The following is a 72,089-nucleotide window of genomic DNA, read 5'->3' as shown; positions in this document are numbered from 1 at the left end:
TGGAGTATATCAAGTTCTCCTATTTTATTACAGATCTGGTATATCTGTTTCAGGTGTATATCGTACCTATATAAATCTGACTAAATATTAAGGCAGAGTAGCTCTTTCCATCTTCTAGAATGGATCATTTTTACAAACTGAAGTGTAACCTTTTTCTATGTTTAATATGGTCATTTCTGTTGTGTTGCTTCTGTTGAAGTCAATTTTTGCTTGACAGTAGGTCTGGGTAATTGCAATCTTTCTGAAGATTCTTCAAGAATCTTCAAGAGTTGTTCAAGATTTTTCTTCTTTCTGCACGATTGTAGAATTTTTTGTAGTTGATTCTTTCCAATACTTTTCTGCACGATTGTAGAATTTTGTGTAGTTGATCCTTTCCAATATTTTTCCTAGTGGTTGCAGTAGAGATATTGTTCTGTAGCCTTCTAATCTTCTTTCATCATTCCTTGGTTGTAGTATAGTAATTATTTTTTGCATGTATCCAGTTATTTAGAAACTACGCGTTATTTAGCCAGAAATTGTATGTATAATAGTTGCACTATCATTTTATTAGGTAGTTCCTTTTTGAAGTTTTCTGAATTCTTTCTTTCATGATATTCTTCTTTCTTTTTTTTAGCTTGTTTGCATCCAACCATGGACAATGGCATCCCCATGACTTCTCCACTCTTCTCTGTTTTGTGCTATTTGGTGCCAGTTTGTCCACACTTTTGCTTTGAAGTAGTGTAGTCATCGTTTTTGTGGTCTTCCTTTACTACCACTGTACTAACACGATCTCCAATGTACGATGTTTCTCGTCCACCTTTTGTCATTTTGTCGTTCTACGTGTCATACCTTGTTCAATTTTATTTGCGCAATTCTTCCAATTACATCTTCCACCTTCGTCCTGCCTTACACCTTCCCATTTCGTATACATTCTCTGAGAGATACTTCTAACATAGCTCGTTCGATGGTCCTTTGTGTTGTTCTTAATCTATGATATCTCCGTGTCATGGTCTCCATATTCCATAGGCCATATCCAGAAAAAGAGGTGTGTGGTTCGATTAAGTAAAAGTCATTATAAAGTGCTCCGTCTTTAAAACCAATTTTATGTAAGAAATAGTGAAACAAATTGTGAGGTGGGTTTCGCAACTATCAATGTATTTACCAATCATCACCTGGGATTACTAAGTTTTCTGTTTTAAAGACATAGAAAATATTACATACAATAAACATGGCAAAACTAACCTAAAACCACAAATTTTAAAAGATATCGCACTGGTTTTTTGTACGCTATTGATAATAATTAAGTATAATATAAAGCGTTCCATACACGTAAAATTTATCAAATACAATAAAAATATGCCTGATAGTCAAGATCGTGAATTTATGAAATTAAAAGAGTTTATCAAGGAAGAGAACAAGAGATTTTCTGAACATTTCACATCTAGCCTTAAAGAGGAAGTTGCCTCCTTAAAAAAAGATACTGATGAACTGAAAGTTGAGAAAGAAAAACAAACTATTAGAGTTGTTGAAAGACTGGAAACTGAAAATGCAGAACTAAAAAATCAAATTGAGTGAATTGAAAATAAACTAAAAAAAAATAATATTGTTATTTTAGGCTTAACTGTACAAAAGTCGACACTTCTTGGGGAGTTCATCCAAGAGTTGAATCAGAGACTGGAAATAAATTTAGTAAATTCAGATATTAGTGGGTTCAATGTCTTTGGTAAAAATCCAACAAAAAAATCAGTATTGGTAGAATTCGCAACATATTCAGCAAAAATTAGTGTTCTAAAAAAGTGTCTAAAAGGTACAACGGTGTTCATCGCTGAAGGTCTATCCCCATCCCAACAAGCAGTAAGAAAGGAATTATTAAAATACCAATCTGAACTCAGGTTGTCAGGTAAAATGGTGAAGTTGAGAGGAAATAGGCTTATAGTTGATGGACAATCATTAACACTGGCAAAACTGTCGGAATTTATTATTACTAACAAGACTGCTGAAGAGACTGACACATTATTGGATGAAACCAGAAGAACAAATCGTTACCCCACTAGAACAACATCTTCAAAAATTTTTTTTTACTGTATATTGTACTTTTATTTTTTTTTCCGCTTTTTTTGTTTCTAGAATAGTTTAATTTATTAGGTAGTAATAAATAAATAACCTTTTCTTTTTGCTATATTTACGTTCTTGATAAATTTAGCGGATGAAAAAAACAAATAATTAAAATGTATTTAGAGAATTAATTTAATTATTTTTTAAAGGGTATATAAAAATTTGTATTCTTGGTGGTCAAAATAAGCATTGAAGCTTAATTGCAGAGCTAAACTTACAAAACTGTGTTCATTTTCTTTTCTTTTTGTCAGTATTGTAGTGTTTTTTTCTTTTTAACTTATTATAGGTCTGGATCCCGCGTATGAAAAAAAGTTGATTAATAGCAAGCTGAAAATTTGTTAATAGCTTAAGGGTGTCTAGTCGGACAAACTTTGATATATGGGAACACTGGAACAGGGGAAGTTTTAATTGTGGAACAGGTTAAAAATTTGGAACGGTCCGACCACGAAAACGGCACATGTATTTTGTCCGACAGAACAGACTTAAACTCTCCGAACAGAGATTAAACTCTCATGCAAAAATCAGACTGCTATTTATCACCAAATGGGCGTTTTAATGAGTGGAACATGTAGAATATGTCAAATGACAGGAATTCAGGAATTATGACAGGTGATAAATAGCAGTCTGATTTTTGCATGAGAGTTTAATATCTGTTCGGAGAGTTTAAGTCTGTTCTGTCGGACAAAATAAATGTGCCGTTTTCGTGGTCTGACCGTTCCAAATTTTTAACCTGTTCCACAATTAAAACTGCCCTTGTTACAGTGTCCCCATATATCAAAGTTTATCCGACTAGACACCCTTAAGCTATTAACAAATTTTCAGCTTGCTATTAATCAACTTTTTTTTCATACGCGGGATCCAGACCTATAATAAATTAAAAAGAAAAAAACACTACAATACTGACAAAAAGAAAAGAAAATGAACACAGTTTTGTAAGTTTAGCTCTGCAATTAAGCTTCAATGCTAATTTTGACCACCAAAAATACAAATTTTTATATACCCTTTAAAAAAATAATTAAATTAATTCTCTAAATACATTTTAATTATTTGTTTTTTTCATCCGCTAAATTTATCAAGAACGTAAATATAGAACCCGTGTATGGAACCCGTGAGAAAAAATATTTCTCACTGCAATGGCCGACTTTTCTCACACCCTGAGAAATTGTTCGTTTTGAATGTATGTAAGTAATGAGAGAAGTTGCACATTGTATAGTAGGGTGGAGTGAAAATAAAACAAAATTTTTTTTTTTCTCAAATTTTTTCGCCTGTATGCGGAAAAGTGGTCTCACGTGTAGTGTAAGTAGCTTGCAAAAAATGAATTTGATGGGATAATTTTTTCCGGTGCCCCAAGCCACCTAAAAATTAAGATAACGTGAAAATAAAACAAAAATTTTTTTTTCTCAAATTTTTTCGCCTGTATGTGGAAAAGTGGTCTCACGTGTAGTGTAAGTAGCTTGCAAAAAATGAATTTGATGCGATAATTTTTTCCGGTGCCCCGAGCCACCTAAAAATTAAAATAAAGTGATTTTTTTTGCAGCTCTTCGCTTGTTTTCCGTGAAAACAACCCAGAACTCACCACGAGGAGGTGGCTGCAATTCGAGTTCCACCCACCCACCCACCTTTAAAACGTTTATGATTTAATGCTTGAGATTAGCTAAAAACTCAACTTTTGTGTTAAATTTAGGTAATGCTTGTCGGGAAACTATTTGGGACCTTATGAAGCCATCTCTTGCTTCAGGCCCACATACTTTTAAGGATGCCTCTGTTACCAACTTAACGCAGCGTTCTATAGCTTGGGAGTGACAGGGAAAACGTAGTATCTCCATTTCTTCAGGAACATCTTTAATCATCTGTTTTAGATCTTCTGTTGAAATTTTTTTTGTCATTGGAGGTTCGCTTATCACTAATTGTTGCCAGTCAATCATTTCAATGTAGTCATTTGCGTTAAAGTTAATTTCTGGGACTTTAAATTTTCTTATTTCATGGGAGTTTCTGGATTTTAAGATTCGCCGCAAACCTAACTCTCTGATATGCTGCCGTTCATCACAAAGCATTGCTATCAACACATTTTCAGGATGTGCAAAATAACCATTAATTTGTATTATCCTGTCCACTATTTTTTGCAGTTCAGGTGACAAATACCTCGTCCTTTTTACTAAATTAAATAAATGTACTGGTCCATCAAAACAAAATGGTCTTGCTTTAATCTCGAACCACAGTGGGGCATATACGTTTTGTATATAGCATACCAAAGATTTTAGGTTTTCCGAAGGAGGATCTGTTGCTACGTAAAGACGAAGAATTCTGCTTGCAGTTGTTAGCCATCTAGCATGTGAAATTTTTCCCGGTTGTCTTCTTGCTAAGTCACTCGAGATTTTACCGTTAGATACTGAATTACTAATTTCAAATAAATATTTCTGATCCGTGCTAAGCTTCTCGATTTCCTTTGCATCATATTTGGGTAAAACTGATCGAATTTGCTCAAATTTAACTACAGGAAGATGCTCGCAGTTTTGTAGTCCTTTTCCAATTTGTCCTGAAAACTCACGTGGTCCGGTAGTTTCTCCATCCAAGTGCTTTATTAGATGGCGCAGAGGTAGTTCATTGGTATGTAATATGCAAATAAACCATTGCATTGATCGACCAATTGCAAGTTCTACTTTACGGATAACACCATTGTGAATACCTGTATTGACAGCAGTTCCGTCGCATCCAACAGCTACCAAATTATCAAGGTCTACATTTTTATTTAGAAAGTCCAACATTGTCTTGCTGATTTCTTCTGCACTACCCGACGATACACTAATATGTCCTATATATTTTGACTTGGGCTCAGAGACTAAGACAATATGTTCTTCAGATATGGTAGTTTTGTAGTATTTATTATCCTTCATTTCATTTTGTAGAGTTCTATCTTTTCTACCATCAAAATAGATTCCATGAAGAAATTTAAAAATTTTTGTATCATCAATTTTAATCTGGTTGCGCCTTTTTTTTCTCTCCCGCCTAATTTTACTCCGATCTATGATTTTGTCATGACTTTCTACCGAGATGAAACTTAGATCTTGCAACACCGAGTTTGTTATTATGGATGCTACTCTATCAGATACTCCTGTACGATCGCATGCTTGAGCTAAGTTTGGCAAACTAATTCGCATTTGTTTTGTTTTTTTTGTATTCGGTAAATCGTCTTTTGTTCCGGTTTTTGTATTTTTCTCGTAGACACTTGTGGCACTTTCATCTGAAGACTCACTTATAATTTGTTCTACTGGAAGATGTGTTTCGGATCTTGATGAAGAAGATGTAGCTATTGGAGATTGTGTTTCCACAATTTTCCGGTAAATAGAGCGTTCTAGTTTTTTGGTAATTACTTTATCCACCGAACCAATTACCATTTTTCTATCATGCCTCTGATCTTTAATGAAGTCATGCTCTCGAGCCGGTATTTTATTTTTGCATTTGCATAATAAATAGTCAGAACATTTGCATGATGCAATATCAAACAATTTCTTTTCCAATAAATCTCTAAAATCTTTAACCTTTCTTTGCATATTGGCTGAGTTTCTACTTTTCATAGGTTTTTTAATATTTCTGTATTTTTGATGTAATTCCTTTAATTTAGATTTAATTTGTTGATCGGATATTATCGGAATGGATGCTTTAACCCACAGCAATTTTAATTCAACAAGAAGAATTTCATTAATGTCACTAACAGTTGGTTCAGCATTATTTGCTGCAGCTTCTTTCATAAACTGGCGAATACACAAAAAGTTTCTGATAACATCAGCACAGGTCGGTAACATATTGTCTTTAAACTTCCTTGGTGCTCCAAAAACACAACAAGCGACGTCTGTTCGTGTTTTAGGCATGTTTTCTTTTTTTACGGATCTCACGGACACAGTTTAACAACACAGAATAAAACAACGGTTCACTGTATTGCATCTAAATTGATACTAATACAAGAAACGCAGTTTGCTCTCGAATCGAACTACTACCAAAATTAACCAAGTAAGTATTAACGAAGGCGGGCGCATCGGCGCATTACTTTAGTGGGAGGCCAATAGCCTCAAATTTCGAAGTAGTGGGGGCACCGCTAAACGAAGTCCGATCGATTTGAAATTTTGCAGGGTATTACAACAAATATGCAGACCACTTTTCCGCATACAGGCATTTTAAATTTTAAAAGTTGATTTTTTCGCTCCACCCTATTGTATAGCATCCATAGAAAAACATTATAGAAGCTTTCGGCCCTCTTTAATATTGTAATCTTTCATTGTGCGTTTAATTTTTTCAAAAATATTCATTAGTTTACGTATAATAAAAAAAAATAATGCATTTAATGCATAACACATGGGCGCCAAATTTTGCGCCTACGCCCTTAAATAAAATAACATCCCATTTGCTAATATTAATAATAGGTCTGGATCCCGCGTATGAAAAAAAAGTTGATTAATAGCAAGCTGAAAATTTGTTAATAGCTTAAGGGTGTCTAGTCGGACAAACTTTGATATATGGGAACACTGGAACAGGGAAAGTTTTAATTGTGGAACAGGTTAAAAATTTGAAACCGTCAGACCACGAAAGCGGCACATGTATTTTGTCCGACAGAACAGACTTAAACTCTCCGAACAGAGATTAAACTCTCATGTAAAAATCAGACTGCTATTTATCACCAAATGGGCGTTTTAATGAGTGGAACATGTAGAATATATCAAATAACAGGAATTATGACAGGTGATAAATAGCAGTCTGATTTTTGCATGAGAGTTAAATCTCTGTTCGGAGAGTTTAAGTCTGTTCTGTCGGACAAAGAAAATGTGCCACTTTCGTGGTCTGACCGTTCCAAATTTTTAACCTGCTTCACAATGAAAACTGCCCCTTTTCCAGTGTTCCCATATATCAAAGTTTATCCGACTAGACACCCTTAGGCTATTAACAAATTTTCAGCTTGCTATTAATCAACTTTTTTTTCATACGCGGGATCCAGACCTATTAGTTAGTCTTAGTTTAGTAAGAATTAGTAATTAATGGGCAAAAATAATGAGATAAATTTAAGGATAGCACACGTGAACATAAGGTCACTAACTAATGAATTTCAGCACTTTGTTGACATTGTAAAACAGGGCGCTTTTAGTATAGTTGTAGTGACAGAAAAATGGCTTAACAACAACGTACTAGATAATAGTATAGCTTTGAAGGGTTTTAGGGTTTTCAAGAAGGACAGAAACTCCAGAGGTGGAGGTATTATGATATATTTTGCAGATAACTTAAATGTTGAATTATTAAATATTGATTCCGTTATAAAAATTGGTGTAGAGTTTTTATGCTTAAAGATAAAGTTAAAAACAAAATAATTGGTTTGGGTGCTTTTTACAGGTCCCCCAAAAAAATACCCAAAAATGCATTGAAATAATTGAAGATATCCTAAACAGGTTAATTCCAGAATGTAACGAGGTTATCTGCCTTGGTGAGCTTAATGCAAATTTACTAAATATTGCAAACCCTGTTGGTCAAATTTTTGAGAGCTATGATTTAACGCAGTTAATTAATGAACCGACTAGGGTAACTTCGCGCAGTGCTACATTAATAGATCCAATTTTCGTAACTTTTCCTAATCAGATTGTCAAAAGCGGTATTGTCGACTGTAGCTTAGTGAGTGACCGTCTCTTGTATTTTGTGAATTAAATATAAAAATCAAGAAAATGGAACCAAAAATCATTAGTCATAGGGATTATAGCAAATTTAATCAAGAAAAATTTGAACATGATTTAAAACAATTTCCTTGGTTTTTATTTTTGCAATCTACAGATATCAATGAAAAAATTCAACTTTTAAAATTATCTTAACAATAAAAACAATCTTAATTAATAAAAATGTTGTGGATATTCCTGAGCATTTAAGTGACATAATCAAAATAAATCAGTAATTTTTGTCAGATAATAAAATTGATCACAACACTGAAAATCGACAAGACTATTATTCCACTAAAAAATACAGTCAATCGTTGAATTTCTCTTTTAAAATAGCAGTCACAGATCAAATAGCAAAAGCGATATCGGAGATAAAATATAATGATAATTGATCAAATTAATATTAATTTAATAAAAAAATGTTGCCCCTTCATAGATTTAACTCACTTAATCAACATATGTATTGAATGTAATTATTTTCCTTCTAGCTGGAAATGTGGCCTAGTAAAACCGTTGCCTAAAATTCAAAATCTTATGGATTATTCTGATCTACGTCCTATAACGATGCTACAAGTTCTTCCAAAAATTTTTGAAAAAATTCTGTATGAACAAATATTTATTTACTTTTTAAACAACTCAATTTTAAATCAAAAACAGTGAGGATTTCGTCCCTCCCACAGTACTATATCTGCATTAGCTCAGGTTACGGACGACATTTTTCGAAGTTGGGATGAAGATGAAATTGTTGCAATGGTGCTATTAGATTTTTCCAAAGCATTTGACAAAATATGTCATAAATTGCTTTTGGCTAAATTTAAGTTTTATGGGTTTGACGAAACTGCACTATTGCTAATAAAATCATATCTTTGTGACCGTCGTCAAATAGTAAAAAATAATGAATGTTGTTCAAATTCTTCTTTCGTTCCTAACGGAGTGCCTCAGGGATCTATATTGGGACCTTTATTTTTCTAATATACACTACGGACATTTTAAACCAGATTTTCACAGACTTTCATGCCTACGCTGATGATATCGGGCTTTTTATTCCACTTACAAAAAATAACATGCGCGAATTTGTTTAAAACTTGCAGTTGTGTGTGGATGAAGTTTATGATATGTCCCTTAAACACAACCTAACTTTAAATCCAAAGAAATGTGTAACTATATCCTTTGGAACTGATAAAAATTTGTCAACACTAAACAACGTTACGTTTTCTATTAATAATGAAAGGCTAGAAATTAAGATGGAAGCAAAATATCTTGGACTTTATTTGGACTCTAAAATGACTTTTCAATCACAACTAAATCAAGTTATAAAGGAATGTTTTTCAAACTTAAAACTGCTTTATTCCAATAGAAAAATGTTAAACTTTAAAATAAGAAAAACACTTTGTGAATCCTTAGTGTTATCGCATCTTGCGTATTGTAATTTTATATATGGTCCTTGTCTAACAGTTAATAATGTCAAAAGATTAAAAAAAATACAAAATTCTTGCTGCAGATTGGTGCATGGTATTCGAAAATATGATAGAATATCCCATAAAATAAAAGAACTTAATTGGCTTAATATTACTAACCAATAAAAGCTGCAAAATTTGGTGATTACTCATAAAGTGATCCAGACAGGTAAACCAAGTTACATAAAATATAAGATTATATTTAGAGAAAAACTTCATACATTTCCACGCACCATTCGCTTTCCTGAAACACTTGCCCTTCCTCGGTTTAGAACGTCCATGTTTAAAAAATCTTTTAGTAGCTATACAACAATTAAGGCCTACAATTTTCTACCACAAAAATTTAAAAATATTAAAAACTCCAAAAAGTTTAAAACCGAAGTGAAAATTTTCTTAATAAACTCACAATAATTGCGTTTAATAAAACAATCTGCTGCATCCATTCAGTAATCTGTAATTTCAGTCCATATAATAAGTTGTCCTTTTTTCTTTCGTTCTCTCTTGCCCATATTTAAATTTTTTTTTGCCCAGTAATTTTCTAATCTTTTCTCCTTTATGCTTGTTTTTTCCTCTAATTTATTATAAAAATGTTTTTTTCTTATGTATTTAAATTTATTCTATATATTTATATATTTTAGTGCCATTTAATCGAATCACTTGTGTAATTTAATTCAGCATCAAATTAGTGAGTTACGTGTAAGAGTAGTCTAGGCTAAACTTCGCTCATTATTTTGTATGTATATTATTTTTGTTTCTAATAAAGATCTCTATTATTATTATTATCCAGATTTAGCCATACGGCTCACACTCCCTCTAAGGGGAAAATTGACTCATCCCAGATACCTACGGTATCAAAAGGATTGAGCTCTGGTGGGACTCTTTCCGTGTTATCGAGCCCTAGGTGACTTGGTATGCAGGTGTATCTCCCAAAAACTTTCGTACACATCTGGCCGTTGCGAGTAGTACAGCTTTCTGCATGGTCTTGTAAAGATGTTCATTTAGACCCAGCTTTTTTATGCTTTCGAGGAGGTTCTTCGGAATGACTCCAGTAGTAGATATAACAATAGGTATCGTCTGGGTACTTTGCATTCTCCATTGCCTTCGTATTTGAATTTCTAGATCTCTGTACTTGGCGATCTTTTCAGTGAATTTACTACGTAGATTATTGTTGCTACGTAGATCCCAGATTTAGCCATACGGCTCACACTCCCTCTAAGGGGAAAATTGACTCATCCCAGATACCTACGGTATCAAAAGGATTGAGCTCTGGTGGGACTCTTTCCGTGTTATCGAGCCCTAGGTGACTTGGAATGCAGGTGTATCTCCCAAAAATTTTCGTACACTTCTGGCCGTCGCGAGTAGTACAGCTTTCTGCATGGTCTTATAAAGATGTTCATTCAGACCCAGCTTTTTTATGCTTTCGAGGAGGGTCTTCGGAATGACTCCAGTAGTAGACATGATAATCGGTATCGTCTGGGTACTTTGCATTCTCCATTGCCTTCGTATTTGAATTTCCAGATCTCTGTACTTGGCGATCTTTTCAGTAAATTTACTACGGAGATTATTGTTGTTAGGTATCGCCACATCAATTAGTGTTGTTTGTTTTGTTAATTTATTAACTAGTATGAGATCTGGTCTATTATGTGCCACTGTTTGGTCTGTGAGCACAGTGCGGTCCCAGTATAGCTTGTAGTTGCCATCCTCAAGCATACTCTCAGGGACGTATTGATAATACGGGAGATGATCCGTTTGGAGAAGTCCCAGCTTGATAGCTATCTCCTGATGAAGGATTTTTCCCACTGCGTCATGCCGTTCCTTGTATTCAGTTGCAGCAAATGCCTGGCAGCCCCCTGTAATATGTTGGATGGTTTCTTGGGCTTGACATCCATATCGGCATCTGTCGTTTTGAACCTGAGGGTCTTTGACGATATATTTCAGGTAATTTCTGGTTGGTATAACCTGATCCTGAATGGCCAGTATTGATCCCTCCGTTTCAGGGAACATCTTTCCTGATGTCAACCAATAGTTCGACGCTGTATTGTCGACATAGTCTTGGCTGACCTCATTGGGATGTCGCCCGTGTAGAGGTTTACCCATCCAGGTGCGCAGTTTTTCGTCTTTAGTGAGGTGGATTATGCGCATTTCTGGTTCCCTCAGTTTATTCGGTGTTGTGTCATCTACTGCGCAGATAGCGCGATGTAGAGTAGATGTCTCAGCCTGCATCTGAAAATAAGTTCTTAAGTTTGCAATTTGTTTGTCTAATTGCTCACCTATATCCATAAGTCCTCTTCCTCCTAAATTCCGTGGTAATGTCGTTCTTTCCACTGCACTTTTGGGATGGTGTTTTTGTGCCTTTGTAAGGTGCGTTCGTACTTTTCGCTGAAGATTTTCTATGTCCGTTTTTGTCCACTTAACAATGCCAAATGAGTAGCTAAGCGCGGAACATGCGTAGGTGTTTAGTGCCTTAAACAAATTTCTACTGTTAAGGTGTGAGCGAAGCAGCTGTTTTACCCTTCGTATAAACTCTGTAGTTATCTCTGTTTTCATTTGTTTATGGTCAATTTTCCGCGCTTGCTTTACTCCAAGATATTTATACATATCGTTTTCACCCATGGCCTCGATGTTCTGGCCATTTTGCATATCGAATCCTCCGGGCTGTACTTTTCCTCTGACTATATTTAAAATACGGCACTTGTCTAGCCCGAAGTGCATACTAATATCATTAGAAAAAGTTTCTACAGTTTTTAGCATCTCATCGAGTTGGTTGCGAGTGGAAGCCATTAATTTCAAATCATCCATGTACAATAAATGATTAAGCTTCGCCACCACATTGTTGTTATTTTTGATGCTAAAACCTGCGTCTGTGGAGTTTAATAGCTGAGATAGTGGGTTCATAGCTAGACAGAACCACAGAGGACTCAACGAATCTCCTTGAAACAGGCCCCGGCTGATTGCGATATTTTCAGTTTCGATGTTAATTTCACCAGGTATTTGAAGGTGAATTCTAGTTTTCCACTCTGTCATTATATGCTCTAAAAAGGTCACTATATTATCATCGACTTTATATATTCTCAATATATCTATAAGCCATTCATGCGGCACTGAATCAAAGGCCTTCTTGTAATCAATGAAGGCAGTAAAAAGATTCCTCTTTTTGGAATACGCCTGATTAGAAATGACTGAGTCGATGATGAGTTGTTCTTTGCAACCCATGGAACCCTTAGCGCATCCTTTCTGTTGAGGCTCTATGATATTGTTCAGAGCACAGTGTTGGTAGATACGCCGGGCTACACAGGATGTGACCAATTTATACAAAGTTGGAAGACAAGTAATTGGGCGGTATTTGGCTGGATCTTGGGTGTTATTTTGATCCTTCGGTATTAAATAAGTGGTACGCTGAGTTAGGAATGCTGGTATATCCTGCGGATTAGAAATAACATGATTAATTAGTGTTGATAAGCACTCATGAACACTCCAAAACTTCTTGAGCCAAAAGTTTTGAACTCCATCTGGTCCAGGAGATTTCCAGTTATGAAGCTCTTTGATGATATTTGAGACTTCTTCAGTAGTGAAGGGTTCGTAAAGGGTAGTAATGTAGTGTTGGCAGTTCTGTGTCGTATCTTCTATCCACCCAGCATTGTTGTTAAGAGCAGCTGGTGTGGAAAGTTGATTTCCCCAAAACTCATGAATTTCTTCTTGGCTTGGGTAAGTCTTATCGACACGTTCTACAGTGGAATTGAGTTTTCAATAGAACGCCTTCTCAGAACTCTCAAAAAGAGCATTGTCGCTTTTGCGGTTGTTACTAACTTTGTACCTCCTTAGTCGCCCTGAATAAACGGAGAGTTTTTGTTTTAATGTATCCAGACACTGATGGGCTGTGTTGTTTTCTGGAGCATATCTTGAGTGTCTTGCGGTACTCAGCATTATTTCTTCAGCTCTCCTGATGACTTTTCTACTTGTTACACCTCGTATGTATTCTGTGACTATACCAATATCCTTACGTAGTAATTCAATCTTTCCGAGCAGTCTTTTTTCCCAGGGTGCAATTCTGTTACCAGTTCTTTCGTTATTAGTACCCCGTCGTGTTCTGATCTTAACGCCTATTACATTAGCAATTGCTGTTGCTGCACAGTAGATTACCATGTGCAAATATTCTAATGTGTGGGCTTCTACGATATAATTGGGTAGGACTTCAGTGTTCACAATTTGTAACAGCGCCCCTAGTTTTTTACAAGAGTTTATTCGTGGTAGCGGTGGTCTGCTAAGTGGGTTTGTTCCATTAAACTCCTGTACCGCACGTGCCATTTCGCTTACTAGGTTATCACGTAACTCGTTGTTTTCCTGCTCTGTATTGCCAGGTTGAGTTTCTTGTATGGCAAGCTCAGGAATCTGCTCATGAACTTCAACAGGGACTGGGTCTTCAATTACAACATCGTTATGAATCTCCCGTTCGACTTCGCTTCTGATGGTATTGCGTCGAGTCTCTGGGATAAGGTTGTTTCTTATAATTACCCGGTATTGGTCTGATACTCGTTGCTCCGATACTTGAATATCTGGGTATGTCCTGCAAAATTCGGCATACAGCTGTTGTCGGTAGCCGATTGTTTCTTGACCGAGGTTTGTCACCTTGTAGTAGAAGCGCAAAATGTTTTCATTAATGGACACAGTCCATTTCATGCGCTGCCTCGGTCGTCCCGCTTGAGTGAGCGCCGGCTGATGTTCCAGCGCAGCACCTTCGGCGGGTGGAGCTCTTGTTGTTGTTTGGCTCGCTTGTGGTTGTGATTGTGGTTGGGCTGTAGCTGATTGTATGACAGGGGCCCGCCTCCTCAACACCCTACTACACCTCAACTACCCATCCTACGTAGATTATTATTATTATTATTATTATTATTATTTAACTACTTCCTTTTAATTACCTTATTATTTTTGCCACTTCTACCGGACTTACATTGTCGTTAATATATGCCTTTATTCTTAGTTTGATCATCAGCGAATCTCTGTATTCTCAAATTTTGTTTTTCAAATATTTTAGTTGGTGTATTTCTAACAACACTAGTCATAATCTACTCTTCAACTTGTATTAGAGATACATTTCATTTTTAAGCTTATTTTTTTTATTTTGTATTATATTTGCTTGAATAAACCTTTCTCGTCTTTTGCTTTCTTGTGGTCTTTTCCGCTGTTTTGATTTTGATTTGCTTTTTAGTTCATCGTCCCTCATTAGCAACTTATTTTGAAGGCTTTCAGTCCTACTGACTACTACCTCGCAGTAGTCGCAGTTCTTATAGACTGAGAGGCAGCGCTGAAAAATTTCTTTAAATTTACTAAAGCTAGATTTTTCACAGTTGATTACTGTGATTTTGTAGAGAAACATACTGCGGCCAATCAAGCGAAACGTAGAACAGGGGTTACTGAGAGGGTATGAAAGTTGCTTTCCTGCGAAGGTAATTAAATCCATTTACTAAGGCTGAAAATCAGTATACACATTCTAAATTGAATATAAATAAAAGTTATTATGGTCGGTCAGCTGTATGACGGGACAGAGCCGGTCGGTCGGCCTTTATGAATGTACAGGGTTATTCACTATATTTTGACCCACTTGTAAACTGCTTTATTTGCAGAATAAGAAAAAAGTGTAAAATACAAAAGTTATTCGATTTTTTAGTTATGATTTTTTGACATATATATCGTACTAGTAACGTCATCCATCTGGGCGTGATGACGTAATCGACTATTTCTTTAAATGAGAATAAGGGTCGTGTGCTAGCTCATTTGAAACGTTTGTCAATTCTCTATAGAGTACTATAAACATTAAGATCATTATTTATACAGGGTGTCTAAAAATTTTTTGGAATTATTATTTAAACAATTAATTTAATTAAAAAAAATTTGTTGGCACTCTGTATAATTAATCATTATATTACTGAATAGGGAATTGAATAACCTTTTAAATGAGCTAGCACTCGACCCCTATTCCCATTTAAAAAAATAGTCGATTACGTCATCACGCCCAAATGGATGACGTCACTAGTGCGATATACATAAATATGTCAAAAAATCAGAATTTAAAAATCGATTAACTTTTGAATTTTTTCTGTAAATAAAGCAGTTTACAAGGGTGTCAAAATATAATAAATAACCCTGTACATTCATAAAGGCCGACCGACCGGCTCTGTCTCGTCATACAGTTGACCGACTATAATAACTTTTATTTATATTTAATTTGGAATGTGTGTACTGATTTCCAGCCTTAGTAAATGGATTTAATTACCGTCGTAGGAAAGCAACTTTGATACCCTCTCAGTAACCCCTGTTCTACGTTTCGCTTGACCGACCGCAGTATGTTTCACTACACAATCGCAGTAATCAACTGTGAAAAATCTAGCTTTAGTAAATTTAAAGAGATTTTTCAGCGCTGCCTCTTGGACTATTATTATCACTTATATTTTTTACATCCTTTTTTAAATACATTACTACAAAAATTGTATGAATAATTTTGTTTTCAAATTAAGACTTGCTGGAACGCAGACTTTACTTCTTATATTAAATTTAGACAATGGTAATAAAATATATGTAAGGGATTCCCTCATAGTACAAAAGCTGAATGTTCTAGAAAACAAATAACTTAAACTTCTTATATTTCAATTTTCCTTTGACGGCAAATACAATACTCAATTCTGCTGTTTGCTGTAAGGGCCGCAGCTGTGTACGTAGTGTTTCTTGTACATAGTGTTATTTTATACAGTAGCTGTATCTGAAAAGGTAAGTAAATAAGAAATAGTAAACAACGAATAGTAAATGAAGAAAATGACAAGTATCAAAATGTTATTCAGTATCTACTAGTGAGAGGACGGGATAAATAGGTGAAATAAATCATTAACATTGAATTTTAGTTCATAAAATCGGGTGATAGGTTTTTATTTAAGGCGCGTTTTCACGGTACACTTTGGATGATCATCCCGGCCGAATCATCCAAAGTGATTGCGACGATGAAAGTTTTTTCGTTTACATGGATCACCAAGACTGAATTAGTCTGTTCACTTACAAATGGCGCCTACTGAAGTTGTACGTGCTGGAATTGGCATAATAACTGAATGTCTTTTATGTGAACTTAGACATGCACTTGAAAAACAGAAGATTAGAAAAAAACGACGTTGGTGGGTAAGGTCGTGGATAAATCGACGCTATAAAATGGGGGCGTCAACTTTTTTGTTAAAGGAATGGTCTACAGAAGATCAAGACATGCTAAAAAACTATCTAAAAACGTACAAACACAACAACTACGCATTTTAAACACGACAATAAACATCCACGTGGACCTTTTGCCACTTTTCACTAGTCACTGCCGATGACACAGCCATAAAAGCATGTTTACATGGTTTACTTTGGATGATTCATCCGCGATGCATCCTCTAAAATGAACAAAAGTAGAACTCGGTTCAACTTCGTTCAATATTCATTTTGAATGATCATTTTCGATGATTAATAGTTTACACGATTCATTTATTTTTCACTTTGGATGATTCATCCGGGATGATCATCCAAAGTGTACCGTGAAAACACGCCTTTACGAATAAGGAATTTCCAAGTGTTCAATATGATTTTTTTACTAATTGATAAAGGCTGCTTTATATTAGAAGTACAACTTTAATTCAAGTAGGTACATGGAAGAGATATATTAGATGTAAAATATTAACTAAAACAAAAAGAATGTCTGTGTACTTTGTACGCACGTAATATACCGGGAGATATTAACAGAAGTTCAACCACGATTTTCTAAGTCCTGCCCTTTGCAATACTGGAAGGTTAGAGAAGGTACTTACAATTTTTGGAAAAATTCACGGGTTTCCTGTGACATTTTCTTGTGAAAATTAGATTTTCCATGAAAAAAAAAAAAAAAAGGTAGTTGCGATGAATTTCTGAGTCCTACCATATCCATAGAATAACAGGATACTATCTATTTTATGAAGAACATATTTTGGGCAGGAGGGTTGCAAAAGGACTAAGGGAGTATATAGATATACAAACATGTAATGAAAATAATGAAATTTTCATAATTTTCTCAGTCCTGCCAACTTAATAAATTAAACATATTTATTTCAAAATGACCAAAAAAATGTTGGCATGACGTCACCTAATGTTTAACTGCACTTGTCCCTTGGAAAATTCTGTGGAAAATTTTCACCCTGGTTCCGTGATTTTCTGAGTCATAAAATAAATTTTATTATAAAATAAATAATTTAAGTAGACATTATTCCAAATGGCAGGATGTCTAGTTACACCTTTTTTACTAAGTATAGTTAAAAAATATACAGAGTTGGGATAAAGTATGGAACCAAGCAAATATCTTTGAAACGAAAAGAACAATATTTATGAAACTTTGCATGCAAGTACAGTGACGAAAAAGGCATCTGATGCCATATTTTTTGTTACTACTCCACTTCCGGTGTCACCGGAAATACCCTTAACTTATTAACTTTAAATGGGACACCCTGTATATTTTTGAAGATTTAAAAAAAACTTGTTATTTTTAATTCATACATACCAAGTTTGGAAGAAAAAACTATTAAAACAAGAAATAAATCTCTTTAGATTTAAAAAATAGGTTAAATTATTTACGTTAGACCAATGATATTAAAAATAAAAAAAAAATAATTTCAAATGTTGAAAATGTTTGCTGTTCACCTCCTGACAACGTTCAAGCCTATAAATAAATTCGTGAGTCAATTTTTGCAAGATTTCTTCACGTATTAGTTCACATTCATCAATTATTATTTGTCTCAAATCCTGCAAGCATGTTGGTCGCCGTAATTAAGACGTAAACACGTAATTTTAGATAACCCAAAGAAAAAAAATCTAACGGGTTGAGGTCCGGAGAACGAGCGGGCCACTCTATGAATACTCTACGTCCAATCCATGGATTTGGAAAATTGACTTCCAAAAAATGAAAATTTACCATAACCTATTACCATTAATATTTCAATACGATCTTTTCCACTTAAATGAACCATTTTTAATACAACTTATTTGTGTCAATTAGTTCAGTAACAGTTTTACCTACTACACTAAATTCAAATAAGTCATGCAGTGCATGTAAACAACAATTTTAGTCTACAGTATAGATGGTACTCGTTTATTTCCTATTACGTTGTATTAATACAAAAAATTATCTACAGACATTTTTTAATAAATTTTCTCTACCAAATTTGGTATGTATGAATTAAAAATAACAAGTTCTTTTAAAATCCGCAAAAATATATAGGGTGTCCCATTTAAATTAAATAAGTTAGGGGTATTTCCGGTGAAACCGGAAGTGGAATAGTAACAAAAAATATGGCAACAGATGCCTTTTGCGTCACTGTGCTTGCATGCAAAGTTTCATAAATATCGTTCTTTTCGTTTCAAAGATATTTGCTTGGTTCCATACTTTATCCCAACCCAGTATAAGAAAATTCGTGGAAAGTTACACGATTTTCTAAGTCATGCCATTTCGCACATATCTCAAGAAGGTTAATACAAATCTATTTACAAAGAGGCAGGATGGTTGTATAGTTATTTCGTATAAAAAAATTAAATTGTAAGTCTGTAAAATTATTTCAGGGTGTTATACAAACATCTTCATATCACCACAATTTTCTGAGTCATGCCATGTCGAGTATGCTTAAAAAACACTCACTTAAAACCATTTACAACGTGGCAGGATAACCGCAAAGATATTTAATACATAAAAATTAATTTTTATATCATTAAAACAATCGTCCGCTATTAAATATTATTTTCCTGAATAATGTCTCGGAATTTTTACACACCTTTAAAATCTACAAGCAAACTGTAACATCTTTATTTTAAGTGGTTAGATAATATTTTTATCTAAGTAAACGCAATAAAAGTAAATAAATAATTTTTACAATTTATTGGTTATAGTAGGGAATTGACCTATCTATTATATTATAAAGGGTGTCCAGAAACTCTCGTAACAAACGAAAACCGGAGATTTCCCAGATTATTTCATTCATAGGAGATTCTGACCAATATAAAGCTACAGAAATCTGAATTAAATCGATAATTTTTGATAATCTCCCGTCGTTAAGTATATTACGTCAGATGCCCTTCGTTGCTACGAAAAAATACATTCAGTGACATTAATGGCAATTAATGTTTTAAAAATTATAAAAGTGATGACTTTCAATCGTCAAATATTTATAAAAACTGTGTGTTCAATGGTACTTACATAAATAAATTACAATAGAATTTTGGTTTTGAACAGTTTTATTCATGAAATAATCGCAACAAATTGCACTCGACCTCTGAAATTAATATAGAATTTTTGCTCTCGTGACACTTTGACATAATTTCACTCGCCTTCGGCTCGTGAAATTAAAACTGTCAAAGTGTCACTCGGGAAAAATTCAATAATTTCAGAGCTCTTGTGCAATTACTACTGATTATTTCATTCATAGGAGATTCTGACCAATAGCAAGCTACAGAAATCTGAACTAAATCGATAATTTTTGATAATCTCCCGTCGTTAAGTATATTACGTCAGATGCCCTTCGTTGCTACGAAAAAATACATTCAGTGACATTAATGACAATTAATGTTTTAAAAATTATAAAAGTGATGACTTTCAATCGTCAAATATTTATAAAAACTGTGTGTTTAATGGTACTTACATAAATAAATTACAATAAAATTTTGGTTTTGAACAGTTTTATTCATGAAATAATCGCAACAAATTGCACTCGACCTCTGAAATTAATATAGAATTTTTGCTCTCGTGACACTTTGACTAATTTCACTCGCCTTCGGCTCGTGAAATTAAAACTGTCAAAGTGTCACTCGGGAAAAATTCAATAATTTCAGAGCTTTTGTGCAATTACTACTGATAATTTAAAGAAAATTTAACCCAATTCACCTAGTCCAAAAATGCTTCCATGGAAAGCTAGAGCTCTTTAAAGATCGCGTCTTGTAATTAGTTTCTTTAAAATAGCTCCAGAACGCTTTTATTTAGAAAAACGAATACTGGTACACCTATTTATCTTCCAGAGGTCAATTACCAATTGTCAATTTTTAGTACCGGTCATAGGGGACCGTTTTTGGGTACGGAAAAATCGATTTGAAAAATTTTTCGTTTTATGAATTAAAAAAAATTAAAAAACACTATTTGAGGAAATGAAAACTGCTACGTTTATTTCTCTTCTAGAGATGAATCGATTTGATCAATTGTGAATTTTTAGCACTGGTCATAGGCGTCCATCTTGGGTAGATCAACGAATATTTTATCTCATAACTTATTGGTCTTTAAATTTTTAGACATTTTTGACAGTAGAGTATTAAATTGTGAGGTATTCTTGTACTAAAAGTTACTCTTGCTTTAAGTCGGCAATCACATCGTTCTTTTTTTTTATTTTTTTTTCAATTTTTTTTCAAATTCAACAAACGAAAAATTTTAAAATGGATTTTTCCAGAAAACGGTGCATCCTACCGACTTAAAGTAGGAGTACCTTTTAGTACTATAATACCTCACGATTTAATAATCTAGTGTCAAAAATGCCTAAAAAGGAAAGACAAAAACTTATACGATAAATTAACCGTTGCCACACCCAAAAGGGACTCCTATGACCGATACTAGAGATTCGCAATTGATGGAACCGATTTATATCTGAAAAAAAAAGACGGACCAATTTTTGTCTTTCGAAATGGAGGCGTTCTAGAGATATAAAAAACTAATTACAAGGCGCCATCTTTAAAGATCTTAGCTCCCTTAAGGAAGCCGCACACCAAAGAAACATGAAACGTAAAACATGAAACGCAAAACACGTTTCATGAATATAAAACACATCTGAACAAATAGACGTCCGCACACACAAAAAACGAGTGTGATTCATGCACATAAAATATTTTTATCTTGGTGAAACCTGTTTCATGAAATAGATCGTGTTGTACTTTTCGGTTTCAGTTTCGTTATTTTGGACAGTTAATTACCTGCGTAATATGAATTCCGATAAGAATTTAATATTGCATTGGTTTCTGCGGTGAAGTAAAATGAAGAGCTGTACAATTCCAACTTGGAGAGGTACTCGAATAGGCAATGACAAGAAAATATCGGTTTTCTTTAAACCAGGACCCGCAATAAAACAATGTAAATGTTTGAATACTCATTCTATAAAATGATTTAAATTTGGCAACATAATTACTTAATAGGGTAGGCCGATTTGTATACGAAATTCAAAAATATTTTAATTTCAGATTTTGCAATCCAAAAAAACATGTGGAGTAGGAAAACAATTTTTTTTGTAAAAATAAATTTTTTCATATTTTGCTGTTTTGAACTGCCACAAGGTCACTAAAATTTTGAATTTAAAATTTTACTAGTTTTACAACTTGCATATCCGAAAATGTTATAATACATAGAATGAAACAAATGTTGTTAATTATTCATGTTTTTATTTTTAATATTTTAACTGCCACAACGTAATTTACATTAATATTTAAAAAAAAAATCATTAAATCATTAAAAATAAATTTTATGCTTAAGTTGAACAAACAAACAACTGTTCTTACAACTTATAATCTTTTTTGACCTAAAAGAAGGCATAATTCGGTGTGATTCTAGTTTGATTCTGATCAAACCATCTCTGCTATCAGCACCACAAACTTTTGCTGAAGCTTCTGTCACAAGTTTAATCATGCGTTCAACGGCTTGCGTGTGAGACGGATATAACTTAAGCTCCGATAACAGTGCCGATGTCTCCGGATTAACCACAATTTCCTGTAAAGTTTCATTCGAACTTCCAATTGTTAATGGTGGTTCAGTTAAGGGTATTGTACTCCACTTTATGATATCGATGTAATCCATAGCGTTCATATTAAGCACATGTGGTACCTCAAATGTTCGTAGTCGCTGGTTTATGTTACTTGTTCGAGCTTTAAAAATACGGCGCACAGCAAGCTCTCTAATATGTTGTCTTGGATCTCCTAACATTCCAAGTAGCATATTTTCTGGATGTGCAAAAAATCTATTTCGCAATAGAACTGGATCCATTACATCCTTTAGGGGTTGTGGTAAATACCTAGATAACTGAATCATTTTCCAAAAATTAAAGGCTCCATGTAGGCAGGACGGTCTGGTTTTTATAAGGAACCATACTGAAGCATACACTTTTAAAATAAAGGTTGCTAAGGTAATCAAATTATCTGATGGAACCACAGTGGAAACATATAAACGTAGTATACGGTTAGCCAATGTTAACCAGCGGGAATGCACTATTTTACCTGGGCACCGTTTAGAAAGTTTGTTGTCAATACTTCCCTCTGAGATTGCAACACACATGTCAAGAAGATATTGTTGATCTGTACTTAAATCAGACCTATCCACATTCTCCTGTACATATGATTCAATTACACTGAACTTAACAACAGGTAGATTTTCACATCCAATGAGTGCTTGTCCTATAGGTCCGTTGAAGTGACGAGGTCCAGTTGTACTACCATCAAGGAAATTCATAAGGTGTCGCAAAGGTAATTCATTACAGTGCAGCTGGCAAATAAGCCACTGCAACGGGCGATTTAAATGTTTTTCTAATTGCACAATAACACCATTAAACTTTCCAACATTAACATTCGTCCCATCACACCCTATTACTCTTAAGATATCTGTGGATACGTCAGAGTCATCAAAATATTTTAAAATGCTTTTTAAAATGTTGGCAGCAGTACCAGAATCAGGAGTAACATGCACCAGATAAGTCGACTCAGGCATTTTTAATGTGTTCTTCTCGAATTAACTTTCGACGATTATCTTCCATTTTTAACGTATTATCCTTGCGACCATCGAAAAAAAAGCCACGTAACTGTGAAGAATCGTCCATTTCAAGAAGGGTACGTTTTTTTTTGTTCTAGCACGACGAATTTTGTTCTTATCTATAATGTTGCTATTATCTTCCATATTTATAATACCGACGTCTTGTAGTACTGCTGAAGCGACTGCAGCACCAGCTCGATCAGAAATACCAAAACGATCGAGTGTTCTTGCAAGCACAGGTAATTGTAACACATTATTGGAAGCTAATGATTTTTGCTGCACAGTAGAAATTTCTGCAGAACTGATCGATTCATGTGCAAGTGTTTCCGTCGCTATTCTTTTTTGCCGAGATCGATTTTTCGGTAAGTGAACAACATTCTAATTTAATTGTTTTTGAATTTGCAATAAATTTCTCTCCTCTCGGTTCTGTAACTTTTTGGACATTGTTATATCTATGGCACCAATTACCATTCGTCTTTGAGTTCTTTGGTCTTCTAAAAATGGTCGTTCGGCTGCTGGCACTTTAAATACTTTATCGCAAGAACAATTATTTAAATCTAGACATTTACAAGCAGCCACATCAAATAGTACTTTGGATTGTGTTCTGAAATCATTTAACTGTTTTTTATAACTTGCAACACCACTGCGTTGTTTATAAGGTTTTAGTAAATTTCAAATTTTAAGACGATAACTTGTTATTCGCTTTATAATACTGCACTGCTGAACGGTTGGAATTGAAGCACGACTCCAAATTTCCCTGAATTTTCTTTGCTACAATTTGACTTGTCTCAGTTGCGGTTTGTTGTGGATTTGTTGCAATCGGTTTTAATTTATGTTCAACATAGTTGAAGTAAGTGTTCATATCTTCATATGTTGGTAAAACTGTTTCGTTTATATTATTGGACGCTCCAAATATAGGACACTTTAACTCACTTCTGGTGTTACGCGCCATTTTATCGGTAAACATAAACATATAAACAAACTTATATTACGACGTAAAAGATCAAGAGATACGCCGACTAATACGACTGTATTCCGTGGTTGTTAGTCGAAAACTGATTCATTCCCAAATGAAAGAATACCTCTTTGTCTCAAATCGATAAAACATTACGATCGGTCCGAAAATATCGGACAGCCAAGTCAGTAGCGTCGCTTCACGTAATGATCGCATAATTTAGTTTTAACATAATGTCCTTGTGGCAGTTGAAATATTAAAAATATACAAAAACTTTATTGTAAAAAAACTTTTAGTTTTAATTATTTAACAATGTGGTAAAATGCAAAATTTAATATTTTTAATATAAAAATTTAGATTTTTTTTTTATTTAGCTAATGCCTCGACAACTAATGGCCATTGGCATGGCAGGTACGGTAATTTTGAACAGTTAGGTACCTAGTGTCATGTGTAGTGTGTGTGTTGAGTAAGTGTCTTGTTACTTTGCAAAGTCGACGTCATTGTCTTTGCAAAGAGACGCTAATTGTATCCGAACGTCTGCGGTCCCTCCGGTGAGTACCGATCCCACAAGGACAGAAACTATATTCATTTATTAATTTATAATAAATGAAAAATTTCTGACCCCGGTGAGATTCGAACCCACAACCTTTCGGATTTTTTTGATCCAAAGGCAGGCGCTCTTACCACTGAGCCACGGAGGGGGTCAATTTAGATTTTTGACATTTATGTGGCAGTTCAAAATAATTTTTTTTTATTAATATTTAATATCAAAAATTTTGTTTTTATACACTTCAACTTTTTTTCAATTGCATTTTACCATTTTAGTAATTTCGAAAAATCGGCCCACCCTATTACTTAATTCGTTTGTAACCAAATATGTACTATGGTTATGATGTTGGACAGTAATAAAAAGTTGCCACAATAGCAACAACCTTGTCATCATTACTTTTCATTGTTGACTATACAAATTTTCTTTTTGTTTGTGTGATTATTATATATCTTGAAACGGTTTCATTCTTCACAATTTATTTGTTTCATGTTTCACGTTTCATGTTTTATATTTCACGTTTCTTTGATGTGCGGCCTCCCTTAGACAGTAATAAAAGAGTTGCCACGACAGCAACGACCTCGTCATAAATTTCCATTGTCGACTATACAAATTTTATTTTCGTTTCTTCGATTAGTATATCACGATTTTGTTATTTGGGAGTTTTCTCGAGTTATGAATACGCAATCAGAACCGACCTCCGATGCATCTGGTGCCTAGAGTTACTGCTAAGGCACGTCATCTGGAGTTTCGTGGGCTATCGGCAATAAATTAAAGTAAACAGATTATTCGAGAGTTTTTGGGATGGCCGAACACTAATATGACATTACAACCTACCCTCGGAGCACCTGGTGCCCAGGGTGACTGATTTCAAATTTAGAGGGTTTTTGGAGGTCGATTTTGATGGCGTATTCATGTTCAGCAACCCCAAAACTCCTCGAGTAATCTACTTGCATCACTTTAGTGTCGGAAAGCCTCGAAATTTAAAAAGATGACGTGTATGTCAGTCACTCTAAGCACTAGGTGCTCCGAAGATCGATTCAAATGTCACATTCTTGTTCAGAAATCCCAAAAACCACCTGTGTAATCTGTTTGTATCAATTTACTGCCGAAAATAATATATAAATATGGTATGGAGAATGCTTAACAAATAAAAAGGTACCAGAAAATATCATTTTATTATAATACTAAAATACAGGGACAGAGTGTGTCCCATTTAAGAAAACTCATAAAAATACTCATTCCGAGTTTCAACCAAACCTGTACACTAAAATTAAACATTTCGGTATACTATTAATAATTGACAATAGCAGACTATATTAAAAATCGTTTGAACATAAATTAACGGAAGTTTTGATATCAAATCACTACAGTTGTACAGGGCGTGAATGTTGCAACAAAATTAACAAGAAAACGTAATTAAATTTTAAATTACCTTGTATAATATTACAAAACGCTATATTTTAACAAAAAGATTATCGAGTAGAATCCAAAAATGTAAAAATATACAGGGTATTCCATTTAAAAAAACATAAATTTGTGTCACTCTCTCAATACGGGTAGCCCTGTATATTAGAAAATACTGTTAAATCATAGTGCCCCATGTTTCACCTAAATAACTTTTTTTCATGTCTCTTACGACAAACGAGTAATTGGACTTTGTCACACTAATGCCCCACCCTGTATACAAAATAACTATAAAACCATCCTGCCTCTTTTTAAATAGACTTATATTAAGATTCTTGAAACATATGCAAAATGGCTTGACTCAGAAAATCGTGGAATTTTTCACGTATTTTCTTACAAATCTAGGACTCGTGCCGTCTTTCTAGAACCGTTTAACCTTCCTGCCGAGTACCGAAAAAGTATTGATTGCATTTTAGTATTATAACTTTTTAAAGGCAGAACTCAGAAAATCACGGAATCTGGGTGAAAATTTTCCGCAGAATTTTCCAAGGGACAAGTATACTTAAACATTAGGAGACTTCATGCCAATATTTTTTTGATCATTTTAAAATAAATATCGCCTCTTTGCTTTAACAAGGTGTTAAGTTAAAAAGTACAATTTTACAGGAGCCTCCTTTTTAACTTACAAAAAATTATTGTCTCCAAATCAATGCATTTTTATAGTCCATCTAATATTAACTATAAGTGTTAACTATTTACGTCTGTGAAAATGTGAGGTAGGCTTGATGATGTAATATATTTAGCGAAAAATTTGCATATTTACGAAAAATGTTATAATATGTCACACTTTTCCTGCAAAAATGTAATAAGATGAATGTTACAAACTGACTTGTCACGTTGTTGATGATATTATTTTTGTTATGTTACTGGGTTATTCAATAAACAAACGTTGTCGAAATAAAAGACTATAGATTTGAGAATATGTTCTTTATTGAAAAAGTGTAACTATAACAACCAATATTAGAATTACAAGGCGAAATTAAAGTGCAATAATTCTTAAATTAAAACTATTTCTTAAAATTATTTAATATTGCGTAAAAGCTTAAATTCTAAACGAACAAATTTCATTAAATTACAAAAATGTAACACTCAAAATATTGTCAAAACAAGCAAAAAGACGTGACATGATTAAAACATGACACTAAAACACGTGACATTTAAACTACAATGATTCATAAAATGGCCTGTGATATCTCGGAATTAGGTTTTTATTAACCAAATCCATGAGATCCGCTTTTTTCTTATCGGGAATACCTAGTTTTGCGCTGTATGCATCTCTCAATTCCAAATTGTTGCTCTTTTTCTTTTTATTAATAACTGTAGCTTTCTTAAATTGTTTGTCAGCGTATGAATTTTTAAAAAACATAGTATCGGGTTCGCTTTTTTTAAGTTGAATCACCTTTAAACCTGCTAGTTTTACTGTCTCATTATTTTCATCTTTCAGTAAAGAAAAGTTCATTTGATTGCATAAGCTCTTCAAGTCCAAAAAATCGGCGAAACACATTTCATTAACATGGAAGGGCTCGCTTTTCTTCCTTGCAGCCTTTATGGCACCAATAAATGCGTCAGGTGTATACATAGGGCCGGATCTTAATTGACGTTTAATTTCTCTCTCAATTTGAGAATGAGCAGAATCTCCCTCGTTTTGGGTGTGCCCCTTTATCAAATATTTATGCGTTACTGAGTTAAGATTTTCAATTGTTTTTACTGCGTATAAATACATACAGATCATAAATTTATTTTTTTGCTGGCCTGCACAATTATCAGAATAGAACACAACGTCCAAATTGTTGGCTGTTTCTGAAACTTTCTTAAGATACTTGTAAACACATGTACCGATTTCATTCACACCTCTATGGGCGTTTGACTCATCCCAAACATAGCTTTCAACACAGTTATTCTGAATGTTGTATATGGTTAAATTAAAAATATTCAATTTTGATTTATAGTAGAAGACCGAGATGTCCCCTTTGGGGCATTGAAACACTGCTTGCAAGTCATACACTGCGACCAGAATTGTATTGTCTTTTTTATCATTCTCTTTCTCTATACGTGAGAGAACTTTTTCACTTTGATGTGTTTCGTATTTCTCTTTTATTTGTTGTTTCTCTTCCTCGGTGCTATTTTTATAACCTTCACACACATCACACAAGTCTTTTTTGGGAACAAAAAATGATATGTTGAAATCTTGAGTAAATATACGGTAGAACATCAAATATGTGGCAAAAGGTACATTTAGTGATTTACACTTTGTAACATAGTCTCTGTGTAAGTCGGTAATTGCTTTGCTGCCATCAATGTAATGTCTTTTTGAGTTGGCTCTTATGTAATGAGATTCAATTTTCGGTATTGATTCTATAAATGTTTTAACGCCATTTTTAATGCTTTCATCTATCTTATATCTATTTTCATGACGTCCTCGATTATCTTTCATTGCTGAAATGTTGCTGTCTCTATTTTTCTTCTTTAAGGCCGTCTCAATGGGTCGGTTATTAATTGATAGAGTATTTTTAAAAAACAGTTTACACACTCTAGTCTTTACACCTGCAACAGTTAAAAAGAAAGCGTTGTTATTGTCACGAGAAGGTGCAACGTTCCCATCGGCATCCATTTTAACGTAACGATATTTTGGAACGACTGCTTCAACACTGTTTGCGATAAATGACCACTGTTTTTCGATGTTTCCTAAATCCCAGTATTCTTTAAATAATTGCAAACGTCGCTCCTCTGTGATATTTGACTGACATTTGAAAGCACAATTTTCTCTGCAAGGTGGTTTCAATGTACGTTCTGGAATGGTTTTATTTGCCTTTAGTGTTTGGTAAGATTTTCCACAATTTCTCAGTTTCTTTACTACGTTTTTTTGCCAATTATCTTCTTGTCTTCGCCTTTTCTTTCCTATTTTATTTGGACTACAATCTAGATTTGTTAACTTCTGTTGAGAGGCGCTTATATTTTCCTTATCAGACGGTTCACTTTGTATTGGTTTAAGGTTATTAAGTATCATTTCATGGTCTTCCCTAGGTAGCAGATTCACACTTTCACATAAAATATTGTCTTGATTTCTTGTGCTAACAGGTAAATCTTCTTCGTCAGAACATGAAGCATTTCTTCGATTACGATGTCTTAGTTCTACATCTTTATAGTCTGGGTCTTTTACGGAGTCGTCGCTATCTGTAAAGAAAATTATGGTTAGAATATTATCAGAATTAGGTAAAAAAAAATGAAATGATTTTGATTACATTGAATAGAATATTACTAGAATTAGGTAAAAAAATGAAATGCTTTTGATTACATTGAAATGAACATTAATTGCATACATAAAATTACCTTCACTGAAAGAGCTTGATGAGCTGGTTGACGAGTTACTAGAGGAACTACTGCTAGTCGAATCACAAGGACTACGATTGGGAACTGATAAGTCAACTTTTTCTTCTGTTAACAATGAGTCCTCTATGTTTGAAGTTCCATTTTGTATGTTTAATGTTGTGCCATTATCTAAAAAACGGTACGTAAAATTTAATAATATTATATAATACAACATAAGAATAAAACAGAAGATAATAGTAATAACAGCCATATACGCAAACCTGTTAGGCATACCCTACCTAACACAGATATAAATGATACAACACAGTTATATTTAAATTTTACTAAAGTTATCGGTCAATCGTAGACAGAATCGGCGATGAATGAAAACAAAACCTATCGTCTAATGGGTGCCTAAATACTTCGTAGATAACTAAAACTTACATACCTGTACTAGTCATTAGAACGGGAATGTTCGAATTCTCGGTTGCCATTGCAAGTTCAAGGATCCTCTTAGATCTCGATTCCATCTGAAAAAATAAGTACATACTAGTTATTTATTTTAGTATAAACAATGTGATATTAAAAAATATTCTCCATAAAAATATTGCTTTTTTCTGGAAGAACGAAACATCAGTATGTAACTTGAACTTGTTTTTTGTACTGGGAAAACTTTTATCATATACAACGTGGTATCCTTAGATAACACAAAGCAAAGTTTATATATTTTCAGCAACAGTGTGACACGAAGATATATACCAATTCACACTCCACGGACATTTTTCAACAACACTGTTTTAAAATACACATACCACACTATAGAATAAAAAAATAATATTGAATGAATACATACCTTTGCAATCACAATGTAATATCGTCGTGATATCACGTTCTTGTCGAAAAACTAGTGCACCTTCCACTTCGCGTGCTAAGTAACAACTGGCTTGTCTCGTTTTTGAAACAAAGCACTCTGAAGAAAGAGATAGCGTGACATCGCAATGTAACACCGTTCCGCTGTCTCTTTTCCTCATACATTTACTATTACTCACTGAATAGATACCGCGTTTTGGGAGAAAATAAAGTTTGACACGGCGGTTTTAATTATCAAATAAAAAAAAAATTGAGTTTTTGGACTTGTCACGTTATTGAAGCAAAGAGGCGATATGTCTAATTTATTTAGTTGGCAGGACCCAGAAAATCATGAAAATTTCATTGTTCTCCTTACATGTTTGTATACATATATACTCCGTTAGCCGTTTGCTACCCTCCTGCCCAAAAAATGTTCTTCATTAGATCGATAGTATCCTGTCATTCTACGGATATGGCAGGACTCAGAAATTCATCGCAAAACCCTATTTTTATTTTTTGGGAAAATCTTATTTTTACAGGAAAATGTCAGAGGAAATTTGTGGGTGTTTCCACAGATTGTAAGTACTTCGTCAACCCTTCCAGTATTGCAAAAGGCAGGACTTAGAAAATCGTGGATGAACTTCTGTATAATATCTCCCGGTCTATAAGAAGTTATAGTTCTATTATATGATTTCAACGAAATATACTTTAAACAGTTTATTTGTGTTTTATTTAAATATTAAAATAATTTTCATGCTTACTACTTTCCGAAAATTTTTATTAAAACAATACCAAAAATTAAAAAAAGGTAAGGTAAGGCAACAACATGAGGTATTCCTAAGCGGTTACCCATCCAAAACATAACCGCAGTAAACAATGCTTGATCACGGTTATCGGGTGACAACCGTGTAAGTCAGTGTGTAAGTCAGTGTAAGTCAGATTGTACAAATAATATTAAGATTGATTTTTAATCTTCTGTTCATCATAGATAATTAATACTTCCGACGAAAACAATATATTTTTTTCACACTTCATTTGCACTGATACATACATAACTTGAAATATTTAGCAACTAACTTCATACTGTCTATGTGCGCGTACTGTCGCGCTTATAAACATTCATTCTCAATATTTAAATTGCGCCCAAAGAAGTATAACTTCAAAAATTATGTTATCCAGTTCAAAAAGCCTCGTTGAAAGCATCTTCACTCGAGAAAGTTTCCCTGATAGGTTTCATTTATAACTTTTAGGAACAGTTCCAACCGGTTTAAAAAACAATTTCAGTTTTAGGAACACATCCAAAAACCAGGCATTTTGAACCATTGAACTTGTTCGGCCAAGTTGCTTTAACAGGAAGCTGATGACCACAAAGGTTAAATAAGAGGACGCGAATCTATTCTAGAGAAAAACACCCCCTACTAAATAATAACCTTACTCAAAATCATGATTCAAAAGCACAATAGTCATTCTTTTCTGAAATCTTTGTTTTGCCTTTATGGTTAAGCTACTATTTATTTTCAACAAATATTTTCGACTTTTTTAATAGGCAAACCCTGTAGGTTTTCTGAATTATCCTTAAACCCTTACTTTTAGTTTTTTGATCTAAACCACACTTAATGATTCCAATTGTTATTTTTTCTTGTAAAAAATTTCTGAATACACTATGAATCAGAATTCATTATTCTTTTCAGACATGTTCTCAAGAAATAGATTTTAATTATAACTATTTTTGGTGCCATTTTTATGATAATCGCTAATTTTTTGTCAATTTTCATGAATGTGTCTTACTTTATACCAGAAAGCGTTTTAAGAAAATTATGGTTATCTCCTTGCAATTATAATAGGATCTAAATGGATTTATATGACAATAACATATTATCTATATTATCTATATTATCTATATTATCTACCATACCTAATTAAAATACATATATTTTCTCAAGTTTTTGACATAGTCTCAAAATGCTAATTATTTTTAAAACATTAATTACGTAATTTAAGGTTCATTTGACCCTATTCTGTGGCTAGTTCGATCTACTGATGAATATAGGTTTTTTACTGATAAAGATCAGATAGGACTGAAAACGCTTTAAATTTATAAGTTTATTTGAATGTTTAAATAAAATTACAATAATTTTATACTATTTTACATTGTGAAAGTGTTAACTTCATACTAAATTTTAATACCGCTTATGATTTTTGTAACAATTTTCTGTATTTTGGTAATAATTTTTTAATGTATTTTTTACCTAATACGATTTTAACAACTAAAACGATTGTAATTGATATTACTTTACATCTGTATATTATGTTTCAATCATTAGAACTGAATAACTGTAGAAATATTACACGAAACTTTTTCTATCAAAAGATTGAAATAGTATTTTCATTGTTGTTATAATATCTTCTTGACTGATAACCTCAATTTCAATTGCAGTGAGTTTTATCTCAATTTGTATATTTAGATTTAAGGTAATAAAGTTTCAAAATATCGTTAATTTCTATTAAGGTAATACCGTAGCGATCAACAGGTAGCAAAAACGCGTTCCAAGATTGCGGCTGTAATTTTGAATATTTTTTCGAGATATTTGGCACACGTATTCGTAATATAATAAAGAATGGAGGTACAGAGCCTAATTTGAAAAATGTATTAATATGTGGATATTACTCTGTAATTAAATACAATATTAAAAAAACGAGCCTGTACAGCCATTAAGAAGAACAAAAAATACACTTTCTTCAAATAAACTTCTTTATCCGATGCCTAGATTTTGTGTCATTTTGGAACTACTAAAATTTTTTATTTCATTAGTAGTTCCAAAATGACACAAAATCTAGGCATCGGACAAAAAAGTTTATTTGAAGAAAGTGTATTTTTTTGTTCTTCTTAATGGCGATACAGGCTCGTTTTTTTAATATTGTATTTAGTTACAGAGTAGTTTCCACATATTAATATATTTTTTAAATTGGGCTCTGTACCGCCATTCTTTATTATATTACGAATACGTGTGCCAAATATCTCGAAAAAATATTTAAAATTACAGCCGCAAACTTGGAACGCGTTTTTGCTACCTGTTGATCGCTACTGTTTCCTCTTAACGCCATTCCAAACGTTCATTAGAAAATATCTCACGTATAGCATGGGTAAACAATATAGTGAAATAATAAATAATTTATAGACAGTCTTTTGAGTTGGTTATTCGTTGCGCGAGGAGTCTGATTTTGAAATGTGTGCTTTGAGTTAAGCAGAAATTTCAAGACGGATATGACTATATAATTCTCTTCTTATTCGTTTTGCTTTATTTCTTTTACCCGCATTACATTAGGGTGCAAAATTTCTTGATCAAAAGTCGCTGTTTGCTGAAGTGCACTTAAATATAGTATACAGGGTGTTTCATTAATAATTGTCCATACAGTAACTGGAGAAACCTTAGCACAAAATACGAAGATTTAACCTAAAACACTTAAATAAAATGTGGTTCCTTACTGAGTTACAGGGTGTTTTATCTCAAAAATTTAAAAAATATTTTTGCTCAGCATTTTAAAACCATTCGACGTATCCTTTTCATACTTAGCAGAAAGTATAGGTACTGCACAAACTACTAAATTACGTTAAACAAACGTTTCTGGCTATTACCAGAGGCGTACGACGGGGAAAAGTGAATGGATGACCCTTTACAAATTCTACGCCACTGGTGGAATTGCTATTTTGGTTCAATTTTTGGATTTTCCAATACTTTCTATGAAAATAATATACTCTTTATTCATAACGATAAAGTCATTAGTTTTCGAGATATTTGAAGTTAAAAATGAAACGACACGGTTATTTTATCGTTACGAATGAAAAGTATATTATTTACATAAAAAGTATTGGAAAATAAAAAAATTACACTAAAATAGCAATTTCGTCAGTTGCGTAGAATTTGGGAAGTGTCAACCAGCCACTATCCCCTGTCGTACGCCTCTGGTAGTAGCTAGAAACGTTTGTTTATCTTAATTTAGTAGGGTGTACAGTGCCTACACTTTTTGCCAAGTATGATAAGGATACGCCAAACAGTTTTAAAGTACTAGGTACAAATAATTTTTAAATTTTAATCATATGAATCATATCATAATAAATTAATCAAAATAACTGTGCCGTTTCATATTTAACTTCAAATATCTCGAAAACTAATAACTTTATCGTTACCAATGAAGAGTATATTATTTACGTAGAAAGTTTTGGAGAATCTAAAAATGGCACTAAACTAGGAATTCCTCCAGTGCCGTAGAATTTTAGAAGGGTAAACCATTTACTATCCCCTGTCGTACGCCTCTGGTAGTAGCTAAAAACGTTTGTTTATCACAGTTTAGTAGGGTGTATAGTAGTCGCACTTTCTGCCAAGTATGAAAAGGATACGTAGAACAGTTTTAAAATGCTGAGCATAAATAGTTTTTAAATTTTTAGATAAAACACCCTGTAACTCAGTAAGGAACCACATTCTATTTAAGTGTTTTAGGTTAAATCTTCGTATTTTGTGCTAAGGTTTCTCTAGTTAATATATGGACAATTAACACCCTGTATAGTTTATACAGTATGCGGCAAAATATAACACTACTGAAATAAATATTGAAATGTTTATTAAATATGTACAGTCGGAAAATGAAAGAATACCCATGAACGATCACATCAATCACATATTTTGTATTTGCTGTTTTTTTCCATAAATAACAAACAAGAGAGTTAGCTTATTAATAATTTGAATAATATGTGACTGATGTGAACTTTAATGGGTATTCTTTCATTTTTCCGACTGTAGTTTTTTTACAGGCCTTTTAGGCCCAAAGATTTATTGTTCTTTTCCATAGCTTTCTGTTATTTGTCAACTTCTTCCAGTCTGTTATTCCATTTTCTTTTAGGTCTTCTACTACCGCTTCTCTCCATCACTTTCGTTGTCTTCCTCTCTTTCTTTTATAACCTGGTACTCTCCATGCTATTTTCTGGACCACTCTGTCATCGTTCATTCTTTCTATATGGTCCAGCCACTGTAACCTTCTTGATTTTATTACGCTATCTATTTGTGTTTCTTCGTAAATATTATAAACTTCCTCATGTGTCCTTCTTATATACCCTTCCTCTGTTCTCTTTAAACGTAATATTCTCCTGAGTATTTTCCTTTCTCATCTTCTTACTCTTTCTTTTGTTGTTTGGTTGAGTATCCATGTCTCTCACGTCCGTATATCGCTGTTGGTCTTATTATGGTCTTGCAAATCCTGAATTTCATATTCCATGACCACTGCTTTCATCTTAGTAAATAATTCAAGGCTCCCGCAGGTCGATGGGCTTTACTTAATCTGGTATCAATTTCTTTCAAACTTAAACTCTCCTAATTGTGTGCTTACCTTGAACTTTATCCCATCCCCCCTTTCTCTTGCTGCTGTTATAACCTTGCTTTTCTTTTGATTTATTTATAGACCCAGCTTATACGTTTCATTTAATAATCTTTCTCTTATCTCTTTCAGTATCTGTTCACTCGTCGCTACAATCGCCACATCATCTGCATATCCGACTAATTGATGACTCTTATACAATATGTGCCCATTTCTATTTAAGTTGCTATTCCTAATAACTTTTCTAGTATCATAATAAATATAAATAAAACAGATATAATAAATATAAATAGAACAAAAACTGGAACAGTGGAGACAAGCTCTGTAGGAAAAAGGTTTTTAAACTTAGTACGATAAAAAAGGAGTATTTGGAATGTTCATATTTAAAGATGGAGTTACTACAAATAAAATGGTATCTTTGGATGGTGAAATGATTGTGAAAAGCAATAGTTTTAAGTAACTAGGATCGGTATTACAGAGTAATGGAGAAATAGGTGGAGATGCATGCAGTAGAATCAGGGCTGGACGGATGAAGTGGAAAAAGCGAGTGGTGTGTTGTGTGATAGAAAAATTCCAATGAAGCTGAAGGGAAAATTCTATAAAACAGCCATAAGACCGGATATGATGTACGGAACTGAATGTTGGGCAGTGCAAAAAAAAAGAGGAACAACGAATGCATGTGGCGGAAATGAGAATGCTTAGATGGATTAGTGGAGTGACAAAGAAGGATAAAATTAGAAATGAGTATATTAGGGGAAGTCTAGGTGTGGCACCAATTGATGCCAAAATGAGAGAGCATAGGTTAAGATGGTTTGGTCATGTTCAACGTCGAGACGTTAATCACCCAATACGAAGAATAGCTGAAGTGCAGACTCCTGGAAGGAGTAGGAGAGGAAGACCAAGGAAGACCTGGGGGGGGGGGGACGATAAACCACAGGACATGTTGGTAAAGGGGATTTACATTGATATGACCCAAGATAGAATTGTGTGGAGAAATGCAATTAGGGAAGCCGACCCCGCATAAGGATAAGGCAAAGAGAATGATGATGAATAAATATCAATAAAAATATAAATACGGAAACGTATTCAAATACAAAAATATAAATACGTAAATGGTTTCATTGGGAAACGGAAATACTTTAACACTGAATAGAGGTCACCGAACCGGTTCTAGATATACTACACTTTTTGCCCTGTCGACTTTTATAACCGAGTTTCAGGGTGTTTTACCGATTTTGCCCATTTTTCCTAAGTCATAACTTTAGAACCTCCCTGTATATTTTTTTGATATTTGGTACACATAAGTTTCATTGAAAACCCAAACGACCGACATAATAAACATACGAAAAATCCAGGTCCGGATTAACAAAAAATTATAAAGTAATTGTGACCTTAAAACAACACCCTGTATATTCAAATTTTGAATATCTGTTTGTATATTTGAAAAGAGCACAAAAAAGTAAGTTTAACGGTTCGCTTCAATTTTTCGGCCATACAATTTTATGACTTTAATTTTGAAATTATATTGAATTTTAAACAACTCTGACTTTAAAAAGCAGGTATTATTAACTTTTAGTTATAAATTATTCAAGTTAATGAATAAATACTCATTTTAAAAATAATCAATACTTATTTACCACATTGGAACGACCCAATTACTAATGGCAAGAAAAATCCAGGTCTGGAAAACAAAAAAATATAAAGTAATTGTGACCTTGAACAAAGCATAGAAAACTGCGATTAAAGATTCATTTTAATTTTTTCGCCGTTGATTTAATTACATCAATTTTGAAATAATATTGAAATTTTAAAGAACTCTGAGATTAAAAACCAGGTATGTATTATTAACTTTTAATAATTTAATGTTAATGAATCAATACTTATTTCAAAAATACTAAATACATACTTATTTACTACGCTGGCTTCATGGATTCTCTGGATATGTAGATGTATGCACATCATTAAAATTTAGAATTGCGAGAATTGGGATATTTTAATGATTTAGTAAAGAATTAAAAAAACAACTATATCTAATAAAAAAATCGTTTAAACAATTCAACAATTTAACATAAATTAAAAATATTTGAACTATAACCGTTGCTCAAAATGTCCGCCATTTTGTTCGATGCATTTCCTTGCTCGTTTTAAAAGATTTCGAATCGATTTTCTAATTACATTGGGATTGTTCTTAATTTTTCTGGCAGCTTCTTGTGACCTTGACAGAATTAATCAATACGATTTCAAAATTGCCGTAATTAAATTATCTTCGCAAAAATTTGACATGCACCTTTTAACGCAGTTTTTGATGCTCTTTTAAAACACGCAAACAAATTTTCAAAATTTCAATATACAGGGTGTTGTTTCAAGGTCACAATTACTTTATATTTTTTTGTTAATCCGGACCTGGATTTTTCTTGTCATTAGTAATTGGGTCGTTCCAATGTGGTAAATAAGTATTGATTATTTTTAAAATGAGTATTTCTTCATTAACTTGAATAATTTAAAACTAAAGTTAATAATATCTGCTGTTTAATGTCAGAGTCCTTAAAAAATTCAATATAATTTCAAAATTAAAGTTATAAAATCGTCTAGCCGAAAAATTGAAGCGAACCATTAAACTTACTTGTGCTCTTTTCAAATATGCAAACATATTTTCAAAATTTGAATATACAGGGTGTGGTTTTAAGGTCACAATTACTTTATAATTTTTTGTTAATCCGGACCTGGATTTTTTGTGGTTAGTATGTCGGTCGTTTGGGTTTTGAATGAGACATATGTGTACCAAATATCAAAAAAATATACATGGTGGTTCTAAAGTTATGGCTTAGGAAAAAAATGGGCAAAATCGATAAAACACCCTGTAACTTGGTTATAAAAGTCGGTAGGTCAAAAAATGTAGTATATATAGTACCGGCTCGGTGACCTCTATTCACCATTAGAGTATTTCCGTTTCCCAATGAAACACCCTGTATAATAAACATAAATAGCGTTGATAGCGGGTCTCCTTGCCTAAGTCCTGATCTGACTGCAAAATTATCTGAGGTTTCCTCTTTTACTCTTACGTTGCAGGTCCCATGCTTCAATGTCATCGCCACTAGTTTCTTTAGCTTCGTAGGTATTTCAAATTTTTCCATAACTTCCGCAATTTTTTCTCTCTTATCAGAGTCGTACGCCTTTTTAAAATCTATGAATAATACTATTGCCGGGATTTTGTATTCATAGCAACTGGTCAATACCTCTTTCATTATGAATATCTAAACTCTGCTTGATATTCCCCTATCTGTGGTTTAACTACTAACTTCGGCCTGATTTTAATGATTGTAGCTATTCGGTCGCCATTTAATGTGTGATATCATATCTAGCAGTGATATTCCCCAATAGTTTTTACACTCTGCCTCAAGGCCATCCTTTAAAATCGGTATTATTTTTGCTTCTTCCCAATCATTCGGGATCTGCTCCTCTCTCCATATATCCACATTTAGTACATAGTTTACGTTTTATCTCTTTGCCGGCATATTTAATATTTTCAATTGCTGTTCCATTCTGTCCGACGCTCTTATTGTTTTTCATGTTGCTTAAGATTTTTTTTAGTTCCTCTTCTGTCGGTTTCTGGACCTGAAATGTTTATTCTTATCTAAATATTTAGTGTACATGATATATCCTGGCACACATTATTCATGACAACGTTCCCGATAAATCAGATGTTCACGATGCCCACCGTTCAGGTTCAAGCATTTTTCGTAGTGTTCACGAAGGTTCTCAATCATGTCTGTGAACTAATGCTGTTGAATGGCACGAAAAAATCTTGAATTTTAGTGCGCAATTCCGGAATGTAAAACAGTGGATCGGTACGAAAAACAGTCACCTTCAGCATTCCCCATATGTACGCATTAGGTGGCGTTAGGTCTGATGAGTGCGATCGGTATGTAAAATCATTGTCAGCAAAATGATTACTCAGCATTCAAAGAGACTCCCTGGTCATTTGACATGTTGCCCCGTCTTACTGAAACCATTGTTGATTAAGTCGTAGTTTCATCATCATCATCACGTAGCGCTACAACCCTGGGTGGGTCCTGGCTGACTGTACAACTTTCTTACAACTTGTTCGGTCTTCCATCAACCTAGGGTCAAATGGGATGTTCATTTTTCGGAGATCTGCTTGAATGTTATCTCTCCATCGCATTTTGGGACGTCCGAGTGGTCTTTTGCCTGTAGGAATCTGCTCCCATACCAGTCTTACAAGTCTCTCGCTGTGAAGTCTGTGCACGTGGCCTGCCCATCTTAGTCGCTGTGATTTAATTTCTTGGACAATGTCGGTATCATTGTAGAGTTCTTTTAATTCGAAGTTGGTTCTGATCCTATACTGGTTTGTGTTAATGTCGTGGTGAGGTCCGAAAATTTTTCTAAGTATTTTTCATTCAAAACGTCTGAGCTTTTCTTCGTTTGATTTGGTCATGATCCACGTTTCGCAACCATATGTTAGTACAGGTCTGACGATAGATTTATAGATTTTGATCTTGGAACTTCTTGTAAGATTTTTTGATTTTATAAGCTTATCCAGTGCGAACAGACAGCGATTTGCTGATTGGATTCTGTCTTTTATTTCTTTAGTAACATCGTTGTCAGCTGTGATTACGGCTCCCCCAGATACTTAAATCGTTGTACTCTTTCGAATTTGAAGGTGTTGACCATCACATTTTGTCCTATCCTGTCTCTTCGTGTCGTTCTATTTATACACATATATTTCGTCTTCTCTTCGTTAATCGTCAGCCCTACTTCGCTTGTTGCTCCTTCCACCTTGTTGAAAATGGCTTTTGTGGATAGGATGGAGTCTCCAACGAGATCAATGTCATCTGCGTATGCTAGTAATAACTTGGGATATTGAACCGATAGCAGTTCTGTTTTTAGTTCGAACGACCTCATGGCTTTCTCTAATATAAGGTTGAAAAGTAGTGGAGATAACGCATCACCCTGTTTGAGTCCACTGTTGATTTCGAAGCTGTCAGGCACTTTATTACTTACAGGTACTTTTGATATTCCACCCTCCATACAGACTAGTCATCCGAATGAGTGTCTTTGGTATTGAGAACTTTGCCATGACATTCCATACTTGGCTTCTTTCTACGCGGTCATATGGTAGTTTCATGGTACGACAAAATCGCTAAAGATCATGTAGAAATTGCGTGATAATCTGTTCTCTGTAGCGCTCCTGATTAACAGTTAACGCGGCCTTCCCATCGTTTGCTTCAATGAAATACGGGCCCAATATGCCGTGTGCGGATACAGCACACCAAATGGTAACATGGTCACTGTGAAGGGAGTACTCCGCAATTACGTCGGCGCGTTCAAATACAAGAAACCGTGTTTTCAGCTTATTAAGCCTACATGCGTCAGCTTGGATCGTTTTCGCAACCTTTTCGATATGACTGAAAATAATGCTCCACGATAAACCCAATCCTTAAAAAAAGCGGTCAGTGGAAGCAGCTACTTGAGAAATTAAACCAAAATATGTGAGGCGCCGGTTATCAGATTGTCATAAAAAATATAGTAACTTCCAGCCCTATAACATGCCAATGAAAATGATGACAAAGACAATAGCTGCATTATATGATATACGAGGCGGCCAGACCGAAAAGGACCGTACACCAGCAGATGTTACACCCTTCACGACGTATTGCAAGACGCCTGGTCTTTATTTAATTCCACCAGAAGCTGTTAAGGATATGGTGCAAATGAATGCAGCCTGGTTATTGAGGATAATGAATAGACTACTTTGAACATAGTCATTCCCACAAGCATGGAAAGTAGTAATAGCAATCCTTCTGCTAAAAAAGACTAAGACACGAGTACGTAAAATTATTTAGGTCAATTGCGCTACTGGATACTCTCTAGAACAAGAGGATAAACAAATTATAAGAGATAAGCAATATGGTTTTGGAAAGGATAGGTCTACCTACAGTTCATGTCGTAAACGAGGTTAAGCTAATAGTGGATAAATGCCCTGAGAAATGGTGCATCTTTGAGATAGTAAATGATAAAAATGAGTAAAGGGGTACTCAATAAATTGGTTATATCTATATATCTTTGAATATATGTATGTACATATTAGACTACCTGATATATAATATAGAAAAATCGAAATTGAACATAAAGACGGGGTTGGCGTACTGCAGGTGTTCTGCAGAGATCAGTTCAGATACACCTTATGGAATGTTCTTTATAGCGGCGGACTAAAAGTAGGTTCAACTAAGGTATTAAAAGTCATAGTTTATGTGGACGATTTGGTTCTTTTAGTTTCGGCTACAGATAATGAAGTCATTAAAAGGAAGGTAAATGCTAAGGGTTCTAGAAGTAAAAATGAGACCGATTATCACCTAGAGCGTTTTAAGATTTTCGTGACAGAGCTGAAAGAGCTGAAATGTTTATAGCCCGATCAAAGAACAATCTGACCCCAAAAAAATAAAGGAATGATGCAAATTTGGGAATAGCTAGTTGAAATTGTCTATTATTATATAAGAAAAAGTTTACAATTCTAGATCCCATCCATTTTCCAAAATGGAGGGGAATAATATCACCCTCCCGAAGGTGGAAAATATACTTTCATAATAAGTCCGTATAGAGTTTTTGCCTAAGTCAATACTTTTCAGTTATTCGCAAGTTAATATGTTCATTTTTAACAGAAAAAACATGTTTTTGGACGGTTTTTCGGAGGTAACTCAAAAAGTAAGTACATACACTAAGCACCAAAACTAACGCACCACCTTAAAAATGGGACATTTTTGATGTCTTGTATTTCCTAAACCTGTTATCCTATTTTAGTGATTTTTATAATATGTTATAGCTTTATTCTTCAAGAATATCAGTGTAATAATAGTGTTGCTAAACAGATAAGTGTCATTGTATACCGGGTGTAACAATGATAGTGTGTTTTTTCCTCAAAGTTTGGAACACCGTGTGGAATATTCTGGCGTATATAAAATAATGAAATTCAAACTCAATTGTAGCCTTATGCTTTCTTAACATTATGCTTTTTGATTCATTAGCTTATGTTGGATAATAAAAAAGTTAGGTACTTTAACAACTAGCAACGTTCTTCATCTATACAGGGTGTTTCTAAATAAGTGCGACAAACTTTAGGGAGTAATTCTGCATGAAAAAGTAATGACCGTTTGCTTCGTTTCCGAGATACGGAATGTTGAATTTTTTTTTACAAACTGACGATTTATTTATTGCTCTAAAACCGGATGAGATATGCAAATGAAATTTGGTAGGTTTTAAGAGGTAGTTATTGCGCATTTTTTAGCATACAATTAAGAATTTTATATTAACCATTGGCGTGCATACGGGTAATATGACCATTAGCTATCAGTTAGCCTATTAGGGCTAACTCTTGACACTGGCGGAACATTTCAAATGTACTAGATTTGTTGTAAAAGGTATATTTCAAACCCTAAATAAGGGGCCACAATAAGACAAAACGTTTTCGGATTAAGAAATCCATCATCAGTGTTCTAAAAGTAAAAAAATAGCATGCTTGAGCCACCATTGGGTAAAAACCCTTTAAATGTAAACGATAATGTTATGGTACATATTTATATAAAATTTAAATGATGTTCTAGATATGCCTGGATGTTACTCAGGGCAACACAGGACTCTTCCCACGTAGTTGGAATTTTTTTGGAGAAAACCTCACATATGAAATTTCAATGGCCAACTATCTACAACAATCTCCAACAATCTAGTATTTTTGTGATTTATGGTATACAGCCAGCTACAGGAAGTTTATTTTCCTCGTGGATTTCAAAAATACTTAAATACTGTAACACAAAAGGTAGATAGTGCAGTCACTGAAGGTTTGCACCTCCGATTTCGTTGAACCTCCATCGATTTTCATGAAAATTGGTGAGTAATTAGAGGATACCTCAAGGAACAAAGGTGACATGATGCTAACTAGCGCTTTTACCCTGGGGGTGGATGCCACCCCTTCTCGGGGGTGAAAATTATTTTATTAAAAATAATACCATAAGTCGATAGAGGGACAAATTATAAGCAAAATTTTTTATATAAAGTTATTAAAATAAATCAACACTTTTGATTTATTAAAGACCAAATATTTTATTTTTTCGTAAAAAAATGCATGTTTTAAATCGGTTTTTCACGTATAAATCAAAAACTGTAAGCTTTTACAAAAAAGTTATTATAACTAAAATTGAAGATAATAAAAAATTTAATATATTTCTCACAAGTAGAACTTAACTTATGTTAGTTCAAAGTGAGTTATTGGCAATTGAATGTGTATTTTTTTCGACCAGTACTCAAATCTAATTATTCAAGCTTAAATAACGGGAAAACGATGCAATGTATAAAATATTCCTTCTAAACATTTGCCAAAGTACTTCGAAATACCTATCAAATGAGCTTCAGAACAAGGTAATAGCGTCAAAATTAAGCAAGTTATAATGAAAATAAAAGAACCGTTTCGAATTTTTTAGGAAAAAGTGAAAAATAAAACATACGCCATTTTCACAAAAATTAAAATTTACAGTAATCTTTACAAAATTTTCTTTATACTAGCATAAGTAATGTTTTCGATAATTTTGAGCAGTTTAGAATGCATATTTTTTAAAAAAAGATATGATTTAAAAAATTATAATTTTTAAAATTATCTAATAATAAAACACTGAAAACGTTTGTTTTCTATACTTCCACAGAATTTATTATAACTAAGTGACTACAGCTGTTTCGGCAGAGTGCAAAACGTACATCGGTCAAACTGGCAGAACTTTTGACAAACGGATAGCAGAACACAAAAGGGCATTCAACAATAGAAAAACAGACACTTCTACATACGCACTTCACCTTCTAGATCATAATCATTCTTTCAATGAAGAGTTTCAAATTCTGCATATTCAAAATAAAGGCCTTAAGCTATCTTTTTTAGAATCTATGGAAATTAATAAACTGAAAAATACAGATATAATTCTGAATGACCAACTCGAGACAAACAGCTCCCCACTCCTCAACCTCTTCAGTTGAAGACTTAAAAAGGCAAACACATTGTAAACTATATCACTTGAGAAACGCACTCTGCCGAAACAGCTGTAGTCACTTAGTTATAATAAATTCTGTGGAAGTATAGAAAACAAACGTTTTCAGTGTTTTATTATGAGATACAATGAACTTCCATCAAGTAACGGTCGAATCCATCAATTATTTTAAAATTATTGTAATTCTCATATTCTTTTGATAATAACTCCAAAAATACTCAATATACGTAAAAAATTATATACAACCCAATTTTAGTTTTCTCTGTTACAAATATTTTACCTGATTTACTATTTCTACAGGGTAAAAAATAACCGAGATAGAAACGTTTAAATCTTAAATTTTGCTGTGGGAACCATGCAACCGGAGTTATTTAACCTTTTATTTTTAAAAAAGTAAGGGGTTTAAAAAATTAAGTTAAACGTGCTTAAATACCACTTGGAATTAACTATTAAACAGTCTTTAGATGAACCTCATATCGTAAACACAAATAGAGTTAAAAAAAAACAATAACATATTTTGGAAAAATTTTTAAAAGATAAATTTAAAAAAAATTTTGGAGCATAAGTTTTAACGCTATCAATATGTTCGGGGCTCATTTAATAGATATTTTAAGTACTTTGACAAATGTTTAATAAGTTTATGTTATAAAATGCATCAGTTTCCCGTTATTTCAGCTTGAATACTTAGATTTTTTTACTCGCCGAAAAAATATATATTCAATTACCTATAACTAACTTTTAGTTAACACTAAAAGCTTTTTGTAGTAAGGAGTTTATTTCATTTTTTATTAGCTTTAATTTTTATAATAATAACTTTTTTGCAAAAACCTACACTTTTTGAGTTATTGGTGAAAAATTTGTTAAAAACATGCACTTTTCTCAAGAAAAAATAAAATCTTTGATCTTTAATAACTCAAAAAGTTTTGATTTATTTTAATAACTTTATATAACAAATTTTGCTTGAGATTTGTCCCTCTATCGAATTATGGGGTTATTTTTAATAAAATAATTTTCACCCACGAGAAGGGGTGGCATCCACCCCCAGGGTAAAAGCGCAAGTTAGCACCATGTCACCTTTGTTCCTTGAGATATCCTCTAACCGCTCACCAATTTTCATGCAAATCGATGGAGGTTCAACGAAATCGGAGGTAATAGCTCGTATCCACCTTCAGTGACTCCACTAAGAGGAGAAGATAGCAAAGCGGGATAAATTAATGGTTGTAACGATGTGCTGTCCACCCGGCATTCAACAACTTGTCATCAGGGGACCGAACGCGTTTCCATAACAGCGCAACCACACTACGTGCCACCTCTCCGGTGGAACCAAGGAGTGATGGTTACAGAGTGTATTTAAGAAGAGAATCGAGGATCATGAAAGAAGTTCCAATCAATGTACTGAATTGAAAGGAACTCAAACGGCAGTTATGCAATTCAGTGAGTTGGAACTCTGTCGTGGCAAAGGTACTGAAAAATGCTTTGCCGGAACTGTAACTGCAGTGAACGGTAACGGCCATCTCCGACCCGGAGCTGGCGGATGGGTAGGTGTGTTGAGTACTGTATTATTTTAATATTGTTATTATGTTTTTGATGATAGTAATAAATACAATTTTCTTTCTCTTTTACCGACGTCCGCCTAGGGAGCTTGCTCTGGAACAGGGCGAAGATAGAGTTATATTTTATTTTGCTATTTTTAATTTTGAACTGTATATGTATAAATATTCTTGATATATTTATTTTATTGTAACCTGTGTTTTACTGAGTCTGTTGTCCTGAAAGAACTACCCCTCACAGGCTAAATACAATTGGTCCGACTAGTACAAATTGTAGTAATTTGTAGTGTAATGATAGTAATTAACTTTAACAAACTTTACGGAAAATATATATTTTTAAGAAAATAGAATAGTACGAATGGCAAGAGTCAAATCGCCAAATGGAAGATCATTGGGACGGCTGAGGAAAAGATGGCCAGACAATATCAATTGAGGCTAAAAACCGAAGTAAAACATGCAAGAAGCCTATTTATAAATTAGGAAGAAGAAGAAGAAATTTTACGGAGCTCTAGTGCGAATATCGGCAGTTAGGAAGCAAAAATATAGGCATATACTTGAGAGGACCGAATGGCAAGGTGTATTGAAAAGGCCTCGGCTAAAGTCAACTGCTGCGCTGCAAGTTATCACCGTAACAGTTGCCATATAATTACTGGCTGAAGAGAAAGCATTACTAACATCAAAGATCATGACAGTTAAAACTTTCATTAAAAAATAGTACGCTAGACAGACCGTAAAATAATAAGAAAAGAGAGATTAAAACTAGAAAAATGCAAAATGAACAAAGCGGCGTATAAGTAATCTTGAATTAAAAACGAACATGAAACTAGACTATTGACTGACACAACTGTCTTCGTCTGCAAGAGATAGCGCAGGGAACGACAGAAAGCAAACCTTCTCTTGAAAGAGGAACTAACTCTTCTTCCTGTTTCCTTAATAGGCCCGCGCCTGTGCCATCTTCGGATGCCTCCTCATCAGATATCCAGGTTGTCACTCCATCTCTTCCTTGGCCTTGCTATACTCCTTCAGCCGTTTGGTGATCTATCTCGTACTATCTTTACTAGTCTTCCTTCTCCCATTCTGCTTATATGGCTAAACCATTCTTTTTTTCTTTTCAGTGTCCACTCATTTAAATTCTCTATATTACCGCTTTGCCTGAGGTCTGTGCTACGTTGTCTATCCCATAACGATTTTCCTGTGATATCTCGGAATATTTTTATTTCACACGTGTGTTTAAGACATCCTGATATTCTGTTGGCTTTGTTTACTTTTTGGGCAACTTCCGCTTATATGTCTCCATACCTGTGCATTAGCACTCCCAGGTAGCTGACACTTTTTTCTTGCTGGATATTTTGCTGTCCACTTCCAGCTTGCACCTTATTGGATCTTTAGAGATTACCATATTTTTTGTTTTGTTTTATATTATCATGTTGAACTTTCTTGCTGTTACATTAAATTGATATAAAAGTCTTTGAAGGTCATCTTCACTCTTTGCAATAAGTATGGCATCATCTGCATAACATCTCTCTCTCTCTCTCTTGTCGTTTCCCCATTACTGAGGTTCGTGATTTCTTCTAATTTTCCTAACAATGTTTCTCCATTGGTTTCTATCTTCAGCTGCTCTAAGAGCTTCGTAGAATGAGTTTCCAGCTGAATTCTTTATTTGGTCGGACCATCTAGTTGGTGATCGTCCTCTTGATCTTCTCCCCGGAACGTTTCCAGAAACAATTAATCTCTCCAAACTGTCGTCACCTCTGCGAACCACGTGACCAAAGAATTTCAGTATTCGTTGCAGATATATTGTGGACAGCCTTTTTTTTTAATCTTAAGTTGGTTTAGAATGAAAACGTTTGTCCTATAAGCTGTCCAAGATATGCGCAACATTCTTCTCCAGCACCATATCTCAAAGGCATCAATTTTTTGGCGCTCGCATGCTCGAAGAGTCCAAGTCTCTGTTACGTATAGAAATATTGAGAATACAACTGCATTCACCAGTCTCATCTTGATATTTTGAGAGATAGATCTGTCTTTCCAAACTTTAGTTAGGCGACTCATCGCATTTTTTGCCATACCAATACGTCTCCGAACTTCTGCTTCACAGTTACCATCTTTAGTTATACTAGACCCGAGATAGACAAAGGTGTTTACTATCTGGTATTCTTGTAATATGTTAGACAGTTGAATAGTGTCTAATCTGTCGACCACCATTATTTTTGTCACCAGAGATAGACAAAGGTGTTTATTATCTGGTATTCTTGTAATATGTTAGACAGTTGAATAGTGTCTAATCTGTCGACCACCATTATTTTTGTCTTAGCTTTATTGATTTTTAGACCAACTTTATTGCTTTCGTACTCAACTCTTCTCAGAAGATCAAACATTTCTTGCTCATCTGCTGCTATAAGTGTAGTGTCATCAGCAAATTTTAAATTGGAGATTCTCCTACCAGCTACTGTTACTCCACCGGCCCATCCTTCTAAAACCATCCTCATGACATGTTCACCATAAATGTTGAATAAATCAGGTGACAACACGCATCCTTGTCTAACACCTCTCTCGGTCTTGAATTGGTTTGAGAACTTGTGATCTAGTCGTACTGTCGCTATATTGGACTGGTACAGATTTTTAATAAGTGTCACCAGGTGCATTGGTCCGCCCGTTTCTATTAAAATTGACTACAGATTTATCCAGCTTACACAATCAAATGCCTTTTGGTAGTCAACGAAGCATATAATCATATGTAATTGAAATTCTCTAGACTTTTCAATGAGTTGTCGCAGGTTGAGGATTTGTTCCCTTATACCCTTACCCTTTATAAACCCCGCTTGTTCCTGAGGTATTTGGTAATGTAGATAGGTTTTTAATCTGCTTTGATGATGTGTAACAAGATTTTATTAGCATGTGTTATTAGTGACAGTGTGCGGTAGTTTTCACATCGGGTAGTAGTTCCTTTTTTGTGTAGTGTTTTTTTAGGATATAAATTGAGGTACACTGAGGCCATTTTCCTGAACTCCAAATCGCGACACAGATATAATGGATGATATGTAATACTTTGTCACCTAGTAACTGTAATATTTCACATGGTATTAAATTAATGCCTGGGGATTTATTTCTCTTTAGTGATTTAATTTCATCTTGGACTTCAGCGAGTAAGACAGTAGGTTCTCTAGGGCAGCGGTTCTCAAACTTTTTTAGACGCGCGGCACCCTTGTAGAGCTAAAAATATTTTGCGGCACACCAACCCTTGAAGCGATTTGGGAAATGACAAAAAATGAAATAAATACAATTCTGAGGCTCATTTGATTTCAATATAAACTCTATTTCAGATCAATAAACTACAGTACATTTAATATTCAAATATCCTTACATAATGTGATGAATGAAACAAACTGTTTCGATGATGTTTTCATTATATCCTTTAAAATTATGGTAATCTCTGTTAGTTTGATCCTCAAATCCCTTGATGCTTGAAGTTTGCTTCTGAATTTGTTTTTAATGTAAGCATATGCGGAGAAAGAAGACTCACAGAGATAGGTTGATGTGAAACACACAAGTTTTTTCACTGCAACCTTGCCAACAACATTATTTTCTTAATATACCTGCATCCAGAACTTTTCTTGGCTTCCTTCACAGTATTTGAGTTTTAACTGCTATCTTCGCTGATCTCAAGTAGATTAAGAAAAACTTCATTTGTCATTCCGACAGGTTTATTTTTTGGGTCGCACGAAAACGGGTCCATCATTCAGCTATATAAGTCATCTGAGTCAGGAAAATAGTTTACAATACTTTCTTCCAAACCTTGCAAATGAGCAATACCAATTTTAAAGAAGTTCGTTTGAGGATTAATTTCATTTGTTATAACAAATTCCTGTAATCGAGAGAAATTTGTGAGGTTCTTCTTTTCAACAAATGCTTTGAAAAATGTAACTTTTTTACGCAAGGCTTTGATTTTATCTAATTGTGCTCCTTCTGTGCCTTGAATCGAAGTAGTGGTTTTATTTATTATTTGACATCTTTTAATTCTTGGAGGAAAGACTCCTCTGTAAATGTGATAATTAGTGGATCTTTTAGTTCAAACAGTCTCCATAAAATTGTTCCCCTTGATAGCCACCGGACCTCTATGTGGAGCAAAAGATTGAAGTGAGCTATACCCATATCTTCAGCGGTGAGCTTTAAAAGGCGTGCTTGAAGCGGCTCTAATTATACCAACCATTACAGCCGCTCCATCACTGCAAATATCCACACATATACTCCACTCTATATCATTTTTTTCTTATATGCTCGTGGATAGCCTTGGAAATTTCTTCACCAGTGGCATAACTTTTAAGCTCTTCACACATAAGGAGTTCTTCTTCTATTTTCATCCCGAATGGAAACCTCACAAACACAAGCAGAACAGTAAGTCCAGCAACGTCGGTACTTTCATCCAGCTGTAAACTGAAGAATTCACAAGTTTTTAATCTATTTATAAGCTCTCTCCCCACAAAGTCTGAAATAGTATGAATTCTTTTGTTTATAGTGCTGTTTGACATCTGCACATTATCAATCTTCTTGGTCATATCTGGACCTAACATGCATTGTACGACATCCTTCACGCAAGGTTTAATCAGTTCCTCGGCAATGGTATGGGGTTTACCAGCTTTTGCAATGTGCAAAACAACAATACATAATGCTTCAGTGGAGTTTTCGTTTTCATTTTTGCAAACTTTTTCCATCATGCATGACCCTGTCTGAAGAGATGAAGCACGACGTTTGAATGTTTCTTCGGCCTTATCTAAACCAGGATGATTACTTTCCATTATTTGTTTTAATTGAGATGGAACCAAGCACCCATTAGCAACAATTTTGTGACAATTAACGCATTGGACTTCTGGTGCCTGATCGTTGCCAACTTGAATAAAGCCATATAACGTAAGATAGCTAAGATCATACCTTCTAATTTTTCCCCGAATTTCTTTTTGGTAAGGAACCTTCTTTCCACGAATTGAGGGAGAACAACTTCGATGAGCTGGACTCGAATGGATCTCGTAGACATTTGCATCTTCGCCATCTCTGCTAGTTGTCACTGAAAATCTCAAATCACTGAATCAGTAATAGTGCAAGACATATTTCATGGCAAAAATAGCAACAAAAGTACATAATATTATACACATTAATTCCAATGAATATAATTACTTACGTCGTCACGTTTCTTCTGCAGTTATATCTAAAACTTCCACTTAGAAATCTAACTCTAATTTTTACAAAACTCACTTATCGGCTGCAAGAATGAATGCAGGTAGCAGTCGCATCGGTCGAATTTGGCTGTTTGTTTCTCGGTCGCCATCGAGAATACACAAGTACAAAAATAGTCAACATGTTTCGATTGGACATTGGAGCAGCGGCCGGTTGTTCCACTTTTCTTAAATTTTCCACGTCACCCTTGGCAAATGCTTGAGGTACCCCAGGGTGCCGCGTCACCCACTTTGAGAACCTCTGCTCTAGGGTAGTCAGAGGGCCACTGATTTTCTGCTGATATCTCGTTATTTTTATCTAGCTCGCCACAGTAGTTTCGCCATGTTTCCAATATTTCGTCAGTATGGGTCTTTAGATTACCTTCCTTATCTATTACAGACCATGTTTGAGGTTTAAATTCTCTGGTAAGGAGTTTGGTCTTCTGGAGTAAATCCCTCGGTTCATTTCGACAGCCATGTTCCTCTATCTCTCTGCATATTTGAGAGATGTAGTCAGCTTTGTCTTTGCGGCACTGTTTTCTGATTTCTTTCGATAACGCTCTGTATTCTATGTGTATAGCATACCCATAGATAATTTCATCACCCATTCTGTACCCTCTACTCAGGTTTTTGACTTTATAAAAAATGTCATCCATGATGAGGTTAAATAGCAGCGAGCTCAATAAATGTCCTTGATGAATGACTATTTCTACTTGTCTCGGCTGTGTTAGTTTGTTATTAATTCTGGCCTGTATGTTAATCCTGCTGTATAGGAACTAACTCGAAACAATAAAACCGGGCAAATGCTAGAGATAAAGGTAAGTCGAAGGTGGTACAGAAAACAGTAAAGCGTATCATAATTAGTAAAGAATACGAAAAAACACAAAGCCAACGCTAATTATTTAATTGAGAAACATAGAGTCAGCCACAGTTATCTGAAGTTATGTCAAAAATGATATTTCCGTATGCCAATACCTAGGACAAAGATAAGTTTTAATGTGTATGACAGGTCTTTGAGTATCACACTATCTGTGGAAAGGGCTATCAGGTGTGCGTATCTGCTTTTCTTCTTTACAAAAGAAAACTGTGAAATATAAATGAGGCGTTCAGCGCCAAACTGGCTTAAGCGACAAAAAGTGTCAACTTGCGATTTCTATTCTATCTGCTTCTTTGAGAGTTAAATTATGGTGACAAAGTGGTAGAAACGGCCATAACAAGCGGGAATATTATCATTTTATTAAAAGTTCATTTTAGCAGCATTCACAAAACGTTTTCGTTTGATGCCAGTCTGACTTAAGTGCCACATTCCATGTGACTATTGTATTACAACACATTCCCTGTTTTTAGTGATTTATTGATTCGCTTGTTGTGTTTTAATAATAAGATGTCGAGTTTTAAAAGTAGGACTAATAGAATCTTAAATATTTGTTCTTCAATGTGTAGTGCAGTTATCACTTCTGATAAGTTTATTTATTAAGCATTCTTGTTATTTTAGACGTTGAAAATTTTGTAGGTTATGTGAATGGATTCGTTTTAATAAAAATATTTCTATCAATAATTTATTTTGTTCAGGTATAATAGATAAAAAGAAATCTTCGATAACAATTCATTACTAAGACAACTTTAAAGTTATTATTTTATGATTATATCTAATTTATTATCAACATTTAAAATGCGCTATCACAGCTAAATATACCACTATTTTTAGCGCATAGATCTACTTGTTCACAACGAAAACGTCCAAAATCTATAAAAGCTTATAGAAATTTGTATTATTAATCCTCCAGAATTATATAATAACTATCTCTTGTGAATTTTTTAATAAAAATATAAAAAACCGCCAAATTGGTACTTAAGCTACTTTCGCATTTTTAAAATTATTTCCTAGTGGTTCATAACCTACATTTTGGTAGTTAAGCTACTATGGCAATGCCTTATGTACTCAGTTCAATTTATCGGAACGAGTTTAAGTAAAGTCCGGATTATAAACATTTTGCTTTTTTTGCTTATAATTATGATTTTTAGTAAAACTGCTTATTTTAAAGATATGTGGCTATCTTTGTTTATTTTACTTCTTATGATAAACTAGAGTGAAATTGAAATTTCATGTTATTTCCTATAAGCAAAATTCTATGAAGTATCTATAAAACTGCAATAATTCAATAAACCATAAGAATTTGAATCTCTTAGGCTTAAGAGATAGACGGGGAAAACCCATCGTTATATACCTGTCCATGTAATAAACTAATATTTTGCCAGGCAGCCCAAATTTATTAAATTGTTGTAAAATATTATCGGTACATTTGTCTAGATATGCACCAATCACATCTGCAGATGTTGAAAGAACTTTTTCTAGGTAGAAATATACACTCTGGGCAAAAATTAACTGCCCACCTTACATTTGGGTAATTTTTGATGTTCATATTTTTTAAACCTGTTGTCCGATTTAAGTGATTTTTTCAATATGTTATAGCCTTATTCTTTAAGTAAATTCTCATTATATACCGGGTATACGAATAAAACTGTGTTTTTTTCTCAAAGTTTGCATCGCCCTGTGAAATATTCTAGCATTTGTAAAACACATACTAAAATTAAAACCCAACTATAGCCTTATATTTTCTCAACATTCTGTTTCTTGATTCATTCGCTTATGTTGGATAATAAAAAGTTAGGTACTTTAACATCTAGCCATGTTTTTCATCAATACAGGGTGTTTTTTAAATAAATATGGCAAACTTTAAGGAGTAATTCTGCATGAAAAAATAATGACAGATTGCTTTACAAAGGTTGGGTTTTAATTTTAGTATTTTACAGATGCAAGAATATTTCACAGGGTGATGCGAACTTTGAGAAAAATACACAGTTTTATTCGTACACCCGATATACAATGAAAATTTACCTGTTTAGCAATAATGTTATTACAGCGATATTGCTAAAGAATAAGGCTATAACATATTCAAAAAACACTTAAATCGGACAACAGGTTTAGAAAATATGAGACATCAAAAATATTACCCCTTTTTAAGGTGGGAGGTTAATTTTGGCCCAGAGTGTATGTATACAGATACATAGAAGACATAGCGTTTTATAAGAAAATTGTGAAAAACATATTATTGTTAATTGCTAGTTAATAGCTAATGGCCATGAATAAAAAATATAATATATTTTAAAATAGATTTTAAAAATATAACATATTAATATTATTAATATGTTAATTATTTTGAGAAATCCAAAAAAAAAAAAATTTAAAAATATATTTTTGCCAAAAGATTGGTCCAAAGTTGTCACTTCGGCAAGAAAATAGAACCCATTTGTAGTTATGGAAATGAGCTCTAATGATTTCATTTCTCAAAGTGAGCTCGCTGGAAAAATTACAAATAGAAAACCGAATGTCGAAAAAGAAGTGGTAAACTGGAGAGAAATAACGCATCTCCAAGTTAACGAAGGAATAAGTGGACCCAGTTATGCAACAAGGAACCAACTGACATTAACATAGTTTTGAGAAAATCAAGAAAAACGTTTTATATGTTTGATGAAATTATTTGGATACAAAAATAATAAGAAACGACACAAAAGTAAACACGTTTATTAAAACTTATGGGTATTAATGCTATAATCAAACTAACAACTAAAAAATTAACTCCTAAGGTAGACAAAAATCACGTGGTTCTTTGTTGCTAAATATAACATTAACAGTCTGCATCTGGTTCGAAATCTGGATTTCCGCCAAATCCGTCTATATCCTCGACTATAGTACTATCTGCTATAAGATTTTCATAAAAATGGTGGTAACTTAAGGGGATTAAATGCAGATAACTTTGTATATCTTTAAGTTTTGCGTCTGAAACTGGCTTTCCTTTAGGCCACAATGGTTCTAAATATATAGCAAACTGTGGCCCAGTTGAAGGTTCTCTTCATGTTCCCTTTTTTATGCTTACTTCTGTATAATCGTCCTGGTCTTGATACGTCGTTTTAAAAATTATGCTATAAGGCTTTTCCTTACATAATTTAATTTCTTTAGTTTTTAACCAAATTGTTTGGTTGGTTTTACTTTTTTTCTGTTGGTGATTCTTTTTCCTAATTTTGCGGTTCTCAAAAAATCTTCCTGTGTTATGATATTTACATTAATCGGTCGTTTTTGCCTACAACTTTTCATTATCTTGTAATATTCGCCAGGTGAAAATATTATTATATTTTGTTGCTTTTTAAGAGCACATTCAACATCTCCAAAATCACTATCATTTGGAAGAAACGTGTGACCTGGAACTAAAAATCTCAGCCTAATAGTCTTTAAATGCTGTGATTCCTCTAGAAGACATTTTAATAGAAGTACAATTTTAATATTCCTGTTTTGACCTCCGCAAAAGTCGCTCCACAGAATAATGTGCTCAACTTTATCGCTAACATTACTGATAAATAATATATTTTCTTAGACAAGACCCCACTTCTTGAGCTCCGCGGCCTGCCTCTACTTCGAGCCATAAGTTAAAAGTAGATTTTTTTTTTAAAACTAAGTTTTCACTCTAATGGCATATAGAATAACATAATGTTACTCTACATCCCACCAGACGGAAAACAATGGGAACCTTCTCTGGTTACACCTCAGAGGCTTCTACAATTTGCAAGCTATACGGATGCTGAGACTAAGGAAGATGAGGGAACAGCGCGGTAAAGTTCCAACGAGAATGGTTCCCTTCGTACTCCAATGAGAGTAAACATGTAAATCAAAAATGAATAACCATTTTCAATTTCGTTGAAAAACGAAAATACAGCCGCACCATATTCTAGTTCAATCAGAGAGTTTTTGGTTTAACCTAACCAAATTTATTTTAGTTAGGTAACATTTTCACAAATTATTGATTCCCAATGATAATCTGGAACCTACTGAAATTTGACTGAAATAAATCTACAACATGGAACCAACTGTTGCATGTTACATATTGATACCTGCAACAAGGAACCAAAGTTACTTGGTTCGAAATTGAAAACCTGTATAACCGAATTTATTAATCTGCAATATGGTTCTATCGTCCACTAGATGGTGCTGACACGCCAGAACGTTTGGATCGTTATTGCAGAACTTGAATAATATTATTTACAGTCTATAGGAACCAATAACTCCATTTTCGAAAAAATGTTAGTTGGTTCCTTGTTGCATAACTGGGTCCAAGTGATCTTTTAATGTTATACAAGAATAGTTTGGACGATAACATTAACTTTAATGAAGTAAATCTAATGAAAAGAAAAGCTCCGATTAGACCAGATACTTTGCCTCTTTTATATCCCCGTTAAAGGAAAATTGACGTGAAGTGACTTAAGGACATCAATGATTTGATGCCTTTTATTCCACCCATATCCCAGGAGTTTTATCGCAATTTGACTGGTGTTAATGAAACGGATGAATTTATTTGGTCACGCTCTGATGAAGAAAGTATCGACTGACAATATGGACAATTATAAAATGTACCTGTTTTTATTTTTATAAAATATATTTTTTAAACAAATTAGCAATATTTTTTATTTTTATTACTTTGTGTTAATGATTTTATGTGGTTTTAATGCAATCACCTTAACTTAATATAACTAAAATTTTAAAATTAAACAATTTAATGTGTGCCAAACTGGCCTATGCACCAACTCAACTTTTCTCGCTTCTAGAATCTTCTATTGTTGTTTCTACTCTGCTTCGATGATGTTTTAGCTTACAATATATAATTAAAAAGATATCCCAGCAAACAGGTTTGAGCCCAGTTACGTGATAATTACGTTAAATTTACGGCAAATTTCAACGAATACGTAACTCGGTGATTTATGACGGGAAAAAAACGTATTTCAGTGCCAAATCATTCACCAATATATTAGTGCTTCCTTTATACATGTTTGACATTAGAATAATGTAAAATCATAATGACGAATATTGTACATGTTTTTTATCATAGGTGTGAATGTCGGTTACATCGCAAAGGTACGTTTATTTCACGTAATAATCACGAAACAGAAATAACTTCCTTTGGTTAAATTTTGAGAAATATTTTTGAAAACAAAATTTTACAACGGTGTTGGTTAAATACGTATCGCTTGAATTTTACTCCCTGTATTTTATGGACGTCAAATAATTAGATGTATTCCACGTAAAAGTAATGTAAATACAGTAGAACCCTGCAAATCCGAACCCAGCTAATCCGAACGTTCGGCAAATCCGAACCAACGGAAAGTGAAAAAAATTAAAAATTTCAAGACAAAAGCTTCAAAACCTGTTTATTATACAGAGTAAAACCAGAAAATTGAACAATCTAGGATTAATAGGTCTTTGACTCGACCCCTTTCTTTTGACGCAAGGAGGTATAGCGAATTGACGCAGCGATATTAAACCATTTACGCATACATATTACATCGACCGGTAACGCAGCAGAGTTCTGATCCACGTAACGTAGAGCCACACCCAGAACTTTTAGTGGCATCTAGTGTGACACTCGATATGGCAGATAAACTTCTTCCTCGCTTTCTTCATCTTCATTAGGGTTGCCTTGAGATTGAACCAAGTCTACAATGTCTTCATCCATAAGTTCTTATTGCCCATTGTCGTGTGCTTCAATTCATTAGTTATTTACACTTTCTTCTTCGTTTTCTCATCCTGTTGTTGTACGACTTCTAGGAGGTCATCTTGTAATGGAGAGTGGAAAAATGGAGCTTCTTTAAATTGTAAATCTAGCCAGCGAATAAGCGAGTAAACACAATAATGACACTGGCTCTGCATCAGTGACATCAATCTGAGATGGGTGGAAGATATAAAAAGTGAGACAGGTGCAACGACTCAAAAGCAACGACAACCAAAGCTTTGGATTATTAGTTAGGCTAATTTTCGGATAATCCGAACTGTTCGAAATCCGACCAGGCTGTCCCCCCAATTAGTTCGGATCTGCGGGGTTCTACTGTAATACCAATATTTAAACAAAAAGTTTATGATTTCGCTTTTAAAATCATTTATCATAACTATTTCAATCCAACCTTGATTTGAAGCTATTTTTGCTATTTTTTTTTCTTTAAAAATATCACAGCTAAAATGATGTCGAGTCTAATTTTCAAATCGCGCGCGGTGATGACGTGCTACCAAGCCTTTCTCCTCCTTTAAATACTATCACGTGACCAAGATACGTGATTAACATAGTTGGTTCGAAAACTGAATTAATCGATTTATCGAATAATAGATACGTTTCGATAGGATTATTTTTTTTATATTATTCTGGTATTGAAATAGATTTTTAGTAAGACCAATTAGGTAATAGCAGAAGAAATTTAAAAACAAAAAGAAAATATGTAATACTAATTTAAGGTAAGTAGAATAGTTTAACTGTAATTTAAAAATAATCGATTTTTATAATCGATGATCACAACCTCTAATATCAGCTTCTCACATTTCACATTTCTCACAATAACATCACAATAAAAAGTGAAAGCGAAACGTGAAGATCTTTATTTCTCTCGTTTTATTTTAGGCGGGTTTATTTATAATAATGCCTCTCGTATTAACGTTTACCTCACTGCTCCAGGGTTGAAGTGTCGTGAAAAAACAAGAAAGTGTCGTCAAAATAAAAAGTGACCTGTGTTGTGTTTTGTGTTAGCAAATTTTTTAATGCGTCTTTAGGTCGGTAGCATTTTTGGTTCATTATCTTGTATAATAATTATACAAGACAAATGGTTGAAAGTCTCTAAATTCTACTAAATAAATACATTGTTAATACTTTATAGGCTTGTTTTATTTATGTCATATGAGGATAATAATTACGTGATTCGTAAGTTAATTAAGGTCGAATTATTTACGTGAACCGAGGACGTATCTTTCACGTGAATACTAATATATACATTCCCTAAAAGATACGTTAATCAACACGTATTTGCAACGTGAATTTCCCGAAACATTTCATTGGTATTTAAGGTGAATAACACGTCTATTGAAGACGAGTTATTCACGTAATTTAAAGACGTATTTTCAATGTGACATTCCAACCAAATTTTCACGTGAAATTCACGTAAGCAATTTACGTATATTGGTGACAAATGTACCAGAAATTCACGTAATTAACACGTCGGTCTGTTTGCTGGGATGTTATGTCTAAAATATGTTAAATATCGAGATATTGATTGTAACGCCAAAGTGACCTATCCACCAGCAATTTGTGCTTTAAGTGCCATTTTAATGGATATCTGGATGGGCCAAAGGAGGCTAAGTGCCATTTATTTTAGTAAATAGATAATATAGAGTGTTTTTATTCAGTAAACCATAAAAGTAACTAATTTTTGATCAATATTACATTTAGTAGTATTTTTTTCGTAGATATCATTAAAATCGTGACCCGTCAAAATAGCCCCGTCAAAATAGCCCGAACACAAAATAGCCTCGACAAAATAGCCCGCAAACAAAATAGCCCCGACAAAATAGATCGCACACAAAATAGCCCCGGTCAAAACAGCCCCGGCTAAAATAGCCCCGGCTAAAACAGCCTCTTATAAACAATTACATAATTATTTATACAAGGTGTCCAAAAACTTTTTTTTAATTTAAATTATTTGACAAAAAGGAAGAATGTATTTAATTTATTTAATTTAAAATGCATTTTACTGTTGTCCGAAAACAGAAAAAAAATGTTTATATCATAAATTAACATTGATTTTCGCTTAATTTAAATGTTCAAACTTCCAAGAGGCAGGAAAGACAGGACTCGAGTTCTCTGAAAAGACAATTTTTATTTAATGTGGTTAAGATAAACATCTGAATAGAGGATAATTACCATTTCCGAAAAAATGTATTTTTAAGGAATTATTTCATGATGAATTCTGAAGGGAGCTTTTTTTTTCGGGGCTATTTTGTCGGGCTATTTTGTCGGGGCTATTTTGTCGGCGGGCTATTATGCCGCGGCTATTTTGTCTGCAGGCTATTTTGTCGGAGCTATTTTGTGTGCGGGATATTATGTCGGGGCTATTTTGTCGGAGCTTTTTTGACGGGGCTATTTTGACGGGGTACCATTAAAATTCCAACAGGAATGTAATGTAGGCTTATCTTTAACCGCCATTTTCTAACATGTTGTCATTTGGTAGTTAAGCTACTTTGGCGCTTAACGCTTCAAATATAAGTTTTATACTTGTGGATATTAACCATTTACCTAATATCAATTTAATTATTGTATTTAACCATATTCTTAACAAATTAATGAGCGACATGAAAAACGTTATAACATTTTGCAATAGTTACGTGAAAATAACAGTGTATCGTCGTTTAGCAAGTTGAGTTCCACATGAAAATTATATAGGGTGTCCCAAAAGTAGTGGAACGGTCGAATATTTCGCGAACTAAACATCGGATCGAAAAACTGAAAAATACGTTTTCAATCATTTTCAAAAATCTATCCAATGACAACAAACACCAACCCCCACTACACCCCCTGGAGGTGTGGTGGGGGGTAACTTTAAAATCTCAAATGGAAACCCCTAGTTTTCTTGCAGATTTGGATTCGTCACGTAAAAGTGAGCAACTTTTATTCAAGACAGTTTTTCGAACTGTGGATAGATGGCGCTATAATTGGGAAAACGATTTATCCTGATACCATAGGTAAATTATAGTAACGGTCTAATATCTCGAGAAATACACTTCCAAATGAGAAACCAAAAAAACAGGTTTTTAATATTTTTCAAAAACCTATCGAAACCCCAAAAATGACCCTCCAACCCACCCCCTGGAGACGGGGTGGGGGGTAAATTTAAAATCATAAATAGTAACCCTCACTTTTTATTGCAGATTCGAATTCGTCATGAAAAATTAAGCAACATTTATTCGAAACATTTTTTAAAATTGCTGATAGATGGCGCTAATAAATCGTATTTTTCCAATTAAAGCGCTATCTATCAACAATTCTAAAAAATGTTTCGAATAAATGTTGCTTAATTTTTCATGACGAATCCGAATCTGTAATAAAAAGTGTGGGTTGCTATTTAAGATTTTAAAGTTACCCCCACCCCAACTCCAGGGCGTGGGTTGGAGGGTCATGTTTAGTGTTATTCGATAGGTTTTCGAAAAGTATTAAAAACCTTATTTTTCGTTTCTCATTTGGAAGTGTATTTCTCGAGATATTAGACCGTTTCTATAATTTACCTATGGTATCAGGATAAATCGTGTTTCTCAATTATAGTGCCATCTATCCACAGTTCGAAAAAATGTCTTGAATAAAAGTTACTTTTACGTAACGAATCCAAATCTGCAAGAAAAACTAGGGGTTTCCATTTGAGATTTTAAAGTTACCCTCCACCTTGCCTCCAGGGGGTGTAGTGGGGGTTGATGTTTGGTGTCATTGGATAGATTTTTGAAAATGATTGAACACGTATTTTTTAGTTTTTCGATCCGATGTTTAGTTCGCGAAATATTCGACCGTTTCACTACTTTTGGGACACTCTGTATAATATTGATAACGTAGAGAAGCAAATCAAAAGGCAGAAAGATGATAGAGACAGTGGACTAGTATATTATGCTCGTAGTTAGTCTAATGACAATAACTACTGAAATGTGACTGGAATATTCATAACCCCTGGATATCGCAAATATGTTTCAAACTATGTCCAATTTCCGACTTAATTATACTTCTCCAAATTAACAGCAGACCAATTAAATGTAATACCTTGCAAGTGTTTGCACCCACCGCTCAAAACCTTACGACATGCGACAGGGTGTTAAGATGTTCTATGAATAGCTAACTAACACAGCTAATTGCCTTCATAAAATTCAAACACTCATTTTAAGACTATGAAAAGGAAAGCCACATGCTTTGGTGGGAATTCCACTGTGGGACAGCATGGCCTTGAAGAAAGTAATAAACGTAGTAATAGTAATACCTGGTATAAGTATTAAGATAAATATAAAATATTTCAAAAATTCTCTATAAAATCTGATATTTTCATGAAAAAGAATAGTGAGTACTATCACAGTACATGGACGCGGAAACGTCGTCGCAGACCAGATAGTCCATTAAAATGTTACATTTTTTAGGCCATACCTTGCATTTGTTAGAGGAGACAATTTTATTTTTTTAATAAGTAGGGGGTGAGTGAAACCTTAAGTTCAAGTTTTTGGGGTCACCACCCTTGTCCCCCGGCCGCCATCTTGGAACACGTGTGCAAAGGGATATGGCGCTGTATCTCGTAAATTGCCAACCCTACAGATAATTTAATAAAACATAAAATGTAGTAAATTAAGTTTTATATAATTTTTGTTCTATCACTTTTTATCGTCAGGTAACCAACAAAAAAGATATAAACAAAAACAAGTGAATTTTTTTAAAGTTTCCTTTTGGAGGTTTAAACTTTTTTTCAGTTCATTTTACAATAAAATAACATTATTGCAATTTTGTAGAGGGTTTTTCAATAAACAATTTCCACTATAAAGTTGTTTAATTTAATTTATTTATCTACGTTTTACAGCGCTTCAAACTTGACCAGATTCTCGAATGCTCATAGGGATGCAATAAAAACAAAACGTTAGGCTTAATTTTCTATCCATATATTTTTTTATTCATACAATTTTTTATGATCTTAATATTTCTATGCTGTGATTAAACTGTTTTCGACTCTTTTTTCCACCACCCATGAGCTAGAGTCTGGAAGAACGTTTTTTTGTATGGTATCCCCAGTGGGCCTAATCCACGGACAATTTCTGGTTTCTAGACAAAATAATATTCAGCACACACCTGAACATTTGAGGGCTACATTTCGGCAACCGCACGCACTCCTTGCATCTTCAAAAGATTAATTTCATAACCTCGGGGGCTGCTGAAGGCTTGGAAATTTGGATTGGTGTCGAATATTTTCCATGCATTTTCCAGGCCCAATCTTTCGGATAACAATATTTACCGAACCATGACTGAATCTGGTGATTCACTCGGAGACTGTGAGTGAAAACGTACCTCACGGGACGTGAGGAGACATTTAATGCATTTTTTGTCACTGTCTTAGCGAATCGTTTTTATCTCAAGGCATCGAGAAACAGCAAATTCTCTGCAATTACGTCGCCATATATAAAACTCGAAGGACAGTACAATTGTTCGGACGTACACCCTTTTGAAGGTTGTAAATAAATACATTAGATTGACTTCTTCCTAATTCCGTGAACAAGACAATGATGTCGATGCCTTCTGCTATGGTTGTCACCGAATCATATGACTTTGATGCAGCACGCGCACAACGGACGATGACAGTATCTGCATCAGATTCAGCCTGGTCGATACTAAAACCCACCTCTGATAAAGCAGTCTTCAGAAGGCATACGAAGTTAGCTTTGTTCGTTTCATTACCAAGAAATTTTCCTTGCCATAATGTTGGTACGGTGCTGTTAGCAAACTGTACCTCTGTCGATTGGTGCTTTTTAGTGCGATGCAAGCGCTCCCATGACTTTGTTCCTGCGATATCAGGCTTTTCGGAATAGCGATCAAATACTATACTTGTAGACAATCCATTCCATAATGGATTGATCCATACTATACTTTACTTTATACTATACTTTACAATCCATACTATACTTTATGTATCAAAAAACTACCATCGATAACAAATCGACATGGTCGTTCTACCGGTGTAAAGTCATTAAAAAAAGATGAATTGGTACGTTTTCTCATTTCATCCTCTGTGAATAATGCCAATGGAAAAGGTGCAAAAATTGTTTAATAATAGCATAGGAATATTAAGATCATAATAAATTGCATGAATAAAAATTATACAGGGTGTAACAAAAATACAGGTCATAAATTAAATCACGTATTCTGGAACCAAAAATAGATCGATTGAACCTAACTTACCTTAGTCCAAATATGCACATACTACAAAAAGTTATTGCCCTTTGAAATTACAAAATGAAAATTGATTTTTTCCAATATATCGAAAACTATAAGAGATATTTTATTGAAAATGGACGTGTTGGATTACTTTGACCGAAGCATCTTAAAAATAAATTATAGTGGAATTTGTAAATCCCATAAAAATTTTACGGGGGTTTTGTTCCTTTAAACCCCCCCAAACTTTTGTGTACGTTCCAATTTAACTATTGTTGTGATTCAATCAGTTAAAAACAATGTTTTTAAAACTTTTTTTGTCTTTTAGTACTTTTTCGAAAAGTCCATTTTTATCGAGATATTTTAGATATTTGTCAAATCCGCCACATATTAAACATATTAAAAAAGAAGCCGCATCTCGATAAAAACTGTCTTATCGAATAAATAATAAGAGGCAAAAAAGTTGTAAAAACATTGTGTTTAAGTAAAGGTACAACAATAATAATTTAACTGGAACCTACACAAAAGTTTGGGGGGGTTTAAGGGAACAAAACCCCCATAAAATTTTTATGGGGTGCGCAAATGTCACTATAATTTATTTTTAAGATGCTTCGGTCATAATAATCCAACATGTCCGTTTTCAATAAAATATCTCTAATAGTTTTCGATATATTGGAAAAAATCAATTTTCATTTTGTAATTTCAAAGGGCAATAACTTTTTGTAGTATGTGCATATTTGGACTAAGGTAAGTTAGGTTCAATCGATCTATTTTTGGTTCCAGAATATGTGATTAAATTTATGACCTGTATTTTTGTTACACCCTGTATAGATAGAAAATTAAGCCTAAACATTTGTTTTATCTCTATGTGCATTAGAGAATCGGGTTAAGTTTGGAGAGCTGTGAATCCTAGATAAATAAATAATATTAAAGCAAATTTACACAGAAAATTTTTCGTTGAAAAACCCTCTACAAAAGTGCTATGATGTCATTGTATTTTAAAATGAACGGAAAAAAAAGTTATAAGCTCTAAAATGAAACTTGTTACAAAATTTTCTCTTATTTTTGTTTATAACTTTTCTGTTGGTCACTTGACCAGGTGAAATTTTACAACAGTATGCCTTAATAATAATTATGATGCATTAAAAGGAAGAAGAAAAATCCATTTTTATTAGATAAATTACCATTGGTGTATATAGATTACAAATTATCTTAAAAGATTTGCATTCTTACCGACGTAGAATAAAACAAAAACATTTTTTAATAAAATATTAAAACAATAATAATTTATACAAAAGTAAGGTATGAATATTGTTCAGCTATGGACATTTAACATTAAAGATTAAAGATTACCTTGCCCGTGGTAACCAGGAACCTTGATAATATCGAAGTCATTCATGGTACAAGTTAAAATTTCAGCTCAAAGCGGTAAGATAAATAATTCTTAATGAATTTATAATATATTATGTGATATTTTAAGATATATGTATATCCTATAGATGATATAATATATGATATTAGACCAGTAAGGATCTGCGAAAAAACGTCTATTTTTGGATGTGAGAGGTGGCATTCGAATTTTTGCAGATAAAGTTAGGTGACACCTTCAGTAATAATAATTGACTTATGCTCCTTCCCAAATATGCCCGGAACATTAATAAAAAAATTAAAATATTTAAAAATTTCGAAAAACATCGATTTCTTTCTGCTTTATTTGCTTATAACTTTAAAACGATTCGTTTTGAAACAAAGTCGTATAGAAATAAAATAAAGATAATTGAATGTTGTATGATATACGGCTGGTAAAAAATGTATTAAGGTATTACCTTTTCTGCAATATAGCAATAAATACAAAATAAGGGGCAAAATACACCTGTTGTTATTCAATATTTTTTAACCACTTTGGTGGCACTTAGAACCTTAGTAATTCGCTTAGGAAATTCTTTGTAACATACTTAAAGCGTGTACCAAATTTCATTAAAATCGACCTAATAAATTTTGTATAATAAATTTGCAACCTAAATGTTTTTAAAAAAGTTCAAATTTTTTAAAATCTTTCTGAACAAAAAGTAGACCATTTAGAAGTTGGCTAATTTTTTTACATATAAAGAGGTTCTCTACCTATCTACACACTAATAATACACTACTAATACACTAATAATACACTTTACAGAATTAAAATCGGATTATTTAAGGGGCCTCAGCAACGTTTTAAATTTATAAACAATTTTTTGGCTTATAAACAAATAGCTTTGTTTTATAATAAAAAAATTAATTTTTAGCAATGCAAATAATTAAAACCGGTATAATTTGACCTAAACTTTCAAATGCTGTCAGCAGAATTGCTATTTAATTTTTTAATCAAACATTATTCGCGTTCAAAAATTGCAATTTCTCGATTTTTTGAAAGTTAAACCGCGTTTATCTCGAAAACTGTGCATCCTACGAAAAACGTGTAAGAACGTTTTTTGCTTAGAATTACCCAAGAAATACAAAAAAATGTTTTATTTTGCGAAAAATCGATGTTATGTAATTCCTCAAGTTCTTTGTTTATAACAATCTTATCGACATCCGGATCAACTGTTACCCAAAAAATTCGTGTTCTACGGGTCAAAATACATAAAAAAAACTTTTGTAAGTCCATCTAAATAAAGGAGCCCGTAGCACCCCCTCCTGGCCACAGCACTAATTTGTTTATAAGCCAAAAATTGTTTATAACTTTAAATCATTGCTGAGGCTGCTTAAATAATCCTATTTCAATTCTGTAAAGTGCATTAGATAGGTGGACTACCTCTTTATAAGTAAAAAAATTGACAAATCTTTGTATGTTCTAGATTTTGTTGAGCAAGATTTTAAAAAATTTTAATTTTTTAAAAAAAGTTTAGATTGCAAAATTATTATGCAAAATCTAGTAAGTCAATTTCAATGAACTTTGTTGTACGGTTTTAGCACATTAGATAAATTTTCTAAGCGAATTAGGAAGGTTCCAAATGTAACCTAATTGATGGAAAATTATTGAATAAGGGCAGGCTTGTTTTGCCCCCTTATTTTATATTTATTGCTATTTTGAAGCAAGGGTGATAAATTAAGACATGTTTAACCAATCACATCTGATAGAAAATTTAATTTTATTTGTTTTATTTTTATACGACTTTGTTCTAAAATGAATAATTTTTAAGTTATAAGCAAAAAAAAGTAGAAAAAACGAAATTTTTTGGAATTTTTAAATATTTTATTTTTTTTATTAATGTTCCGGGCATATTTGAGAAGGAGCATAATTCAATTATTATTAATGAAGTTATCAACTAACTTTATCCGCAAAAATCTGAATGCCACCTCTCACATCCACCTAAAAACAGATCCTTACTAGACTATATAGATAAGTTATGATATTATAAATTATATCAATTAAAGTAACCAAAAATATATTTATTGGTTTTACTGCTGTTTCTGAAATAACTATTTACAAGAATAATTTTATCGATATCTCAAATGGACTCTTCTACTCAATTGTTAATCTTCCGATGACCAAACTTTTTTTGTTACACGGAATATCAACGGGGACCAAAAATGACCCCCAGTCAAAAATGACAATTGACAAAAAAATTAAGTTGTTTTAAAAAATAAAATAATGTATTCGTAATTTTAATGTTATTATGGTATCATACATACATAAATACATAATCGACGATCCTCTTATACCGTAAGGTGTCGAGGTGTCTTCTTTACTCGTTATTCTCTGCGAACTTACGTCACTTTTTTCGGTCCCTAGCTAATTCTTTGGCTTTCTGTCACGATTTTCCTTTATTTTGCAATATTTCCATCACACTTGTATTTCACGTTTTCCTTGGTCGGCCTCTCCTGTTTTTCCCTATCGGCCTCGCTTGCCATGTCATTTTAACCTGTCTGCCATATTATGGTATCAATAAATGTTAAATAAACATTAGTAAAACATATTTTTAATTACCACTGAACAAAAACAGTAATCATAATTATGAACATAGAGCTAAAGAAATTTTAAAATATACACTAATTTACGTCGCCACAGGTTTAACAATTTTCTTTTTAATATTGGAATGTTCCTTACAAATAAATCCACACAATGGACGGTATTTAACTAATAGAAAATTCGAACACGGAAGGTCAAGGGAGTTCATCTTTGACCCCAAATCCAGAAAATATATTTTTCTCATAAAATTTAGGGAATTTTTGAAGTTATACTTCTTTAGGCGCGTTTGGGAGTACCTATATGTATATGTGCGCGAGTTCATCAAAAGTCTTGGTCCTGGGCGCAGCTCAAACGTTATACGTGCTCTGATTGGGTAATTACAATGATCTGTCAATAATTGTTCAGTAATCAGATAGTCCGGTGCCAGACACCGGCCGATGCAGACGTTCCAGCGCAGCGGAGAACCAGCCGAGAGAAGCCGAAGGAGTGGGAGTGACTTTGACTGTTGAACTTCTCAATTCAGCCACGAATGTAAGCGTGGCAAGCAGTCGGGCGCTTCTTACTATCTGAGGCGAGAACCAGAGGCAAAGGCTAATCTTCTGGATGTGGTAAACTTAGGGAGTTTGATTTTTATTGGATTCTCTGAGACGCCACAGCTAGAGATTGGTTAGCGGAAAAACAAAACGGGCTCCGTTAGGGTATCGACACTGCAAGGTGTAGATTTTTAGAAACCTACATCGGGCAGCCCCGGCCTCTGGGTCAGTAGAACGAGAATCAGCAAGAGGAACCCTAATCCAGTTCTGTCTGGGTTAGTGAACAGCCGCGATAGCTCCAGGGAAGCTGACCCTGAAACCGTGCTGGTATCGAGCCAGACGGCTGCAAAAAAGGCTCAGCAAAATTAGGACTATCCGCACCCAGATGACTGATCGAGCTAGGTCTCGATCACCTCCCCTTTCTATGGCCACTCCGCCAACCTATGAAGATTCACGTAAAGTGAATCTTAACCTGTTTCAGGAGCTACGTACCGATGAAACCGACAGTTATTCAACTGTGGATGACAAAAGTGAGAGAGACGGGGAATTTAAACTCCCTAGGAGAGAGAAGAAGAAGGAAAAGTCTAAAAAGAAGAGAGAGGAGAAAGACAGAAAATGCGACGAGAAAAAGAAATCAGAGGAAAAGAAAAAAGACAAGGAAAACCCAGAAGTAGAGGCCATGGAGAAAGAAGTCCCCGACGAGGCAGGTAGAGGTACCACCAAAAGGGCTAGGACAGCCAACGAAGAAAACAACAGCAAAGATGAGCTCCTAAAAGAGCTAGCAGACCAAAAAGAACTGATGAGACAGCTGTTCGAAGCCACCAAAACCAGAGAAGCCCAGTACGAGAAACGGCTGGTAAAAAAGGACAAAGAGATAGCCCAGCTGAGGGCTGAAATAACGGAGCTGAAAGACGCGATGGTCAAGTCACAAAAGCAGGTGGTGGACCGACTAGACGTGCTAATGGAAGCCCCCAACGAAACTGCCGAAGCCAACGACTGGAAAGTCACAGCCGACCGCAAAAACGCAGAAGAAAAGCCAAAGAAGATTTCCCATCACTAAAATCTCCACTCTCTAGAGACGAGGCGACGTCATGGGAACGAAAGGCAGTGACGCTATGAGGGCTGCTTCACCTCCAATACACGAACTCATCCTGCCAAAAGGAACAGTAGATCCAATCCACCCAGCGACGAACACAAATGGAGACACGCTTGCCCTACAGCATCCCAGTGGTTCGGTGACGGAGAACATGGAGACGGACCAGAGTGAAGATAACACCGTGTTGCCTGAACAACAGGCAACACCACACCGTAAGCCGCCTGTAATAAAATTACAGAGTGTAAGCGAGATAGGGGCCATCCTCACCATAGCCCAAAAGAAAAAGTTTACACGGTAAACAGGATTTCCACGAGCGGTAGGGAAACCATCATCCAGGCGAAAAGCCCGGAAGACTACCGAAAAATGGTGAGGATAATAGAAGACTACGCGAAGACATATAAGGCTACAGAAAACACGGATAAGAGGCTACAATGGATAGCCTTCCCATTAGACGAAGATATAAAACCCAGAGTGGTTTTAAGACGATTGCCCACAAAGAGCACCTAGAAGGCAATCCAAGAAGAAATGGCAGCACAATATCAGATTGTCTGTCATACAGCGAAGAATATGTCTACCAGAGTCGGCCCCAAGGGACCACTCCCAATGTTCGTCCTGACTCTGTGTCATGAGGACGTTAAGAGGGCAAAGCGGATCTCCAATTTGTGCCACATGAAGGTCGTGGTAGAGGACCTACGCAAAGCAACAGGACCAACGCACTGTTACAACTGCCAAGGTTACCATTATGCCCAGAACGCGTGCCACAAGGACCCCAAGTGTGTGAAATGCGGCGAAGATCACCCTACAAAGCTATGTAAATGAGCTAGAGAAGTAAAGGCAACATGTGCAAACTGCAATGGAAGCCATCCAGCCAACTACAGAGGATGCCCTAGATGCCCAACCTGAGGAAGACCACCACCACGAAGGCCACAACAACAGACGCTCAGAAGACAACAGGCAACCGGGGTATCCTACGCCCAAGCCACGCAAGCAAACAAGCAACAAACACAAACGCAAAACACCACAGCGATCCCCCAAGACGAAGACTACCTAGTCAGAATGGTAACCAACATAGTGACTAAGGTAGTCCAAGAAGTTATCCTAGGTACCAGGCAGACACAGAACTAATGCAGGCAGACAGGGGATACTTGTGGATAGGCTCCTGGAATCAGGGCGGCATATCAACAACCTAGAACATCATGGATGAACTCGCCAACAGATACGAGATGGACATCGTAGCAATACAGGAAACTAAGCTAACCAACAACTTTAATCTAAAGTTCCCTGGGTACGATGTATACAGGAACGACCTCAGGAGAAGATCAGGAGGAACGGCCATCCTAGCCAAGAAGGGAATAAAACACACAAGATGCACAACTCCACCTCTGTAAACATGGAGGCAACAACAATATAAGTGAAAATGAGGCAAGGCGCAGTCAGAATAACATCAGCCTACGTAAGACCGCAAGACCCATTAATGGACGATGACCTAGATGCGTTCCTAAGCATCGCCGAAACATCGATAATAATAGGAGGCCTAAATGCGAGATCCCCCAACTGGAACGATAGAGCTACGAAGAGAAATGGACGACTACTAAATAGCTACATAGAAAATAACGATGAAACAGTGGCAATGGGCCCAGAAGAACCAACACACTTTCCTGGAAATGGACTTCCCACCCACATCGACATCGTGGTGGTAAAAAACCTAGAATTACAAGCAGAACTAATCACCCTAAACGAAGGAACAACATAGCCAAACCCCATTCTACTAGCACTAGGAACATGGGAAGAAACAAACTCGCAGAAAAGAATAAAAAAGAAAATAAAGTGGACAAATTATAAAAGATTAGTGAGTGAAGGAATAAATACAGTGCCAGTTTTAAATAACCCACAACACATAAAAGAAAAAGTCCTAGAGCTATAAAACATCATCCAAGAAGCAATCAGAAACAGCACAATAGAGGAAGAAGTCGAGATCCACACGGGAAGGTTCAAAGACATACCACAAGAAGTACAAGACCTGAGAAGGGAAAAAACAGAGCGAAACAAATAGCCAGAAGAACAAGAAACCGAGTAGACAAAACCTGGGCAAACACATTAAACAGAGAGGTCAAAACGGCTCTTCGACAACACCACAGCGAAAAATGGGACAACTTTATACAAGATATGGAAGAATTAGACTTAAATATGAAAAATGTTTGGAAGCTCCAGAAAATGATAAAAAGCGACAGAAAACACATCCCACCATTACATGGAGAAAACAGCATGGTATATGCCTTAGAAGAAAAAGCAGAAGTGTTGAGGTCCACACTCGAAAGAGAATGCAGGTTACACTACCACCCAGACGAGGACG

General features: G+C 34.2%; 2 protein-coding genes across 2 annotated transcripts in view; one reads left to right on the top strand and one right to left on the bottom strand.

Moving 5' to 3' along the window:
* Positions 1-27,015: 27,015 nt before the first annotated feature.
* On the bottom strand, positions 27,016-38,787 carry LOC126883789 (uncharacterized). Its single transcript, XM_050649458.1, has 4 exons — positions 38,605-38,787; positions 29,772-29,853; positions 29,345-29,512; positions 27,016-29,188 (listed from the first exon to the last, which is right to left on the bottom strand). The coding sequence occupies exons 1-4, from the start codon at positions 38,785-38,787 to the stop codon at positions 27,177-27,179; spliced, it is 2,445 nt and encodes an 814-aa protein (XP_050505415.1). The 3' UTR covers positions 27,016-27,176.
* Positions 38,788-69,025: 30,238 nt separating this feature from the next.
* The window catches only part of LOC126883788 (histone-lysine N-methyltransferase, H3 lysine-79 specific-like), a 6,264-nt gene continuing 3,200 nt past the window's right edge, over positions 69,026-72,089 (top strand). Inside the window, exon 1 of the mRNA XM_050649457.1 lies at positions 69,026-69,643. Within this exon, the coding sequence (XP_050505414.1) occupies positions 69,026-69,643 (618 nt within the window). The remainder of the gene's footprint in view (positions 69,644-72,089) is intronic.

The sequence above is a fragment of the Diabrotica virgifera genome, chromosome 4 (assembly GCF_917563875.1).
Source record: "Diabrotica virgifera virgifera chromosome 4, PGI_DIABVI_V3a".
Taxonomy (NCBI): Eukaryota; Metazoa; Arthropoda; class Insecta; order Coleoptera; family Chrysomelidae; genus Diabrotica; species Diabrotica virgifera.
This window is presented reverse-complemented; position numbering and strand designations above follow the sequence as displayed.

Excerpts from the sequence above, each read along its gene's own strand:
- LOC126883789 (XM_050649458.1), bottom strand. The coding sequence starts at position 38,787 with ATGAAAGAGGTATTGACCAGTTGCTATGAATACAAAATCCCGGCAATA. Across the intron at positions 29,854-38,604 it reads TGAAGCATGGGACCTGCAAC|ATGGAATCGAGATCTAAGAG; the intron begins GTAAGAGTAAAA and ends TTATTTTTTCAG. Across the intron at positions 29,189-29,344 it reads ATCAAGCTCTTTCAGTGAAG|ATAGCGACGACTCCGTAAAA; the intron begins GTAATTTTATGT and ends TTTTCTTTACAG.